This window comes from Anser brachyrhynchus, assembly GCF_964034855.1.
Source record: "Anser brachyrhynchus genome assembly, chromosome: 24".
NCBI classification, from domain to species: domain Eukaryota; kingdom Metazoa; phylum Chordata; class Aves; order Anseriformes; family Anatidae; genus Anser; species Anser brachyrhynchus.
The window spans coordinates 7,590,012-7,661,739 of NC_137717.1; the positions used below are offsets into that span (position 1 = coordinate 7,590,012).

The window sequence follows — 71,728 nt, forward strand, 5'->3', positions numbered from 1 at the left end:
CAGTATAAAAACTGCAACGCTCCATCAAACCCCAGTCCTTGATCAATAAGGGGCTGTTTGTTCACTTGTTAGCATCCTCATAGAGATTGGGAAAAAACAATTACACAGGAAACAGACTGGGCCTCATGATGTATCCAAAAGGCAGGCAAAGAAATGAGACAAAAAGATAAGAAATAGATCTTAAAACATAACCTAACTGGAAGATTCACCAGAAAAGTATTGTTATCCAAAGAGTTAAGCAGGGAGCCCAAAACATGTACTGATAACTTTACTGTGGTGTGAATTTCATGGAAGCCTGTCAATGATTTTCAAACACCTTGTAACAAATGCTCTCAGAAACTTCTTCCTTTAAAGGGAACGGTAACTAGGGGTTTCTCGTCTCTCTAAGTGGCAAGTGCTTTCTGCCTGTACTAATTTTTTGAAGTCTGAAAAAAGGACAGATAATATTATAAAATAGAATGTAATACTTTACTTTCTGTATAGCGTTTCACCAGTTTGGTAAATCTACAAATGCATAAAATTCAAGCAACATTATCCAATGCAGTCAGAATGGTTCCAAACTCAATCACAAGTAACCCACATTACAGATTTACTATACAGTAAGCAAATGGGTGAAAAACTGTAATTTATTGAAACTCATAACTCAAAAAATATAAGATGCTGTAGTGTACAATATGTTACACAAAGCACCCTAGGGTGCACATTCAAGTCAAGTAATAACTCCATCGCCCCCCAAACCCTGGTACCCTAGTATGTGTTCCATATACAATCATGCACATTTACTCTGCAAGAGGAAGCCCCCAGTATTCTGATGTATTAAATAGCACCAAAATCAGCATAGTTCATTGAGGAAAAAAAAATAGGGAGCTAAATTAACTTGGCCAATACTTTTGACAGATATTATACATTCATGTAATTAAACAGTCTAAACTAACCTAAACAGTGTGTACTGTAACAATTACTGTTCTAATTGAAGTTCTCCCCATATAGCAGTAGTGTAGGCAATCTGCTCTAAGCAAAACTATTTATGTACTTCCTACACAAAGCTCATCTGCCTTTTTTGTTGGAAATAAGTCTATAAGGGACGTGGAAAACTTTGATCTTTCAAGAACAACTACTGGTCTTAAGTAATGAAGTTGTTTTAAGGCAAGGTCTCCACAGTCTGTTAACGCCTTGTCCAAGATAGCCCTCAAATTTTCTAAAGAAGGGGCAGACGATGATTCAGACAACAAGGGCTGGATTTCTGTTAGTTGCCCACGATTATTTTGGGGTATGATTACATTTTTGTCATCCACAAAGCTATTTACTGGCGTACCCCTTTGACTGTCTCCCTCTTTTTGCAAGATTCTATCTACTGGCAACTGCTCAGGGGACTCCCATTCCACCACCTCATCAAAATCATCATCATCGTCATCTTTTTCCTCACTTTCCTGAATAAATTTTAAAAATGAAGACTCAAATCCCATTGGTTTATATGTCTTTAAATCAAATGGTCTGGAGACTGAAGGCTTCTGCAATTTGTCTTTTGTAGCAAAAACTACATTTCTTTTTGCATTTTGAGTAACTGCACTATGCTGACATCCTTCTGTGTCTTTCTCTCTTGGCAATTCCAATTGTAAACTGGAGAAATAAGAACTATTTTCTCTTTCACTATTTTCAGAAAAATCTTCAGTTCTACACATAACTGACTCCCTGACATTATGCTCTTCAAAAGAGCTGGTTTTTGAACTGTGGTTATATTTTAAAGTGCCTGAATACGTAAAGGCACCTGTATCAAAACTTACACTATTTCTTTTTTGGTCTTCATTGCTTACATCTTGATGCTCACAATCAGAATTTGGAACAAGACATTTTTCACTTTCCTGCACATATTCAGGATTAGCTGATACCTCCTCTTTAACCTTTATGCCTTTTTTATCCAAGCCTAAAGCTGTTTCAGAGGAGGTCTGTTTTTCAATCATTATGCCACATTTAACACAAACAACAAGTTTCTGAATCCTTTGCTCTATATACATATTGGTCATCTGATGTGTGCGTTTATAGTGCCTCAATATACTGCTTTCCAATTTGACAACAGATAGACATCCCTGAACCATGCAAGGGTACTGGGTCTGGTTAGACTTCTCTTTACACATTTGTAGGGCTTCCTCTTTTGTTTTGAAATTAATCAAATGCTTTTCTTTACTTCTGCTAACTCTCTTAGATTTTTCTTTTAACTGCTTCCCATTCTGCTTGTTTATGTCAAAAGTGTCTTTCAGATAACTTTGCTCATTTTTATTTTTGTCATGATTATCCTCTTCCTCTTTCTGATTTCCAAAGAGACTATCATAATATTCACTATGTCGAAAATACACATGTTGAGAGTAGTGACTGTAATTTGTGAAAACTCGATCACAGCCGTTAAGGTCACAATGGATTTCAAAATCTTTGTTTATTTTTTCTTCACTAGCATGTTCTTCTACGAGATGCTGTTTAAGCTTATTAAAGGTATAAAATACAGCAGGGCACTGGGCTTGATTACAAGCAAATCTTGCAGATTCAGTTTCAGAAAGCAGTTTTTGATCCTCTAAGTGTTCATTGTGGAAGTCACTGCAATGCTTAGCAAGATCTTTAGAACATAAAAACCGCTTACCACACTCTTTGTGTTTGCATGCAAATATTTTTTTACATTTGACAAGCTCCCTTTTCGTTCTTGCTTTGTCTTTTTCTAAGCAGAGCTGTTCCTTATTATACTGGTGAACAGTCCTATAATGGCGAATCAAACCTTTCTGGTTGGTAAATGCAGAGTTGCAACTTTTATGTATACAATGAAATGGTTTGTGGTACTTATGCAATATGTAACATAAGTTCCCTTTAGCAACTGTTCTTTTACTTCCTCTTCCCTCTCGTGCTTCCAGTTCTTCCCTATGGCTGTCCAGAGATGCTATTTTAGATGATTTTCTTGTTACATTGTCTGTCTCTTCACCGGATTCCAAATCTGTCTCAGAACTACACTCTTCCTTTTTAGGATGACACAGCTGTTCAGAATGGTCTGAATGTTCAATGTATTCAACCTTGGTTGCACAGACAGGTGTTGGAACAGTGCTATTTTTATGCATGTCATCTGTAAATAAGCTTACATGGTCAAATTTGTGAGTTACCCTCTCACAGCCAATTTGATGTTTGTTTCTATAGTGAATTCTAAGGTGTGTTTTTCTTGTAAATGATCTTTGGCAAATATGACACTTAAATGGTGAGTACCGATGCTGGAACATATTTAACTGAAGAACCATTTCCTTTGAATAGTTATGCTTTTTAACATAATGCATTAAGAGAGCTTCTCTGGTCACAAACTCACACGTACACCCTTGACATTCACAGAAAAATGGTTTAGCTGCCAGCTGAGTAAGGTACTGGCTGGGTAAATTTTCGTGTTGCTCTTGAAACTGAAATTTTGAGGTAGTTTCATCTACTACTGACTCAGGGCACTTGGCATCTCTAGATGAGTAGGACTGCAAAGAGCCCAAAAAATGCTTGCTTCTTGAAGAATTCTGCATGTTAGAATTCTTTAAGCTTAGATGTTTCAAGCCTAACATTAGTTCCAACATGTTATCTTCAATATTTGAATCTTTAGAGCTATCATAAAAAGATGTTTCTGGAGAAGAAGGACAAGTTTCTTCCTTGAAGCCACTGTTTCCTTTAACATTTGTATTACAATACAAGCTTTCTGGAGAGTCAGCATTTGTATCTGAACTATGACCTAACTCTGTATTAATGTCTGTAGGGGATTTACTGTCCTGAGCATCACTCAATAGATCAAGAAAGTCTTTAGTTTTCATCTCCATTTTTTTTTTACCTTTGAAGTTATATGGATGAGCCCTGCGAAGGTGTTTTTGCATACCTCTGGAGTTCTTGTGCGTGGAACAGCAGCCTTCAAAACCACATGAAAATTTTTTTTCACCAAAGCAAACTGCCACATTGGTACACTGCTGCTTCACATCTGTTGAATGGAAGACTCCTTCCTGGGACATGAGAAAGCCTGGAACTGTTTGACTGTGAGCCAATGTTTCCATCAGTAAAGGAGACACCTGGCCTTGATTTACTGAAGCAGCTGCACTATGGTTCCCACAATGAAGACTGCAATTACTTTCATCATCTAAATCTTCACTATCAGAGAGCACTTCTTCCTTAATCTGTGGAATTTCCTGTGATCTCGTGGGATCCAAGTTTTCATTCTGATTGGAATTTTCAGATTGTTCAAGCAATTGAGACTCTGGAAGATAACTGCATTTGTCTTTTGAAACTGAATCTTCAAGTTTCACTGTTTGCTTCACTTCCCCATTTGACACTGCAATATTATGCACTGCAAGATGATTCTGAAATTCAGTTTTTGAATAATAAAACTTTTTGCAACCAAAGAAGTTGCAGGTGTATGATGCATCTCTGAAATGCTGTGCCTCATGATGGTAAAGTTGCCCTAAATCACTGAAAACAATATTACATCCGTTTAGCTCGCATTTATAACGCAGATCATCATGTGTTTGTTTGTGATTAAGAAGCTCATTAACTGACCCAAATCTAGCATAACAATCCATTGACACACACATATATGGTTGAGGTCCACAATGCACACGTTCATGTTCCCGTAAATGAAAGGATGTCATGAAGTGTCGACGACAAAAAGCGCATTTCTCTCTCCTGTTTTTCATATCCAAGTAGTGTTTTGCGTTCTCATCGTTGTTTTGATGCTCAGCTTTCAGATGTACACTTAAGTATTTGAACTGTTTAAATACTCTAGAACAATCTGTTCCAGGACATGGATAGATGTCTCTGTCTTGTAGCTGGCAATTTTCCAGTTGGCTAAATGTGACATATTCATGTGCATCATTTTCAAATTTTTCAGACTGCTCTGGCTGATACGACTTTTCCTGAAGTGCTGGAGTGGGACTGCTAGAGGCTGTTGTCTTTTGTGGCGATCTCTCTTTTTTCAGTATTATTTTCTTTTTTGGTCTGTGTGTTCTACTAGGTGGCATCTTAACATGTTCCATTACATGAGGTACAAAGAATTCCTTTCTCTTGAACTTTTTAGTACACACAGGACATGTATAAATACCATCTTCCATATGCATCTTAGAATGATGCAATATTCTAGCCTCTATACACTCCCTTTTGCAGAGCACACAAAAAAATTTGTATTGAAGCCATCTCTGGTATCGTTCTGAAGAACCAATAGGTTTTTTTACTCTTGCTTTTTCTTTATGGTAGCCAATTGTGTCTTTTCCATCATAATATTTATGTTCTTTTGCCTCTTCATAGTCACTCAAGAAAGTTTCTAACATGTCGGTTTCATTGATTGACATATTAAAACTTGCATCATCCTCAGAATCTGAGCCCACTTTCCCTAAAAGTTTAAGGCAATGTCGCTTTAAAGTCTTCCAGTCCCAAAATTCAGGATCAAATGGCCAGTATGCTTTTAAAGCTAACAGCAGCTCACAACGGAGTGAGTTTGGAACCAGTGCATTTTCTTCATCAAATTTCTGATCTGGTTGCATATAGAGCTCTTCCAACATATTAAATCCTCCCAATGTTGGCTCAAGCAAGAACTCAGTGAGCTGACAAGCTCTCCTAACTTCAAGGTCTTCTGGCAAAAGGCATGCAATTGTTTTACATACTGATGTCTTCATTTCATCACTTCCACTTGATCTGATCTGAAGGGCTCTCACACACAACAAAACAGACACAGCCAGTCCTGCTTCTTCTGCCTGTTAAAAAAAACAACAAACAGCCACAAAACAAATGTTACCTTTCTTTGATCAGTAGATTCTCTCCCAAACCGTTCTCTGAAAGAACTATGCAATAAAAGCGATAGACTAGAGCACATTCAAAACACATTCAGGTTTCTGAGTGTTATGTGCCCAAGTCACCTCAGCATGCTCTAAAAAATTTAAGTTACTTTACGTGAGCAACCTCTTCTGTTTTTTAAGTGAGTGGATTCATCTTTTAGTGCATTCTGTGGAGAAATCACATTGACTAGTTCAGGGTGTTAGATGTGAAACATCCTTTTTACTCCTGCCTATCTTCATGGACTGACTCAATCACAATTCCTACCTCTCTTCACTCCCTGTCTCTCAATCATATGGAAGTCAGATGCCTAAAAAAAATGGTGTAAGTCTTCCACATAAGGTACTCCTGCAGTATCCACACAGGATATTAATTCACAACATCTGTCAATGTGTAATAAGGAAATTAATGTACACTTGCACCCTGAAACAAAACAACCTTCAACAGCAGAAGCAGTATGAGAGTAAAAAAAATTCCTGATGAAGTTCACTGGAATTTCAACTCCAAACATTTTCTAAGAAGTCTATGCAACTTTGAAATACTGTTCAGTACTATTAGGAAGATATGTAAAATTATTACCCATATGCTGATTTAAAAGAAAAAACAAAAAATACAACAACTTTAAATTCTGCATAGACAAGATTGAAAGTCATTTTGTTCCAAAAGCTGACAAAGTTATACTCTTCAACATAACGAATCTGAGTGTTTTAAGTAATTAGTTATTATTTGTAAAGACAAAATTTATCTGTGAATAGTGTAGAGATGACAACTGGTTAACATGACTACACCTACATCAGCTCAGATAGTAAATGCCAAAAGAGCTCTGATAAATGCCAAAAGAGCTAAGAACTAGCGAAAATAATTAGCAAGGTCTTATCCTCACCATGCATTGCCTATTGGAAGTCATGCAATGCTAATTTAATTCAATAGCATCATTATTTGCTAGACAACAGTAAAACGCTATTTTCCCAATCTAATGATATTTAAAAGGAAACTCAAGAGGTGAAAAACTGTTGTATGTATTACAATGTAGTGTACTTTATATAACTGCACTTTCACATACATTTTAAAAGTAGAGATAGGCCCACTTTAGGAACAACGACTTCTCTGTGCAAAGCACTTTCATTAACTGAATAGAATTAATCTGCCAAATTAAGAGTTCCATATTCTCCTCTCTGCTCTGTCAGAAGGACTATCATGCAAGCTTTCTGACTTCTATTTCATTTGACTCGAAAATAGGGCTTTGATACTTGCTTGTCATATCAAATCTCACTTGGTAACTCATTTGGTTCACAGGAGTAACTCTAGCCAATGAAAGAGACTCCAAGGCAAACAAACCTGATGCCAGACAAATTTCATTAATAAACAGAACCTTGCCTGCTTTATCCATAATCCATTTTGATGCCTTAACTCTGAATTAACTTATGACCACATAATAATGCAAAAGGCTGAGGAAATGAAAGGCTGAGGCAAATTTAGGAATGCATTGTTAATTGAAGGACACATGCAACTGAAGTTCACATGACAAATTCTACAGTACATGTGCCAAGCTATGCTGTTTTTCATGATGAAATATCTGAAATCTTTTGGAAATAGTGACATTACTAAGGGAAAAATCCCATATCTAATTTAAGATCTGTATAATATCTTTACTAAAACAATAAAAACCCTGTAACCAGCTAGTTTATTTTTTAACCTGAAAACCAGCTGGCTTATTTTTCCTCCACTTATATTAAGGAATTCCTGATTAATTTTCATTCATAATTGCCCTCAAAACTACTCTCATATAGTGAGTAGGCACAGGTTCAGTTCAAACATCAGAGTGGCCATCAAAGGAACTCAGAAACAGTCTACTGAGCAACCATATCTGTCCCTACTACTCTGCTCATGAATAGCAATACTGTATTCACCTCCTGCTAAATGCAGCAATTTAATTCTTTCCATTGCTTCTCAGAAAGAGTTTGTGAGGCTTTTAAAATTGCTGTTAAACCTCTGTTGAACCTTTCTGTGACTGTCTAAAGATAGGTATCAAAACAGAAGGTAGAACTCCAGATGTTACTGCACCACAGATTTTGAGGATAAGTATATTTTCTCAGAATAAAAAAAAAAAAGTTACATTTCATTCATGTCTTCGTCTCTTAGAGATGCTGCAAAAATCAAGAGCGAGGCACAACAACCAACAGGCATCAGATCAAAATATAGTTATGCTTTGCCTGCAAAATACTATCAAACCGTATTTTCAGAGTAATAAACATTCTAAAATCATCACTAGTAATAATTATAAAATTATCAAATAATCAAATTAGCAATAATCATTCTAAAATGATCAAAGGTCACTTCAACAATGTGCTAAACTGACAACATTTTTTAACAGAAAGCTATTTTTTTTTTTTATTAGAAAGCTAATAGACACCTAAACAGAAAGCCAAAACATTGAAAATAAGCTAGATTTTTTTCATAGCAGTTCAGCAGAATTATCAAGAAAACAGTAAATTCATCTAAACAGTTCTGGCTGCGTCCAAATCCTCTGGACTGAAACTTACTTCAGATTGTATGACTCTTATCAAGAAAAATAAATGCTGCAGTGTCTTGGCAATGATGCCAAATTGACGACATCTCTCCAGGAAGGAATCTAAAGAAGGATCTATTCTTCTTTGCAATTTGCTCCAGAAAAGTGTCAGCTCCCTGCGAAGAATTTAAAGCAGAACATAAGCACATTGCAGATATGCACAACCTGTCCATAGCCTACACACTGTAGTTCAGAGTTGACACCACAGTAGTTCAAGCGTTATTAAAAAACAGTACACACTTCAATCACAACTTTATCTCTTAAAAATACTGATGATAAGTTACCACGCCTTACTTCCAAACATTCATCAGATCAAAACACAGTGTATCTCCTGCTAATGGGGAAAGACAAGAGGATATATCTTGCTTAACAGACATCTACAGCTGCATAGATTACCTTTTTAGTCACAAAACAAAACAACAACAAAAAACACCCACACTTGCAAGTCTTAACTTTCCAGATAGAAATTTAGAATAGGCAAGATGAAATGCAATGTAACCAGTTCTCTCCCACTGGGCAAGTGGCTTAGATGCTGACACGTGCATTCCAACGATACCACTCTGACACAGTGCTTTAAGGCACCTCTAACAGAACACACTTTGAAGTGTTACATAAGTGATATGTTTAAGATGAGGGCTTTGTCTACTGTCTTTGAGTAGTTATGTGTGTTACTGCTCACACCATCCAAGGACAGAGCTGTTCTCTTACGCAGTTTATTACAATCAAGGCAACAGCAGTTGCACACTGCAATCAACTTTGTGTTGCTTTCACACCATGATGGGCACCACAGAAATGGAAAAAGAAACAGTGACAGGAGCTGTATCTTTTATACTACTTGAAAAAAGTTTTTGTTCTGATTCTTTACTGGAGCAAACTTCACCTTTGCTAACTCAACCTCCCTATGCATCAAATTATAACATAAAGGTTTCTAGATAAAAGGTCAGTCCAAAACAAATTAAAATTACAAAGACACACCTACACAAACTTTACATTGAATATTAGCAAGGCGTTTTCTTTGAATTACTGCAATTGTACTCTTGAACACTAAGCCAAGCAAAAGTGAATGAGGCCTTGTTATGGATTTGACCTGAGGTATATTTAATGCATACAATCACACAATATTTACTAGACATGGATTTTTAAAAAAGCAAGCTTAGAAATGTCATTAACAGCCTTTCTCTGTTAGAAAGAGCAGAGTAGCTGGATAGGCCTACAAGGAACTAGCATATAAGCAGCAAAATTAAAGGTGTTTTAACTTTAAATTCTAAAACATAACTGGAGAAGAAAAAGACGGTTTTGATATCAGCAACTTTTTATACTGACTTTTAGCCACATGAAACTTACGAAGCATAAAATTCACCTGAACATCAGGAAGACTAACATAGGAAAACTGTATGAAGGAAAGCCAGACTGAGAAACTCACAGAATACAATAAAAGTATTAAAAAAAAAAAAAGTAACTCGGCATTACCACAGCTGATACAAAACAACTTGAAATGCTTTTATCAAAAGACCAGTCATTTTGTGCATTTATTCAGTACATTTACTGAGCTGGGAGAGTACTGAGAGATGGGACTGACTCTGGATAATCCCTCCTAAGAGTTTCTGTCAGAGGAACAAGTTTTCAGTGTTTGCCCTACTCCTTCTCTCATCCTGCTCCTGCTTTCTGCAAAGCTAAAGTAGATTGCTGGAAGGGGTCCTTAAGAACGGTGACCTAGAATATTCCTCAGTGTTCATATATATGAAAGTTCATATATATGAAAGGCATGAAAGGAAAACTTGGTATTTGGGCAATTTTCTATTCCAAAATTTATTCGAGGTGGGGGAAGCAACAGGAAATAGAAAGAACTGCAGACGGGTATCTCTAGGAACTCTGAAGAATAAAATTTTGCTAGCATATCAGACTGAAGAGAAGAATTTTTGAAACTGTGCTTAGCTGCAGTTCATATTGAATATTGTTCACGTTAACACTAAAGATTATGTTATTTCATGGATTCATGAATTGCCCAACTCCTTTGAGAATATGGCAGTGAAGTAGCTCAGAACTACTGCCCACAGCAGTATTACTTACAAAGCTCCAAGCACAGTAGATACCTCCACCTGAAATGGAAATCAGGTGTCTTCTAGCAATCAAGTAGCATTACACATTATTCTATGATCATCAGCAACAATCATTGCAAAATTTCCCAATTTACATGAGGGAGACCATATGCAAACCTGTCTGTCTTCATCTTCAGCTGTGAAATGAAGCTTCACACTAACAGCATTAATTTACACGCATGCACAGTTTACTAATCTTCTCTCAGATGTACAGATTTGAGCCTACAGGATGAGCTGAGCTAAGCTAACAAAATAGCTGAACCCCTCCAAATACACAATGGTAGTAACAAAGGCTTGCGCTGGGGTGCAGAATTAGCACTGTGCCATAGGCAGGTGCCAGAGCACTGAAGAGGGAAGGGTGAGGAAGGAAAGCTGATTTTCCCATTTCTTGAGAGAATAAGGTTTTAACTGAACACATTTGAGCAGTATTCCACTTTCAGAACCACCAGGCTTGTACCTCTTTGCTGGTACTTGCCTAGCAACATGGTAAGTCAATCCAGCGCTAATGCATAAAATGCATAAAAACGTATAAACAGCTTGGGCTGGTTTAATCTTACTGCTAGGTTAGATGAATGTGCTCAGTACAGGTCAGATAGACCCAGAACCAAATCAACAGAAGAGGCAGGCTTGTACAGCTAGCACCACAGTATGGGATAAATTCCTCTTCCACTTTCTGGCAACAGCAAATTGTTAGGACTAGCCTGAGTACAGCACCAAAGCTCCTTCTTCATCCACTGTGTCATCATCCACAATAATAGACCCTCAAAAGTAATCTCACTTCCCCCCTGCTGTTCACAGCTGTCAGCACATCCTTTTTTTCCTCTGTCTAAACCAGAATGCTGCCAATCTGGATCACTTAAACTGGTTCACTCTCACACTGCATAAAGCAAGATATGGATAAAGACAATGGGAATGGGTGGCTGGCAGCAAGCAGGATTTTGTTCGACAGCAGCCTTACAGCGTCAGCGCAAGTCCAGCTAGAGAGCAGCAGAAATATTTCAATGCGCCGTTGCTTTGTAAAATCAAGAAGTGCTCCAGAAAATTCTGCAGGAAACAATTTTATTTCAAGATTTCCTACAGATGAGTGGGACATTTTCAAGAACATACAGTAGGGCTTATCTGTTGAACTGAATCTACAACAACACAAAGGGAACACAAACAAAAACTATGTTGTATCAAAGGGTCTTTGCTCTCCTTATTTCCCGTTCCCCTCTCAAAGATCTCTTAAATGTTTTAGGTACCAACACTCAGTTCTGTCCTATCAAATTACATAATGCACTAGAAGTATTCTATGAAAACTGATCAAAACTTAGATTCTTTATTGACTTGAAACACCATCATGCACAATTATGATTAAATACATGTGACAAAAAATTACATTTTACCGTTAACAATGAAAATACACATGGTATTAATGACAGTGATAGAAAAAGTATGAGTCCCAATCATCAGTGGATTAGGCATCACAGAGTTAAATAACCTTTCAACTACACTCTGTTTTTTCAACCAGACAGGACCTTCTCTGAAGTGAGTTACTTGAGCAATTGCTGCCCCCTGAAAACAGCTGCTGGTCACAGAAAAGAGTATCTGGGCTTATGTATTTGTTTTTACCAAGTATTTTTAAGTGCATCTTTTTACTATGCATGAGCCTATATAATGCCCGGGAAGCAAACTCTACTAAGTCATTCCCCCACATTAGTTTGAGCTGTAGAGTTAGACTAAATATGCATATCACAGCAGCATCATACAACATATGCTATCCTTCCAGACAGCTCTGATATTTGTCGTGCTTTTGACTGTGCTCATTCGATTTACTAATGATTAGAAAGCAACATTACCTTATCTCTGTTCCAGGACACTGATTCAGATCAGCTCTGCAATGATTCTGGTGCACACCAGAGTCTGTATAGAGCTAGGGCCTCCTCATGTTTGTGAGCCATAATATCCACTACAACTGTAATGTGTCATCTGACCCCTAATCAGTTCAGCTGCCTGATCTGACAGAAAAGTAGTAATCGAAATTAGAAGTTTTCTGCCATATCAGCAAGTTGAAGTCATCTATGTTATGTCTAAATAATCACTAGATCTGCATCTGCTACAAGGGAACAGAGTGGGGACCAATATAAAAGGCCCCTCCATCCAACAGAAGTACACACCAGCAAAGCATCTGTATTTTTATGCAACCATACTTTGAAAGGGGCTTAGAGGTACAACCTACAGGTCAAAGTAACGTGATGATCAAGAATCATTACACCACTTTCAAAAGACACAAGTCCATCAGAAGGTGGGCTTCTTCACTCTTGGCTCCAGCAACCTGGAAGCTTTTCTCTTTAATGGGTATGGACTGCATCAGTTGTGCGCAATTCTGTTGTACGCAGAGTACTACATACACTGAGTTTGAATGTATACCCTTGCACAATTTCAGTATTAGACAGAAGACTTCCATTCTCCGGTCTGGTCACTGAAGAAGGGTGGGTGGAACTGGAACATGAGGATTATGTTCAGTCAGCAGCAGAGTGGCAGTTGTGGAATGGATGGATGTAAGAACACCTTTCTTTCAACAACTACTATCACCAGTGAAGACATAGTGCTATGACCTCACCACAAGTAAGGCAAGCTGCCTAACACCTTCTGTAAGTAGGAACGTACTTGTGTGGCTAGACTGTGCTTATATTTGTAACTTCATGACTTACTGCTTGTCACTTAGACTAACCCATTTTAAAGCTGATGTCGAAGTATGTACATATGTTACAGCTGTAGACTTATCTTTAGTCGGGGCCATCATGGGCCTGACTGGCAAGGAGGTGAGAAGTCTGCAGCGTTCTCTCCTGACTTGTTAGTCAAGAGGAAGTGTATGTTAGAATTAGGGGACCCAAAAGTTTCATTCAAGTTCTAGCTATTTACAGCTTAGACTTGGTACTGCAAGCAAAAACTACCCAGTGTTGTCACAAAGAAGAGATGTTATTCTAAACAGTACATCATTGAAGTCTATTCTCCAGTAGCAAGGGTTTACAAGTCTCAGCTATACCTGAAGTTGGAGTCTTCATCTGCTCCTAGGGATGCAGCTTTTAGATAGAACTGTTTAGTAACTCTCAAGTGAAATGTTCTATTGTCCAAAGAATGTTCATTTTGTTTATTTGAAAAACATATCGATCATGTGATGGATTTCAGCCTTGTATCTCTGCTGGCTTAATGAGAATCATGACAACGTCCTTTGGGCATGCTCCCTGTTCTAGCCATCTCTAATGACACATTTAAGTAGCAAAAACCAGTCAGCCTTTAGAGCTCCTAAGTGTGGTAGATTCTCTGCTCTTTTGGGTTTTCCAATAACCCATTTTTCTCTTCAAGGTACGATTTTTGCTTAAACGGATATTTCTGGCCTGACGCAGAAATAACATGTCAATATCTCTTACCTTTATTGTAGAGATGATTGGAGCAGGCTGAACAAACAGTTGTTCCCACTGACACTTAAGTGCTATGTAAACTTTTCTTAATAGTTCTAAAACATGAAATGAGTGAATGAACAATACCACGGCTGACTGAATTCAGATATCCAAGATACATTTGAGGTGTTTGACAATATAAGACTTTATCCAGATTATAATTTAATCAGGCGAAAAACATATTTAGCCATTCTTCAGAAGCCACAACTAAAAAACCATTTTATAAGGGGCAGAAAACAGCATCCCTACTTGATTCTACCAGCTTGTCACTGCTGAAATAGATGCAAAAATGTTTTGTATCTCTAGACAGTTTAAGGGAGTAGAGAAGTTTTAGACTCTCAATTCCTACTACTTATCTCTCTGTGGAAGAAGTGAAAAAAAGCATCAAACTCCTACGAGTTTATTCAAGAGTGAAGAATGGAACTGAATTACAACATGCTTTGTGGAACCACAAAGTTTGTGCGTGTAATATTAATCCAGACAGCGCTGTTCCAGCATTACTTACAGAGATACTACATTGTCAAAACAATACTGCCAATGCCAACAATACAAGTGTTGTTTTATTTTTGAACAATTTTGACATTACTTTTGTCTGATAGCCATTTGGTGACAAACTGCTCTCTTCCTGCAACTATGACTTAACAAGGCTAAAGATGAGCTATTTACATTGTCATAAGTTATCTAGAAAGCATTTCAGTCTGATGTACTTCTCAAATAAATTTACATTCATTTCACTACATATTTTTTTACTTGACCAGCTCAATTATTTTGCATGAAAGCCAGTAAGCAGTGAAGAAAAGAACAGTTAAATTAAAAGAGTCAGTAATATTTACTACTTACCAAGAACAATACACATTTGCTGTTTGAAGCTGATGAGTAAGATATGTTGTACAAAGAATAAACGCAGTGTTTTCTTGTCCCTCAGATTCCAGATTACATATGATGTCTAGTACTTCTTTGCAATCCACCTTCGCAATCTGAAAAAAAAGTAGAAGAGGCACTTCTGAACATGTTTACAGAAGAAATGCATGTTTACTGTATCAAAGGAAGTAGTCTCACAAACGAACAAAACACTGTCTCCGTTTAATACAGAGTTCACACCACATCTTTCAGCTATGGAACAGTATAAAAAGTTAGTTCTTATCCTTTACTTTTCTTCAGGACCATCTTCCATTTTGGACAGTTCAGCAAAATATTTATGTAAAGGCAACACTTTACCTAAAACTCCCAACTTCTCTGCATTTGAAAGCATTTCTGTTTTCCTCCTGACAATTAAAACCCAGGTCTAAGAAGGTCAAGAGATCTGAAAAAGCAAGTCTCTTGCCCTCTTGGCCCATAACCATTAATTCTGAACAATCATATTCCAAAACACGATGTTAAAAATGTAAGTGTTTAGAGAGAGAAAAGCCCATTGAAGTTCTGGATTTACAGATGCTCCTATTCAAAGAGTCAATCTCTTCTCTCAGTCAAGCCTCTCTTTAACCAAGCCACAGTCCCAAACCTACCTTTTATTTTCTGTCCTACATTCAAGCCCTAAACTTGGGAGTGCTACAGAAAACTGCTCCTTGCTTAGTTCTTGTTGTATTGTTCAAATGTACACTTAACTGAAGGGCTAAAAACAATGCCATCTCCTAGATTGCTAAAACTGCAATTACAGAGCAAGTGGAAAAAAATAAAGAAAAAAAAAACAAACCAAAACATTGCAAACTGCAGACTCTCGCCTTATTGTAACACCAAACCCCTGCTCCTCCTTCCAGTAGGAATGCCAAGAAAAAGATTTAATTCAAAACTCTGAGTAGCCCTGTAGGGCAGAAAAAAGGACTTGAAGAAAAAAAATACAGCTCTAGTCTTTGATCAGCACTGTCACATCTGTTGTAGAGAACTGTTATATACTACGTACCTTGAGATGTATGGGATTATATTAATGCAGCTCCTTAATTCTCATCTCTGCAAGCAGTACCCTTTTTATGCTATCGTATTTGTTAGGTGCTTACAGGCACACATTTTCAGCTCATTTGGAAAGTCACTGAACGTGTCTCAATTGGATAACTCCAATTTTCTCATAGTCTTCTTTTGTGACTTCACTTAGTTATTCTTATTCTTTAGAAATCACAAATTCAATCAGCATACTTTGTAATGCAAATTAGGAAAAAGTTATATGACCCCAACTTTTGTCTCAGATAATTTCCATAATTATATACTGCCATTGTATCACTCAGTATCACAGCAAACATTCTTAAATAATGCCAAAAGGTTGCAGTGTTCTGATACAAAAATGATCTTCCAGGTCTTCACTTTTAGAAAAACAGAAATTGGCAGTGCGTGCAAATATAGGATAGGTTGCCCTGACAAATGTGAAGATGGCATGACAGTCTGTGACCTGCTTGAACATGCATCACTTGAGAGAGACTATGCTCAGTTTCTAAAAAGCCCATAAATAAATAATCACTCAACTTAGGCAGTTTGAACAACACAGTGCCACTTTTAAAGCTACAAACTTAAAACCTACTTATTGTTTATTAGGCTACAGTACACCAGAAAACACATTTTTAATAGTCATCAGTTACTCCTAGCTCAGGCTCACACTAAAACGAGATTTGGCGCTTATCTTACGCTGTCAGTTCCTCCACAGTGAGCTGGACCAAAAGGAACAGCTCTATCACCAACTCCAGCAGCCTGCAGTCACACAGCATATTGGATTCGCTCCTTCCCACCTAGAAACGTGATTCTTTTTGGCAAAACTCACTCATATTCAGGATCTCAAACATTGAGGTAGCAGACAGGCAATTTGCTTTCAACTCTTGTGTATTTCAAACTTTGTCAATAATCCAGGTGGTTTTAGACCGTCAGATTTTAACAATAATATTTACAACAAAAAATTCTAAATGCACAACTAGAAATCAACCCACAGCATGCAGTCAAACACTAAGTGACAAATTAGACACCTAAGTGAAAACGTATATATTAAACATCAAGTTCTGAACTGCACTTGTTATTCCATCAGAAACCCAAACGAACTGACAGCTGAATAAAAGCTCAGACTACAGAAAGAACAACAACAAAGTATTTTATATTAAGATTTTTTGAAAAATGCTGTCATTCTCCCTGCATTCTGTTGTCAAGAAGGATGCCAGGCTACTCCTCAAAGTTACTGTATTTGGAGAACTTTAAACTAGATTTGAAGGGGGATGGAGTTGTAGCTGGGCTTCCACCGGTGGGGCAGCAGCGCTCTAGTATTCATGAAGACTGGGATGCCTCCCACCCTCCTAGGGTGAAATTGGCAAGCTCAGCTCACTCCCCGAAGTGCCTGTACACCAATGCATGCAGCACAGGGAATAAGCAGGAGGAGTTAGAAATCAGTGTTAGGTCAGGAGATTATGATCTGGTGGCAGTTACAGAGACATGGTGGGACAGCTCACATGGCTGGAATGCGGTCAGGGATGGCTATGTCCTGCTCAGGAAAGACAGGCTAGCAAGGCGAGGTGGCGGAGTTGCTCTTTATGTGAGAGAGCAACTAGATTGTATTGAGTACTGTCCAGGGGCAGATGAGGAGCGAGTTGAGAGTCTGTGAGTGAGAATTAACAGGCAGGCTGGCATGGGGGATACTGTTGTGGGTGTCAAGATCAGGATGAGGAAGGTGACAAGGCCTTCTACAAGCAGCTGATAGCAGCCTCACAATCACAGGCCCTGGTTATCAGGGGGGATTTCAACTACCCTGTTATTTGCTGGAAGGCCTACTCAGCCAGCCAGCTGCAGTCCAGGAGGTTCCTTCAGTGTACTGATGGTAACTTCCTGATGCACGTGGTGGATGTGCCAACTAGGAGAGGAGAGCTACTGGATCTTGTCCTCACCAACAGGGAAGGGCTGTTGAAGTGGTGAAGGCTGAGGGCAGCCCTGGTTGCAGCGACCATGAGATGGTGGAGTTCAGGATCTCATGTGGCAGGAACAGAATACCAAGCAGAATCGCAACACTGGACTTCAGTAGGGCCAACTTTGGCCTTTTCAAGCAATTGCCAGGGGAAATCCCATGGGACAGGGTACTTGAAGGTAAAGGGGCCCAAGACAGTTGGTTGGCACTCAAGGACTGCTTCTTCCAAGCCCAAGATCAGAGCATCCCAACAGGTATGAAGTCAAGAAACGGAGCTAGGAGACCTGCATGATTAAACAGGGAACTGCTGGGCAAACTCAAGTGGAAGAGGAGAGTCTACAGATCATGGAAGGAAGGGCTGGCCACTTGGGAGGAATATAAGACTGTTGTCAGAGGACGTAGGGAGGCAATGAGGAAAGCTAAGGCCTCCTTAGAATTAAACTTTGCAAGAGGGGTCAAGGACAACAGAAAGGGCTTCTTCAAATACATTGTGGATAAAACTAACACTAGAGGCAATGTAGGCCCACTGATTAATGAGGTGGGTGCCCTGTTGACAGAAGATAAAGAGAAGGTAAAGAGAAGGCAGAGTCACTGAATGCCTTCTTTGTCTCTGTCTATAATGCCATAGGCTGTCCTGAGGAGCCCCATATCCCTGAGGCCCCAGAGGAAGTCAGGATAAAGGAGGAGTTTGCCTTGGTTGATGAGAACTGGGTTAAGAGCAATTAAGCAATCTGGACATCCATAAATCCATGGGTCCTGATGGGATGCACCCGCAGGTGCTGAGGGAGCTAGTGGAAGTCAGTGCTAGGCCATTCTCCATCGTCTTTGGTAAGGCATCGGGAGAGGTGCCTGAGGACTGGAGGAAAGCAAATGTCACTCCAGTCTTCAAAAAGGGTAAGAAGGAGGACCCGAGTAACTGCAGACAGGACAGCCTCACCTCCATCCCTGGAAAGGTGATGGAACAACTTATCCTTGGCGTTGTCTCCAGTCATATCAAGGATAAAAGGGTCATGAGGGGCAGTCACCATGGCTTTACCAAGGGGAAAATCATGTTTGAACAACCTGATAGCCTTTTATGAAGACACAGCCAGGTAGATAGATGATGGAAAAGCAGTGGATGTGGTCTACCATCATTTCAGTGAAACATTTGACACCATCTCCCACAGCATCCTCGCAGCTAAACTAAGGAAGTGGGGTCCGGATGATCGGGTAGTGAGGTGGACTGTGAACTGGCTGGTGGAAAGAAGACAGTTGTGGTCAGTGGGACGGAGTCTACTTGGAAGCCTGTATCTAGCGGAGTTCCTCAGGGGTCAGTACTGGGACCAATACTATTCTAACACAATGTTAGGGATTGGAAGGGACCTTCAAACATCATCTAGTCCAATAATCCTATATATATTCAATATATTGATATATATTAATATATATTTCAATATATTCATCAATGACTTGGATAAAGGAATAGAGTGCGCTGTCAACAAGTTTGCTGATGACACCAAACTGAGAGTGGCTGACACGCTGGAAAGCTGTGCTGCCATCCAGCAAGATCCAGACAGGCTGGGGAGTTGGGCGGGGAGAAGTTTAATGAAATATAACAACGGCAAGTGTAGAGTCCTGCATCCGGGCAAGAACAGGTACCGGTATAGGTTGGGGACTGACCTGTCAGAGAGCAGCATAGGGGAAAGGGACCTGGGGGTCCTGGTGGGCAGTGGGTTGACCATGAGCCAGCACTGTGCCCTTATGGCCAAGAAGGCCAATGGCATCTGGGGTGTATCATAAGGAGTGTGGTTAGTAGGTCAAGAGAGGTTCGCCTCCCCCTCTACTCTGCCCTAGTAAGACCACATCTGGAATATTGTGTCCAGTTCTGGGCCCCTTAGTTCAAGAAGGACAGGTTAACTGCTTGAGAGAGTCCAGCGCAGAGCCACAAGGATGATTAAGGGAGGGGAGCATCTCCCTTACGAGGAAAGGCTGAGGTAGCTGGGTCTCTTTAGCCTGGAGAAGAGGAGACTAAGGGGTGACCTTATTAATATTCAAAAAAAAGTAAAGGGGGAGTGTCAGGAGGATGGAGCCAGGATGTTCTTGGTGATATCTAATGATAGGACAAGGGGCAACGGGTGCAAGCTGGAACATAGGAGGTTCCGCTTAAATAGGAGACAGAACTTTTTTTTTTTTTTTTACAGTAAGGGTGACAGAACAGTGGAACAGACTGTCCAGGGGGGTTGTGGAGTTTCCTTCTCTAGACATTCAAAACCCACCTGGACGCCTTCCTGTGTGACTTGAAATAGGTGTTCCTGCTCTGGCAGGGGGACTGGACTAGATGACCTTTCAAGGTCCCTTCCAGTCCCTAACATTCTGTGATATGGAACATACAACCATGTCTTGACTTTGTCTACCACGTCATTTTAGTTTGAAGAAGTTTTAACGTTACAAGGATATTTCAATACCTATGTCATCATAAAAAACATCCTCCCACTAACCTAAGCCTTCTACCTTTTTTTTCTTTTTTTAATATCACATAACATTAATAAAGGGATAAGAGGGAAATTATGTTAGGGGGAGATAATTTTAGAACAAGAGGGAATGGCCTCAAGTTGTGCCAGCTGTGTTCAGTTTGGATATTAGGAGAAATTTCTTCTCAGAAAGAGTGGTTAGGCATTAGAACAGGATGCCCAGGGAGGTGGTAGTGTCACTGTCCTGGGGGTGTGTCCTGGTTTTGGCTAGGATAGTTAATTTTCCTCCTAGTAGCTGGTAGGGTGCTGTGCTTGGGATTAGGATGAGAAGAGTGATGATAACACACTGATGTTTTAATTGTTGCAGAGCAGTGCTTACACTAAGCACTAAGCCAAGGACTTTACAGCTTCTCACTTTGTCCTGCCAAGATGCAGGCTGGGGGTGCAGCAAGAGCTGGGAGGGGGGATGGACCCAGGACAGCTGACCCAAACTGGCCAAAGGGGTATTCCATACCATCTGGCGTCATGCTGAACAATTAATATGGGGGGGCTGGCTGCTTGGGAATAGGTTGGGCATCGGTCAGTGGGTGGTAAGCAACTTCATTGTGCATCACTTGTTTTGTACACGTTACTATTAGTAGTACTATCATTATTATTTTCCTTTCTTTTCTGTCCTAATAAACTGTCTTTATCTCAACTGACAGGCTTTCATTTTTTTCTGATTCTCTCCCCCATCCCAGAGAGGGAGGGTGAGCGAATGGCTGTGTGGTGCTTAGCTGCTGGCTGGGTTAAACCACAACAAGGTGTTTTAAGAAAAGGCTGGATGTGGTACTTAGAGACACAATTTAGTGGTAGGAGTCAGAAAGGACAGCTTTACATTTGTATTTTGCTTACAAGGGGAACTGAAGTTACAAGATTTATTTTAAGACTTCAAATACATCTAACCTCGAAGGCAAGCAACACAATACATAACTACACTAGCAGTTAATACAAATGTTCTTTACTACTGCAGTCTCTAATAGATCATTTTATCTTTTGCAACTCCATTGCAACACTTTATTTCTGCAATACAGAGAACTGAAGTTAAAGAACAAAATTCTAAAATAGGGACTATGGATTTACTAACCTCCTTAATGGAGTCTTCATTAGGCAGCATAGAACACACACATGTGATGTAGGCTTGGCGAAAAGATGAAACATTTGCAATTTCTGGAGAATCTGCACACAATTTTGACAAGAAAGTAGCTTGTGGGATGCAGTTTGACTTCATCAAATGTTTTATTCGCATCTGCAGAAAGGAAGGCCCTTCTCGTGTAATCAATTTATTAGCTATGAAAAGAAAAAAAAGTTGTTAAATGGTATATTCTCAAAGCTAACACTTAACTGAAACTGTCTCACTGCATTCACACTTTAGTACAAATTTGTATAAGCTTTCTTAGAAAACACTAGGTGTGATAAAAAGTGACAGCAATAAATGCAGTATATTTTCCCACACACATTCAGAACAAATGAGTAGGGAGAGAATGCTGGGATATAGAAAATGGGGGATGGAAATCACATCAAATGATTGCATCCATTAAGGCAATACAGAATTATGCCATGGCAGTGACGGAAGGACACTGATCAGACTATATTGTATTTTGAACAAGATACCACTAGTCTAGCTGAGATTCAGCATCTTCAACTGTTAATTGTAGCTTCATATTACAAGACAAAAGTAAGAAAAATATTTCAGCCAAAGATTTTTCCACCTAATCTGTTAAACACATTGCCAAAATATGCAGAATGAATTTCAGAGAGAAAATATTTTTATGGTACTTTTGAAAAACAGTATCTGAGACACGCTAGGCTTATACTCTAGATCAACCGAACAACTAATTATTACAAGAGACTGTGAGCTAATTCCATATTAAAAATTCAATTATTTTTGTAATTGGTTAGCAAAATTTATTTAATCAAGTTTAAAACCAAAAAAAAGCTGAGTTAGGAATTAAAGCCATTTTTATATTAGTTCAAGACATCTGATTGAAAACCTCACCATGTAGTTTGAATCTTTCCAGGTACTTAAGATGTACTTTGCCTTAGCTGAAGAAATAGTATGATTCTCAACAGCTATGGGCTATTCCCAGCTTTAAAAACATCTAATACAAAGGTAGCTTGATAGTCTCCAGATATGTATATATTTCAAAAGACCCTTGAAAATTAAGAGAAAGGAGTCGATGTGTTCTTACACTGCATGTAATCACAGAGATCTTAAATATCAAATGTATTTAAATAAATTTAATTTTAGATGATTGAAGTAGCATCCATTTACAGCACTTCAAAAGATATTCTGTGAAACTGCTGTTGCACTAAAGGATAAAATGGTTAAAAGCAACTGAAAAACCACTGTACTAGAACTCTTTCTGTACCTTTACTCAATACGCCTGTCATTCCTGTTGTGGCCTGTAAGAAGTGTATTTTCATTCCTACTATCTCTATCAAATGTAAGGCAGCAGTCAGAAAAGACTAAGTTTCCATAAAAGAACATCAAACAGATCAAAGGAGTGACAGAATTAAATGAAGGAAGAAAAACTTGGTAACTGATCGGTGATTTCCATCTTGTATTACAGCTACAGGTGTTTACCTGATGATGATTCTGAAGGTAAAAATGGATTAAAGTAATCCAGCAGATACCTAGGTAATTTATAATTGTTTAATCTATGCTCTGATCGTGTCCTATACAAGGCAAGAAGAATAATTCCAGCTTAGACATCATTTGACTTCCAGGAAGTCTATTACAGCAGAATCTGACCTCCTAAAGCAGAGAAAAGAAGGGACTGAAGGAAGAAATCAAAGTGAAAAACAACTGACAAGATTCTACGAAGCATGGTGTGGTAAAACTTCATGGATCATTTCAGCATTAACACTGGAAGTCACTGAATTACACTTGTCTGATGATGAAAAGATATACCAGATATGTTAACAGCACAGTCTAATAGATGAAAAATAAAGATTTTCATCACCATAATTTATTGGCACATACAGCAAGATTTCTTTAAATTTTCATTTTGTCTTGCTCCACTGTGTTGGGTATACAAATCTGACACATTCATCTCCCTGATGAAAAGTAAAGTCTATGTATGCCTTCAAATCTAGTTCTCTTTTTTTTTTCCATAAGATTTTAGAGCTCTATGATTCATGACATATATATATTACCTGGAATTGTTTTAAAATGTTATTGAATATTTGGTTACAATTTCTGGAGAATCCTATGGCCTATGTTGTCTTTCCCAGAGTTATACACTCTCCAAGAAAACCTGCAACTTTGCAGCACCTGTTCAATATGCTTATACTCTAAAAGGCTAACAGGAACAAAACCAACTAAACTAAAACCCCTGTCTCCTCCATAACATAAGGGCACAGAACTACATAATTTAAGTACCGCAGTATTACTCTATTATACCTGTAGTTATTAAACATCCCTATTCCCTCTCTTAGTCACTATTTTCTCAGTTCCATTACTAATAATAACATTACTTCTTTCATCTACCAGTTTTGTATATTTGCTGCAAACTAGAACAGCAGGAACAGGAGAGATCTCACACAGCACTCGTTGCCTTTTCAGTGCTTATCCTTTCACACAAGCTCTATTGCTACTTACTGTTACACGTATCGTCTGTTGAAAGCACTCAGTATCTGAAATATCTTGTTTGGATGCAAAGATGACAAGTTTGAAAAGCCTGTAGAAAGATCTTTCAGATATGTCTAAAAAGCTACGTTGTGTGTAACAGGCCACAAAGATGACACTTTTCTTGACTCTAAGATATTCCAAAAGCAAGCAAGCAACCCCCCTCCCCCCCAACAACAACAAAACAACAACAACAACAACAAAGCAAAACCCAACCACCCACAAATAAGGTTTTCAAGATCACCACAGAAGAAGGACACTTAGTGAGAAGAGACATTTTAGGTAGATATTTGGGTTCTTAGAACCGGCCTTTTAGATGGCAGTTCTGACCGCCACCTCTTTAACCTTACGTTTTACTTGAGAAATCTTGCTTTGATAGACTGGTCTAACAAATGATTCAAAAGTCATATTCAGATTGTTTAAGCATGTCTGCATCTACTCTAGACTGTGTGAAAATGCATCTGAGCAGCTACAGAATTTCCAGAATAGCTCCAATGTCCTGTTGCCTCTGCTTGCATCACATGAAAGAAACTCAAATGAGAGCACCTCTTCTGGGCACATATTCAGCTCCAGCTAAATAGACAAATATGTACTAAATAAAGAACTCAATGGAATCAATAAATTCCAGGTTGCTGCATTTTCTCAGAAACAGGGACCTACACCCAGCCCAATTCAACATGGTCACAGATGTGTCAATCAATCAATTCCTTGTCTGCAGAAGCTCTGTCCCAAATTAAAAGACAAAGGACTGAACTACGCTATTATTGTTGAAGACAAGAGGTAGTCTGAACCACATCACAGGAAGTAACAAGGTACTCTTGCAAAGGAATGAAGTGTGGAAGCCATTGATAAAATCAGTCACATGTATAAGATGCAATTAAATCTATAAAGGAGTCCACACAGAAGCACGTGAATTCACATTAGTCCACCAGAACAGATCTTGGCTTCCCACAGGTAAAGCTTGTTGAACAAAACAGTTGAAGATTTTCAGGATGTAATTATTTTCAGTAAGAGGAACAAATTTTGAAATGCAAGTCTGAGCAGAAATCCACTAAAAGCAGCAACTGGATGTCCTAAAAATACTAGTAATGAAAAGCTCCAAAGCAGGATATTAGTGGTAGATAATTCTCCCCAAAACATGTTAGAGATGGGATTAACTAGTCTTTGGAGTTTGAGTGCTTCTGCTATACTTTAAGTGAAGACTAGCAAAGATAGTACAACTCAAAGAGAGGCTACCCAAAGCCAAGAAGAAGGATTCTGCTGTGGAAGAAAGCTTGACTTAAAATCCTTGCTTATGGTGCCTTAATTTTAAGGAAAATATTTTAAGCTTGTCCCCCTCTTTGTTATTTTTAATTTAATTTAGAATATCACCAAGATAAACTGTGGTCTCATGTACTGTTAATGGAACAACTAGAAGAAATACCTGCAAGTACTCGAAACCACTAATAGGTAGGAAAAAATTCAGTGAGTAAAAATATAGAGTTTAAGAGAAGACATTAAAAAGTTACATGAAATTACACTAAAAATTATTTTTTCTTGACCTCATTTTTTTTGATTCAAGATATTATATCGATAGTCTAAACGCAATCAGCTTCCCAGCCCAAAACTTAATAAAAGGTAACCTTTAAACTCATGTCTCCCCTTCAAATGCACACTTTACTTGCATCTTCTTTACCTTTGAAAGATGTGGACATTAACTACTCCTTCCTGTGAACCACTCAGGAAATCATTCAAAATCACAGCTATGCAGAACAAAGCACCTTAGGGAGCAAAAATCCCCCCCCCCTTTTTTTTTAATAATGAAAAAAGAAATGCTTCTTTTAAAAAATGGACTAAATTATTTGTGGTATAGCCCAGGTGGAGATATGTTAGAGAGGATTCAGTGTACTAGTGAGACAGTTTCAATCATAAGTATTATTTAGCAGCCTATGAATACTACCGCACGAAGCAATTTAAACTGCAACTCCCTTCTGACTTTTAATCAGTTTCCTCATCAAAATTGCACCAAGTTCTCTCTTAATAACCCCATCTTATCTCTAAAATCGTATGCTTACCTTCCTCTGTTTCTACTGGTTGCTGGGATAGAATTTTAAGAAGAACTGGATTTTTCCACACTCCTTCCCTTGTGATATCCACCAGTATTTGGAGGTTGTTATTCCCAAATTCCAGTAAAGCATCATGTGAATCCTACAACATGAAAAATAAATCATTAGAAGTCTTTGCTAAACATTACTTTAATGTAATTTTTATTAAAATATAATAAAATACTAGGACATAATTTAATTTTACACTATTCTTCTAAGTCATTACTGTTCTGACATGCTTGCATTGGCGTCTTCACAACACATCCTTTTTCATATATGCTTCTCTAATGCTACAATAAAGCCTCCCGATTTCCATATACTGAAACTCAGCTGTAATGACAGCTCAAAAAAACAACTGTTCTGCAGTTGTAACTTTTGCAATTTTCATGTTTCTTCATGCATGCATGTAGCAATTTCCTCATTTTTAAATCTACCACTACTTTCTAACTTTTAAATATTTTTTTTTTGCATAAAAGACGAAGGGTTTTATAATAAAGCATGTAATGCCAACTGAGAAATTGGAATTAAGACTAATTGCTTCTCAAAATGAATAAAAAACATTGCGAGTCTCAGACTATATTTACTGTTAACACTAGTGAGATAAGATGGTCATTTCTTTGAGAGATACTAAAGCATGCTGTTTGGTACAAAGTCCAAATTCACAGTTACGTTCTTCTAATCAGTACCCTCTGATAGGGCAGTCCAGTGCCATCAAGTGTTTGCACCTTCTTGCAGAAGAAGGGTTCTGAGAGAGCAGCATACAAATTTTAGCTGATTTGATTTGGATGGACAGTGAAGCAGTGATTAAAAATCGTCCTAAAATTCAATGCAGAGGAAGGGGGAGCTGCCAGCATTCAACTGTCACTCACTAGTCTGAGGAAAATGAGACGGAAAAATCATCTTTAAGGGGGGAACAGTGTGCACTAGGAGGGGCTCAGAAAGGACTCTCATCTGCCAAAAGGGTGAGGCAGATGAGGGGTCGTAAGAAGATGCAGATTTCCTGGTGGTTACGCATGTGAGAAAACTCAGGGAACTTAAACAGAAAGCAGAGCACAACATAAACAGCAGAGACTGCTGTACAACACTCACAATCCTGACCAAAGTGGATCATGAATAACTTCTTTAATCAAGATGAATACTCATTTCTACTTTATACAGACACACCATTCCCCTGAAAACTAATCCATGCATAGCACATTTGCAAATCAAGATCCAAGTATTTCCAATCCTGACAGTTTTGATGCTGTGAAAACTGACTCAGAGACACAGCACACTGAACAGGTCTCCAACAGAGAGGTTCATCCATGAAACCTGTTTGCATTGCACTATCCTCAGGGAAATCAAGCCCTACCATTTTTAATTCTGGAAATCTGAGGGAAGAATAATAGAAATAACATGGGAAAAGAAGGCTATAGTGTCAACACAGAAGAAAAGCAACTGGAAATGAACTCCTGCATTTAATGTTTCTACCAGGAAAACTGATACGCTGTTGACTTGCGCTGAAGAAGTAACAGTATCACTGAGCAAAATCTCCCCAGAACTGACAAAACTGAAGCTACCTAACTATCTGTAGTCAATTTGTGACTACACATGTAGTAAAAGCGTTCCTTCACACCGTGTTTTAAATTTGAGAGAGCATTTGATACATGACAATGTCCATTGGTTCTAACAAGCTGTGTTTAAAGTTGGCAGTACTTCTAATCACACAATCGTAGAATAGTTTGAGTTGGAAGGGACCTTTAAAGTCCAATCCTCCCACCTGACATGGGTAGGAACACCCTCCTCAAGAATAAGCTGCTCAAAGCCCCATCCAACCCGACCTCGAATACTCCCATGGACAGGGCATCCATAACTTCAGTTCCAGTGCCTCACCAACCTCAACAAAGAACTTCTTCTGAATATCTAATCTAAATCTACCCTCTTTTCGTTTAAAACTATTACTACTTAGCCTATCACTACAGGCTCTTGTAAATGCTGCCTCTTCAGCTTCACAGAAGCCCCACTTACCAGAAGGCCACTGTAAGGTCTCCCCAGAGCCTTCTTTTCTCCAGGCTGACCAACCCCAGCTCTCTCAGCCTCTCTTTGCAGAATAGATGCTCCAGCCATCTGATCAGCCTTGGGGCCCTCCTCTGGACCTGATCTAACATTCGCATTTTTCTTGTGCTGGGCATCCCACAGCTGGACGCAGTACTCCAGGTGGGATATCACAAGGGTAGAATAGGGAGCCAATTATCCCCCTCTGGACCTGCTGGTCCCACTACTTTTTGTACAGCCCAGGATATGCTTGGCTTTCTGCACCAACTAACAGGCTCACATCCAATTTCTCCTCCTCCAGCATCCCCAAGTTCTTCTCCACAGGGCTGATCTCAATCCATTTATTCACCAGGATTTACTGATGTTTGGGATCGCCCTGGCCCACGTGCAGCACCTTGCACTTGGCCTTGTTGAACTTCATGACGTTCATGGGAGCTCACTTTTCAAGCTCGTGTGGGTCCCTCTGGATGGCATCCTGGATGGCATCCCTTCCGCCATGTCACCACTCAGCTTGGTGTCATCTGCAAACTTGCTGAGGGTGCACTCAATCCCACTGAGTATGGCATCAGTAAAGATGCTAATAAGTACCAGTCCTAATACATACCCCTGAGAGATACCACTGATATCACTGATCTCCATGTGAACATTGAGACATTGACTGCAATTCTCTGGATGCAGCCATCCAGCTAATTCCGTATCCATCAAATAGCCCAATTCTGAAATCCATACTTCTCCAGTTGAGAGACAAGGATGCTGCTGTATGGGACCATATCAAAGGCCTTACAGAATTCCAGGTAAATGCATCGGTTGCTTTTCCCTTGTCCACCAATGTAGTTATTGAACCACAGAATACCAGTAGATTGTTCAGATTTGCCCTTGGTTGTCTGAATAACTGGTTGGCTGTCTGAATAACCTCCTTGTCTTCCATATGCTTTAACATAGCTTCAAGGATGATCTATTCCGTGATCTTCCCAGGCACACAGGTGAGGCCTGTCTGCAGTTCCTGCTCTTCCTTTCTATCATATTTTAAAAACTGGAGTGATGTTTCCCTTCTTCCAGTCACTGTGGACTTTACCTGACTGCTAAGACTTTTCAAGTATGATGGAGAGAGGCTTGGCAACTACATCAGCCAGTTCCCTCATGCCCTAGGATGCCATGTCATCAGGTCCTATAGGCTTATGTACAATGCTATTATTAACCTCAGGTTTCCTTCTAATACCCTGTTGTATTCTCTGTCTATACTGGAATTAGTTCCATGTTCTGAACTAACAGGTATTATCACTTCTATTAATAATTAATAATTGTAATTGTAATATATAGTATCTATTTATCACAATTGTGATTATTACAGATTATTAATAGAGTCTTTATTTTCCTTCAACTCTTCCTTCTCTACTCTTACACCTCTCCAGATTCCAGAATTAAACTGTGCTAACACTAGGACCACTCAGAATACTGGAGTAACCAAGGAGCCTTGTGTCACGGGTTGTCAAGACACAATGAACTTCTTTCTACATTGTAACATACAAGATGCATTCTTCAAGTTACTGAGTTATCTTCTATAACAAAGTAAATCTGCTATGAAAATACACAAGACTTTACCATTAGGCATACAGAGTAAAAGGCATCTTTGCATTTCATGGTTAGATACCCATTAATACAGTAGATATTGATGTTCAGCAGAGTCCCTAGTATCAGATGCTATTTTCAGACCAAGTTTAATGTTCTTACTTTCCTTTCTAACACTGCAACAAACTGTATTCCGTAAACCTCTGAACAGGAAACCCCAAATTTTAACTCGTGAGCAATGTACCCATGTACCAAGGAGGCAACCTTATTCCCAATAAGTGACTGAGAGCAGAAAATTACATTCTCACAGTGAGGTTTCATTTATGTTGATTCACAGCTGTCATAATTAATAGGCTCAGAAGTTTCTTCTTAAAGGACTTCTAATGACCATGAACCTATACTACCAGATATGCTACTTAATAAAACCCAAATTAAAGTGAAACAGAGCTAACACAGGCTTCCTTCCACCTACTCCCTAATTATCTACACCTACTCAAAGCATAACATAGCATACTAATAGAGCACAGAATAAACAAGTATTCCATTCCTTCAACACTAAAGTCTGTGTCCAGTATTAAGTTTATACTGATCCATATTCCTAACTACAGACTACAATTAAGAACAGTTTACTCTGTGAGTACAACAAAGACGTAGCCAACTAGCCTCAAACAATAGTTTTGAGCAATGTTACTCATTTCAGGCAGAAAACACTGCTGTGGTTTAACCTGGGTGGCAGCTAAGCACCACACAGCTGTTCACTCACCCTCCCCACTCCCTCTCTGGGATGGGGGAGAGAAACGGGAAAGTGAAGCCTGTGACTTGAGATAAAGACAGTTTATTAAGACAGGAAAATAATAATAATAATTATGATAATAGTACTACTACTACTAATGTGTATGAAACAAGTGATGCACAATGCAATTGCTCACCACCCACGGACCGATGCCCAGCCTATCCCCGAGCAGCCGGCCCCCCCCACCCCGGCCAGCCACCCCTATATATTGTTCAGCACGACGCCAGATGGTATGGAATACTCCTTTGGACGGTTTGGGTCAGCTGTCCTGGGTCTGTCCCCCCCAGCTCCTGCTGCACCCCCAGCCTGCTCGCTGGCAGGACAGAGCGAGAAGCTGAAAAGTCCTTGGCCTGGTGTAAGCACTGCTCTGCAACAATTAAAACATCAGCATGTTCTCAGCGCTCTTCTCATCCTAATCCAAAACATAGCACCCTACCAGCTACTAGGAGGAAAATTAACTCTGTCCTAACTGAAACCAGGACAAGCATTGTTATTCTTTAAGAAAAAATCTGATTTTTCACAAGTTACGTCTTTAGATTCATTGTACTCCAGAGCTAGGCTAATCTTCTTCCCTAATCTGCAGTCATCATATAAAGCAACAATATCCCCACGACCCTTTAAATAAACAGACTTTCCACCTATAATCACTCTTTAATGTAACAGGCAAATTAGGAAAGGAGGAAGAAAAAGCAAGTTAACAGTAATCAGCTACCACTGTTAAAATCCCATCTAAGCACTGGCCACCTTCAGCTGTCAGACTGTGTCTTGTAAGGTTTGATGCTTGACACTGGCTTGGATCTGGGATATTGCAGAGATGCTGCCAAGACTTGTCCTCAGACTATCATTACTTGCTGATTGTATGTATGCACACCAATGACACTGCGCACCAAAAGTAAATACAGGACTCTGGGGGCTACATTGAAGGGCACAAGCATTCAGCTCGTTTTCTTCACTTTGTTGAGGAAAATGTAAGACTGAAAGCAAAACGAAGGCCAAAGAAAATGTGAGACCACATCAGTAGAACAGGGCATCAAATGACAAAGGATGCTGAAAAGGCTGGGGTACTTGATAACTTCGCCTCAGATTTTACTGTTAAGGTCTGCACTCTGGCCTTCCTGGTCCCCTAAATACCATGTCAGAGATCTGGGGGGCATGAAGCAGCACAAGGAGGAGATATGTATGCCCTAAATTGTTTCTCATATGTCCATAGCATTGATCAAGGCAAATCTGAGGGTGCTGATGGAGCTCACTGATGTCACTGCAAGACCAGTACTACCTCTGAAAAGTCATGACCACTGGGGGAAGGTTCCTGGTGCATCAAAAAAAAAAAAACAACAAAAAAACAAACAAACCCCACCACACTCATTTTCCAAGATCAAGAAGTATACCCTGGAGAACTACAGGCCAGTCAACATAAGCACCATCCCCAGCAAGACCACGGAGCAGATTCTCCATGTGGCTGAATGCGGTTTCCAGAAAGTCAACAATGTGACTCAGAACACTGGACTGACACATCTTTACTCATGTTCTGAATAACTGACAGAGCATGGTCTCAGTTAGTCCACAGCTCACTTGGAACTTGGAGAACAGCTGGCATAGTGGAAGACAGGGCAGCCATTGAGAAGGACCTCTGACAGGCTGCAGGAACAAGCCGACAGGGACTTCATAAAGTTCCACACAGACAAATGCAGGTGTTGCACCTCGCACAGAACCAAGCATCAGTAGAAGCTGCTGACCACCTGGATAGATTCCAGTTTGGCACAACTGGCCTTTAGGGTCTGTACGATCAATGGGCAGTGAGCCCTTAGAGCAAACAATGCAAAACAGAATCATAAAGGCTGGAAGAGACCTTCAAGGTCATCTGGTCCAACCATCACCCTACTACCAGTATCACCCGCTAAACCATGTCCCTAAGCACCACATCCAACCTTTCCTTGAACACCCCCAGGGACAGTGACTCCACCACCTCCCTGGGCAGGCCATTCCAATGCCTGACTACCCTGAGAAGAAACATCTCCTAATTTCCAACTTAAACCTCCCCTGGTGCAACTTGAGGCCCTTCCCTCTTGTTCTATCACTAGTTACCTGTGAGAAGAGGCTGACCCCCAGCTCCCCACACCTTCCTTTCAGGAAGTTGTAGAGAGCAATAAGGTCTCCCCTGAGCCTCCTCTTCTCCAGACTAAACAACCCCAGTGCCCTCAGCCACTCCTCACAGGACTTGTGTTCCAGGCCTTTCACCAACTTCGCAGCCCTTCTCTGGGCACACTCCAGGGCCTCGACATCCTTTTTGCAGGGAGGCACCCAAAGCTGAACACAGCACTCAACGTGTGGCCTCACCAGCAGAGAGTACGGGGGACGATCACCTCCCCGCTCCTGCTGGCTACACTATTCCCAATACAAGCCAGGATGCCATTGGCCTTCTTGGCCACCTGGACACATGGCCAGCTCACATTCAGATGAGCACTGATTAGCACCCCCAGGTCCTTTTCCTCTGCACAGCTTTCCAGCCACCCTGCCCCACGCCTGTAGCATTGCATGGGATTGTGACCAAAGTGCAGGACCCAGCACTTAGCCATGCTGAACCTCATCCCTTGGCCTCTGCCCATCGACCCAACCTGTCCAGGTCCCTCTGCAGGGCCTTCCTACCTTCTGGCAGATTGATATTTCCCCCCAACTTGGTGTCATCTGCGAACTTACTGAGGGTGCACTCAATTCCCTCATCCAAATCATCAATAAAGATATTAAAGAGGATGGACCCCAACACTGACCCCTGGGGAACACCACTGGTGTGCTCCTAACCAAAGCCCAAACTGCTCTTAACCAACAGCACTAAGCCTAAAAAAGAGCTACAGCGCACACAGGTTTCAGGATGTATTTAAGCATATGGAAACATTACCAAAGCAATCATTATGCTCACACAGCTGTTCTTCCTCTCAAGTCTTTCTTTCCAGCACAGCTGGGACCAGGAAACCAAATTCAGCAGAAAGAGCTCCACAGGGAGGATGTTATTTATTTTTAATTAACATAAGACAAATTCCCCGCTTACATAAACACAGCTATATAGTGTGCCAGTAGATTCAGATAGATAAATGACAAATTTAATGCTTACGTCAGCCCTGATGCCAGAAGATGCTCACGTTAGAACCTCAGGGCAGCTTCAGAAGTCAGTAACAATAAACTGATTTGAATTCATATTTATGAAGTGTGCAACCTCAGTCCGGAATTCCTACAAGTGGCAGTCACAAACATAAGTCTGTGTACATCACTGTAGACTCAGACTTTGGTGACTAAGAAAACTATTACAGGTGTGCAGGTAAATCCTGCATCCTATCCACAAAACAAATAGAAGCACATTTTCAAAGCTTGCACTTTTCATCTTTCTCACCTGTATGTCATCAGGCAGTCTTTTCAATATGTAAGGGATAGATGAGACTGAACAATAGCCCTTGCTATTAGGGATGACACAGCAGAGAGCCTCTGGGTGAGGATTAAGGAGATGGATAACAATGCAGATGTCGTCACAGGTGTCTGCTATTGAGCACCCACCCAGGATGATTGCACAGATGAGCTATTCTTCAGGCAATTGAAGGATATCTTGGGACTGGTAAGGGAACAGTTGCATCAGCTCAACATCTTAAGTCCATGTGGCCAGACAGGATTCACCCCAGAGTGCTGAAGGAATTAGCAGACACTATACCTGGACTCCTCTCTGCAATTTACCAAAGGTCTTGGGACTCTAGGCAGGTCCCTGCTGGCTGGAAGCTGGCCAATGTTATACATATGTACAAAAAGGGCATGACAGAAGACCCAGGAAAACACTGACCTATTAGTTTAAATTTAGTGTATACCTCAGTCCCTGGAAAAGATACAGAGAAGGTTGTCCCGGGAATATTTAAAGAACAAAGCTGTTGGCAGGCACAGTCAACACGGGTCAATCAAAGGAAAGTCCTGCCTTAGTAATTTGATCTTCTATGATAAGGTTACCTGCTCAGCAGATGAAGGGAAGACAATGGATGTAATCTTCCTGGACTTTAGTACGGCTTTTGATACCTTCACTCACAGCATCCTTCTAGACAAATTGTCCAACTGTGAGACAAACAGGTTCATACTATGCTGTGTCAAGAACCAGCTGAGTGGCAAAGCTCAAATGGTTACAGCAAACGGGTCTACATCTGGCAGGCATCCAGTCACCAACAGTGATCCCCAAGGCTTAATTCTAGAGCCGGTTCTGTTCAACATTTTTATTGGTGATCTAGAAGCAGGTGTTAAATGCATCCTTAACACGTTTGCTAACCTGGGAGATGCTGTTGATTCTCTCTTCAGGGATAGGCAGCCTTGCACAGGGATGTATGTAGACTGGACAATCATCAACAGAACGAAGTTCAACAAAGGAAAATGACGGGTGCTGCAGGTGGGGAGGCGTGAGGCCAGACACAGATACAGACTGGGAGATGAGTGGCTGGAGAGCAGCTCAGCTGAAAGAGATCTGCGCGTGCTGGCTGACAGCAGGCTCAATGGGAGCAGTGTGCCCTGGCAGCCAAGAGGGCAAACCTGATTTTGGGGTGCATTAAACACAGCATAGCCAGCTGGTCAAAAGAGGTGATTCTCCTGCTATAGCTAGCGTTGGTGTGGCCTCACCTTGAATACTGTATGCAGTTTTGAGCCCCACAATTAAAAAAGGATATTAAGATACATCCAGAGGAGGGCAACAAAGAGCTGGCTAAGAGGTGACCTACTTGCTTTCTGCAACTCCCTGGGGAGGGGAAGCATAGGGGGAGGTGCCGGTCTCTTCTCCCCAGTAACTGATCACAGGATGCACGGAAATGGCACAAAGCTGCGCCAGGAGAGGTTCAGACTGGACATTAGGAAAAATTTCTTTACCACGAGGGTGGTCAAACACTGGAACGGGCTTCCTAGTGAGGTGGCTGATGCCCCATGCCTGGCAGTGTTCAAGAGGCAATTGGAAAAATGCCCTCATTAATACGCTTTAACTTTTGGTTAGCCTGAAGAGATCAGGCAGTTGAACTAGCTGATTTTTGAAGGTCCCTTCCAGGTGAACTATCGTATGGCATTCTTATACATTCGGTTGTCATAGCATCCATTTTGCACTACCCTCTCACATATTAATATTTCAGCTTTATCTTTTAACACTCCTGAGTGTTCACTCATAGATCAGATCAGAGAGTCAAAAAACAGCCTATGACTTTGAATTTTACCAGATATACTGAAACCAGCAAGATTTTACTGAGCTACAGCACTTTATGAAGACATTTAACATGTGTAAGACCTTGGAATGAGGTAAAACTGACCTTTTAATTAATTTTGATTGAATAAAGGCAAGGAGTGCCAGGTTCCTCACAGTTCTATCTTGAAACAAGAGAAAGGATTCTTCATCTTTTCTTAAAGAAAGTATTAAGAAAAGCAACTGAAATCGACTTGTCACTAACAGAAAACCCATAGTAAGCAGCCTACTTTTCCTTTGAGGGCATCATTTACATTGAAATTCTCTGAAGAATCTGAAGATAAAGCATTAATGAAGGATTCAACTGCAAGTCTTAAGAATTTATGCCAATTCCTGTAGCATCATTCAATTAAAATCATATAAGTGGTTTAATGTAGCAATAGCGCAAGAGACAGCTTTAAGAAGTCACTGGGAATTCTCAGCACACATTGCATATAGCAGCATCACTCAAATATCTGTTCAAGCAACTCCAAGATATTTACCAGAAGAAAACTTGATTAGAAACAATTTTCAGCTCTACACAATTCTGCAAGGCAGAGATAGGGAAATGCCAACTCCTCGTTACATGAACTTACCCCATCTATTGACAGGATAAGCATACACCCAGCAAACACTTTCCAACCAACAAGTGCCAAAAAGCAAACAAGTATATTTTTTGAACATTGCATTATAGTAGCTGAGATTTGCTGTCTATTAATGGTACTTATGATTAAGAATCACTTGGATTACAGATCCATCCTAATATTTTAATCTCAGATCAGGTATAGACACTAATTTTCCACTCAGATCTTCACAAAAGCTTTTGTAGTCTTTAGTCTTCAAAACAGTACTTCAGAGCTGTTCCATTACTCCATCTACTACTCTCAGACAAACCGTTAAACAAATCAAGATTTACTATGGTTCTCTTGCTGTAGTTGCTGCTGTGTAGTTACAAATTTGCTAGTCAGCCCAAGGCTGCTAATACTGCTGTTGCAAATGTTGCCTGGCCATTTAGATTTTTGCTGTCAAGAAAAGCACAATGTAGAACAGGTAAAATTCAGGGGGAGTGGCAGAAGAGGGGCATCAAAACAGTAGCTGAATTTATTAAAAAAAAAAAACAAAAACACAGACCTAAAAATCCACAGCTTTCCTTGTTTCAGGTCTTACTGCCTATGATGTTATCATGCATAAGTCCACTAACAACTGAGGATAATAGTGGCCACCTCAGAAAGCCCTTTAATTTTTTATTTCTAACTGAAGTATGAAGATCAATGCAGTCAGTCACTTCAGTCAACTCAGGCAATCATCTCAGTGAACCTCCTTTCATGTTGCACATGGTGACTGTCAATCAGTCAACATATATGGATGTATAGCCTCATACAGCCTCATCAGTCCCCCAGGATTGTCTCTGTGGCACCCATTAACTACTGCACCTGGAGTGGAACCTTTCAGTATATCAGCTGGCAGCTAGGCTCAGAGTCAGCACCTGCCAAAAATTTCACTGTAGTCAGCTATTCTTCTAGTTTCAAAGGACATCTCATCAAAGGACATACATCTCAGATTGCATGCTAAACAGGATCAACATAGTGTGCTGTATGTGTTTCTTCTTAAAATATTTGATACTAAACTTGAATAAAGATTGAATATGGATCTAAAAACCAAATAAATACATACGTATACACACACACATAAAATAGGAAAAAAAATCTAGAACACTTACCTGTATAGACTGATGGAATCCTAGCCACACCTCGTGTGGCAATTCACTTTCAGGAATTGAAAGCAGTAGCTCAAAACAACTCCTGAAAAAGTAAGAGGCAAGTAAGCGAGCTACCTGAACAAATTCCGTTTTTATGATAAATTACATTTGTGGCACGTTACTTGACATTCAGATAACAAGTGACAGCAGCAAATATTTTTGACTGCACAAATCAGTCAAAAGCCAGCAACAACCTCAGAATCAGGCATCAGGTGCCATAGCAAAGAGTATTCCTTTTCAAAAAGTACTCCTTTTTACTGTGCACAGTCTCGCTAGGATAAGATTACTTCTAGTCTTATAACCAAATAAAGTCTGTTCAATATAGCTCAAGATTCTTGTACCATTTCTGCTCTTCCAAAACAGAAAGAGTAGAAAGTGAGACCTACTTAATACTCCTTCATTTAAACCATCAGGCTAATGCTATCCCTTTTAAGAAACAAAAGAGAAACAACTGTTCGCATTTAGTACGTCCTCCTCATTTCAGGGGAATGTCATAGAGAACACCGATCACTTTTTTTGTGGGAAAGCAATGGGAAGACTATTGTCTATTCCCTTCATGAATGGGGGCGGGGGGGAGTAATCTAACCCTGTACTGGGCATATGAACTACCTAAACACCAACTGCCATACAAAAACACTTTGACCTGTTCAAACTAAGTGCATCAACTATGACACTATGCCTAGAGGTATCACAAGATGGACATACAGCTAAAGTGTTCTTGCAACTCATGTCGACATTAAGAAAGAAAACCAATCTAAGACTCCAAATATAACAAATACACTGAATAATTTCTAAGGTACACCTATACTGTAAGATAGTTCCAACTCACACTAATCCTTGTTCAAAACCTCCAGTCCCAAATACTAAATATAAGACGTAACATGACAACACATTCATTCTTCCCACAGACATAAGAGCTGAGCTTAAGGAAGGGGAAAAGGTAGATGTCCACAAGGCAAACGTGAGTTCAGAAAAGGTTACTACCCAAAAACAATGACTTCTCCCTTTTCCTCTGGCTTTTGACAAAGACATTAAACAGTTACCTGCAAAATGTTATACCTTAGCAGCTTTCAGCCACATTCTACAGTCATATAACCTGGACAAGCTTGAGAAGTGGACGCATATGGACCTAATGAGGTTCAACAAGTCAAAGTGCAGGGTGCTGCACCTGGGTCGGGGCAATCCCAGACACGAGTACAGACTGGGAGAAGAACTCATTGAGAGCTGCCCAGCAGAGAAAGACTTGGGGGCTCTAATGGATGAAAAGCTCAACATGAGCCAGCAGTGCATGCTTGCTGCCCAGAAGGCCAATTGTGTCCTGGGCTGCATCAAAAGATGAGTGGCTAGCAGGTCGAGGAACGTGATTGTCCCCCTCTGATCTGCCCTTGTGAGGCCCCACTTGGACTACTGCATCCAGGTCTGGGGCTACCAGCACAAGGAGGACATGGGGCTGTTAGAGCAGGTCCAGAGGAGGGCTACAATAATGATCAGAGGGCTGGAGCACCTCTCCTGCAAAGAAAGGCTGAGAGAGCTGGGGCTGTTCAGCCTGAAGAAGAGAAGGCTCTGGGGTGACCTCGTTGTGGCTTTTCAGTACTTAAGGGGATTTATAAAAAAAGATGGAGAGCAACTCCTTGCCTACTCAGATAATGACAGGACAAGGGGGAATGGTTTTAAACTAAAAGAGGGGAGATTTAGATTAGATGTTAGGAGGACATTCTTCACTCAGAGGGTGGTGAGGCACTGGAACAGGTTGCCCAGAGAGGTTGTGGCTGCCCCATCCCTGGAGGTGTTCAAGGCCAGGTTGGATGAGGCCCTGGGCAACCTGATCTGGTGGGTGGCATCCCTGCCCGTGGCAGGGGGGTTGGAACTAGATGATCTTTGAGGTCCCTTCCAACCCAAGCCATTCTGATTCTATGATATAAGGTAAACAAAATCAAATGCAAGAATACTTAATTACCATCTTGTTTACCTTTTTTACATTTCAGAAGCTTGCTTTCACAGCTCCCCAGTACTGTTCCTTTAAATAGTAGTTTAAACCTGCAAAAGCTCTAAACACTTCCAGACAGGCAGATAAAAAGAATAGCCTTCCCCACTACCATTCAGTAATTATTCAAATAATCAGACTCTAAAATCCCTGTCATTTCTATGCCCAAGAGAAAGTGGGCAACAGAACTGCCACATATTCTAAAGGTCATTTGTCTCAATATTATGAAATAATTGGGACTTATTTTTCCACTGTACTCAAGCCTGGCAATAAGAGTTCATTCACCAGTCCAGACAGTTAGATCCAGGTGGCTGTTACTTGATTATCAAAAACAATAATAGCAAACCTCACAAGAGCTGAACTCTATTTTAACATATGCAAATTAAAAAAAATTTTTAGGTATGTGATTGCTTGGGATGTCCAATTTTCACACGTCATAGAGAGATAAATTTCATTAAATAAAATATTTGCAGACCTCACAGTCAATGTGCTTTTAATATGCACCTCATTTTCAGACTTTAAACAGTCAACTACCCTGCCTATTTCCACTAATTTAAGTATTTAACTATTTAGATTTAACTAATTTAACTATTTAATTTTTTCTTTAAAATATTGCTTTTTCATATATATATGATAATGGTTATATAAAAATATAAAGGTTAAACAAAAAGGCAAAACAAGGTTTTACAAATATACTTTTTTTTTTTTTGCAGTTAAGGGTTTAGGTGCTACTTGGGCAGTGAAGAAGATTCTGAAACTAGTCTTTCAAAGCACTGTGTATATACATAAAGATGTTGGTCTATGAAGACAAGAGGGCTGAATTTATACCTCAAAATTATTGTCTGAGGTAGTAACACAAGACTGAGTTGAATCAAAAAACAAGGAATCTTTTGAGTCTAAGTCTACCTCACAATCCCAACACGAAGGACTCATATTCAGAAGTGACTCGATGAGAAATCTGAAGCATGTATGTACAACCACCACATATAACAGCTTACAGCAGAACCACAAGAATGTCCAGGATATTCTGATTACAGATTTCTGATCTCTCCCCCCCCCCCCCCCCCCCCAAGAAAATCAAGTTGATCGTCTTTAATATTTTCTTAGAAAAAATGACTCTCATTCAACTGGAAAAAAACCACCCAGCCTTCCTTAGTAGCAAGAGTGAGGAATGGCCATTCGGAGTAATTCTTTTGGTAACTTCTGTGTTCTCATCCATTCTTCCCAAACAGGAAATCAACTGGTACTGAACAAAACAGCTTTGGCTGTAGAAAGAACCTAGCATCATTCTTTTGAGCTACCATTACTCTCTGCAATTCAAAGGCATGGTATCATCTTGTTACTCTACCAAAGGTTAAATACCTTCTTTTTCCTTTGCATTTTTAAAGAAGAAAGGTTTGGGGGTTCTCCTCAACTTCATGTTTTCTAACCAATAATGTACAAAAGGGTTTTTGTCATACAGTACTTCAGTGTGCACTTCTATCCCCCAAATCCTGTATCTATCTTCACTGTGATGCACTGTGGTGATTTTACTCAGGTGGGCAGCCAAGCTTCGTGACAACTGCTCTCTCACTCCCCCTCCTCAAAGGGGGAGGGGGAGCAAATACTACGCAAAGGGCTCAAGGGTTGAGATAAGGACAGGGAGATTGCTCAACAATTATCGTGATGGGCAAAACAGACTCAGAGAAGGGAGATTTGTAAACTTTATTACCTATTACTAGCAAGCTAGGGAAGTGAGAAACAAAGGAAAGAAACTAGAAACACTTTCCACCCATCCACCCTCTTCAACCTTCTCCCCTCGAGCAGCACACGGGAACAGGGAGTGGAGGTTGCAGTCACCCTATAGCACATCTCTGCTGCTCTTTCTCGGTCACCCTCTGCCCCTGCTCCACATGGGGTCCCTCCCACGGGATGCTGTCCTTCCTGAACTGATCCTGCAGGGGCTTCCCACAGGCAGCAGCTCTTCAAGAACTGCTCCAGATACGGGTCCATACCACAGGGTCCATCCATCAGGAGTAAACTGCTCCAACACGGGTCCCCCACGGGCAGCAGCTCCTGCCAAGTCACCTGCTCCTGGCATGGTCCCCTCTCCACGGGCTGCAGCTCTGGCCCTGAATCTGCCCTGGCGGCAGTCTTCCACAGGCTACAGCTTCCTCCAGGCCACATCCACCTGCTCCACGGGCTGCAGCGTGGAAATCTGCTCCAACATGGGACCCATGGGCTGTAAGGGGACAGCCTGCTCTACCAGGGGCCTCTCCACAGGCTGCAGGGGAACTTCAGCATCTCCTGCCCTGCTTCTACACTGACCTTGGTGTCTGCAGGGCTGTTTCTCTCTCCCCCCACTGCTGCTGTGCAGCGTTTTTTTACCCCTTTCCTAAATATGCTGTCCCAGAGGTACAAACATCACTTATCGACTCAGCTCTGGCCAGCTGGGGGGACAGGGACCCGTTGGAGCCAGCGGAAACTGGCCCCCATCCAACATGGGGTAGCTTCTGGATTCTTCTCACAGAAGTTACCCCTGTAGTCCCCTGCTACCAAAACCCTGCCATGTAAACGCACTACATGCATCTCAATGGAATTTAGGTATCACAAGTAAGACCACAAATCAAAATACCAGGATCACTTCATGAAGTCAAGCCTTTCTACCTTACTCTGCGAGGACCACCACAGTATCTACCTATATGTCAATTAATTCCAAAATTTAATCACAATTATTGCAAATAAACACTAATGGGTGCCTGAATGTTTCTGGTATTAAAAAAGCATCTGTCTCTAACATTCAACTTCAGAATATCTTTTAAGTCAAAACTCTACTTGATTTCACTTTCTTTATTCTGGAAAGAATAACTAGGCAAAAAAAAAACCCTATTGTACGTAAACAATTTATTGTAAACTTTTATACCTCATCCACTTATATAAATTTAAAGAATTTAAAGAGCAATTAAAAAAAATACTTTGGAAGCTTTCAGAATTGTGTTCATCTTTAAATCGTGTTAGAAAACTTCTTATCTCAAGCTGCTTAGAGTTAAAAAGATGACTAATTATACATCAGATTATCAGCAGTACTAGTTCACCTGTAGCCAGAAGCTATCCTGCATTTGTTGAGAGCTTAATTAACTCAATGATAGAGAGCAGAGTGATAAATTTGAGTTAATGAGTTAGATTACAACAGTTTACTAGAAATGCTCTGTTAAATATACAAAGATATGACTATCACATGTGACTCCTCACAGAGGTGTTATGAGAAGCAAGGACTTGCCTTCTGGGAGCAATATGTATTAGACTCACTGGTCTAATCAACTCCCATTTTACTACTTAGAGCAGAGAAAAAAATATATGACACCTTTTTGAAGATGAGGAAATGGTAAACTCCCTTTCAAACCAGTGCCTTCACAGCAATCATGAAAAAAAGTAGAGTACGCTACAGTGTTTGAGAGTGTCAGGAGCAGAAACATGTTCTTTACAGCTGTGGAAACAAGCAGTCTGAGTTCTATTTGACCCAACTTCCTTCACAGCCATGACCAAGAACATTCCTTCTCAATTATTTAATGCATCGGCAACATTTAACAAATCTGCAAACCACACGAGCAGTTACCACTCCAAGCTTTCCTTGTGTATCCTAAGGTGAGACGATAGACCAAGAAGTTCTCACGCTGCATCAGCATCGTATTTCTTATGGGGGGCATAGCTTCTACATTACGTAGAAGCCCCCCATCATTTACTGTGAACACACAGCTGAGCTGGTCAAGTGGCACAGAAAGCCACAGTATACTGAGTTTTGCCACTGCTGGCTCACCCAGCTAAAAAGGATGTCAGGAGGAAGATGTTCTTTTCCCTCACCTAGGAGGGATGGTGGAATGGTAGGAAGATTTCAATAGTAAGTACAGCACTTCTGTTTTAAAATGGGAAGCTTACTTGTATTATTTCTTATCAGGGTTCAAGTCTGAAAAGAGTATGTATGACAGCTGAGGGTAATCCCAATTGCTTCCCAGAACTCCTACTTACATCAGAACAATATGCTTTCACAACCCTAACCAGTTAATATTCTTCCTCACCCATGGAACTTAATTTTTTGTCTTTAATCTGCCTTACCTTCTCTCTCACTCCCTTGGAAATTTATATTAAAAAATGCCACAGGAGAGCTCAAAATGAGGTAAATGGCATACCTAGCTATCTATGATCTCACCCATTGAGTTTCTCATTCTTTAGATTCCTCTCAAGTATAATCACAGCAACAACATGGATGATTCCAGCCTCTACTCTTTTCCACCACAATAAACAAGCCGCAACAAACAAGTACCTTACACTGGAAGATGGAAGAAACCATGTCAGCAGAAGCAGAACGTTCTGACTTTTCCTCAGTGAGAGAAAAGCAATTCTGTTAAGCAGTTCTGACACAGAACTAGGATTCCTGCCACATACCACCCCCCCAAAAAAACACACAGAAACTACTCCAGCATGAATTACTCTACATGCAAGGACAGCAAAAGACAAACTTTTACAATTAGAATAGGAACCACAAGAATACACAAGGTAATTAATACAGTAAGATGAGAACACTATCTATAAAGGGACAGTCTGCAAAAACAATCAAGGTATTTTGCAAAAAAAGTGTATTGGGTACCAGCCAAGTGATTTAGCAGTTTAAGCCTCCAGATTCCATTTTTTCTGATTTCATGCATTTTCTCTCATTGGCAGAAGGAAAAAAAAAAAAAAAAAAAACCAAATCACTCCTAGTTCACATCTTCTCTTAACTCCAGAAAAAAAGATCTAGGCATTGTATGAAGATACCTGGTTATGAAATACTGACATAAATGAAGTTAGTATATTACAAAACAAGTGTATGATCAAGGAGTTCATTGCAAACTCCTTCTCAAAAAGAACGCTGGACTTCAAATCACAAAGCAGACCAGCTACTGATAAGAGAAAAATTAACTCACTGAAAGACTGACAGAATTACTCTTATGCTATTATTGTTATAGTCAAGGTTCTGGGTCTTCACCTTCCTGCCTTTGAATGAAATCTTACCAAGGAAGGTTTGACAAGGCTAAGGGCCGTAACTGATGATTTCTGAACAACCTTATGCTACACTTTTTACAAACATGAATAGCACCTCTACATTTAAAACCAACTACGAGGAAGTACAAGATACCCCAACTTTGCTGATGGACCGCAAAAAAAAAAGTAAAACAGTTCTCCTCTTTGATCCAAGAATCGTTCTGCTTTAAATCGTCTGTCTACAGACACTCATCAGAGAACTCTGGTTAAATTACATTTGGCTATCCCACAGCAACAGCCCACATGTCCAACTTGGTCTATCATAAATACAAAACAGCTTATTGTTTTCAGAAAGGGACCTGCTCAGAACTACTTTGCATTACAGGTGAGAGCACACACACAGGAAGCAATTGCAGAGCAAGCAATGCAGGTTTATTAATACACGCATGAAGCTCTAACATTAAAACTTCCATTTAGTGGACTAGACTAAGCTTTTCCTATTAAAAAAGTAATTTTCAGAACATTTACAATGGGACAGAGTCTTTCCAATACCATCATATTTATCCAAGTACAGAAGAACAAAGCCTTACCACTTGTTCAGGTTAGTTTACAAAATGCTTGGGTACAGTTTTGTAGAATGATTAACAAAATACTAAAGATATTTACTAGACAATAAATCTTAAACACAGTTGTCAAATTAAGTATTATTCCATATTTTATCAACTTGCCCATTCATTTGTAAAGTACAGTTCTGTTTATATATATATATGTTTATTTTAAAGCATTAGTGTATCAACTTAACACTTACAGCACTAGCCTGCCAAGTACCAAAAGAACATCTTCACATTCTGTAGTCAAGTAAGGTCGTGCATTAGCAAAGCTTTGGATGGAGATTCGATATACTTCCAAAAAAGGTAAAACATGTTCAGATGCACCCCGACTGCCAGCATACTGAAGTAGTGTCTGAAAGAAAATGAGTTATCATTAAAGTTCTCATAATAAACTTATCTAAAATACAAACATCAATATGCAATCGACAATAGACAACGGAAGAACTTGGAACTGAGAAGTTTATACTGCAAAGGAGGGCTTCTTTTGTACAACTGCCATGAAGACAGAACCACATCTGGAACACTTGTGTCTTTATTACTAATGAGAATGCAGAAGCAAATAGGCAATTAAGAACATGATCTCAGCTGTACCATTTTAAGTATACATATATTACCGTTACAACAAACATGAAGACATTAGAAGAGAAATATGGCATCTAGATCATCCTGTTACACAGTCATTTTCCAAATGCAGAAATTACCCTTGATTTTAGTACTTGACCAGAGCAATCCTACCCTACCCAGGCAGTTTTGAAGAAGCAAACTAAAATCCAGCCAGTTTCAAGAAAAATAAGCTTAAAAAAAATAGAGGGATGACACCTCCCCATCTTTTTAAAATTTCGATCACCACCATGTTATTTTCTTACCAGTTATAAAGTAATATTGAGAGCAGGCAGGGCACTGGACCAAGGACAGCAAAGCTCTACTAATAGCTTGCTTCACAAGTAACATCCTTTCTCTGTAGGCATGCCACCCTTAAACTCCAGACTATTTAGCTCATGTTCTTACCAATTACAATTCATCTTTCATCTTATACCCTCCCTAACTCAAACAAGGTGCAAATTAAGGCTAGCTGCAATGAAGAAAAAAAGGCAAAAAGACTGTTTTTGGAACTCTTAGGGCCAAGACTGTATGGAAAAAGTTCAGAGTGCTCCATGGTATAGTTTGATACAAGCCAAATTGTCATGACTATGATCAAGTCATATCAGCGCACACCATATCATTTCAAGCTGGGCCTCTGGCACAACCAATCAATTTGTTTTAAAACCTTGAACAAATATTTAATTATATCAGATTATGATTAGAAAGAAGACACCACTTAACAGGGAGCTTACTAAAATTACATGTAGTCATTGTAACAGACAAGCTTCTAAGGCTTTCAAAGCAGCAAGAAATAAGCAGCCGGCTACATGCTACCTTTTTTTTTTTTTTTTTTTGACTATACAGTGCCTATCAGTGATCTAACTATGCAGCACTAGTCCTAGGGTAGAAAAAAACATTGCAGGCATCCACATGACTGGCACACCATGTGTGATCTTTAATGAAAAAAGTTTATAAATTACCATCTAGGAATCATTAAAAAAATCAGAACTGTTTTGCAGATTAATCTCCTAGAATTCAGTAATGTAACTCCTAAATGAATAAAAGGTACAAACTATCCAAACCCACATTAGTAATAATTTTCAAGAGGTGGGGGGTTGGGAGACTGGAAGTTTACAGAAACCATCCTTAAGCACTGCATAAAGCTCAAAAACAGAAGCAACAAACTACTAGTAGTTTGTTACCAGTCTAAGTGCTTCACTAACAAACTTGTAAAGGATTTGGTAACATGACAAGTTATATATAACATATATAAAGCATTAAATTACAAAGGCCGCCAAGCTGTGATCCCCTGAGATACTCAAGTAATTGATGGCTATCGTAAAGTCATCTATTTAGTAAACCCAGTAGCAAGCCTATCGTTATAGTGGCTGCAGAAATAGAGTATAGCAATCTCTGCACTTTCCTAAAAATACACCCATTAAAAAAATACTCAATTTAGTACTTGAAAATTGTGATAAACATTTAGATCATATGCAGACAATAAAATGGGGTAGAACGTTTCCAAAAAATTACATAAATTTTGCTAGAACACACTGTACACTTCCTTAAATGCAATCTTATCTTTATCAGCTAGAATTAGCTTTTCTTTGAGTAGCCAATTACCAGAAAGCTCTCCCTAAATAGATATACACTGAAACCAGCATTAATCAAGACAGATTCAAGATAAAAGACTTACTAAATAGTTTGAAATTCAAAGATACGTAGTTTTGAACATTATTATTAGTGTACTCATAAGTAAGCAAAATGCAGTAACTATATCACAGCAGCCCTTAAAAGTTCTTCCGTCATTTCACAGATAACAGAAATTTCAGTAGTCCACTGGGGACTCTTCCCAGCAGTCCATACACAAGACTAAACTGGAAAAGTTTTAACTTGACAAACATTTACTATACACACTTGTTTAACAAATAGTCAAGTAACAATTTTAATAGCAGGTACCGCCTTACAGCCTGATTTTATTATCCAAAGAGATTATTCAAACATCTGAAGTCTGGTTAATAATGCACAGCTACTTTATGCACTCTCCTTCTTCATCGACAATTGCCCATCTAACTGGGGAGTGAGGTTAGAAAAACAGGGGCTGCATGTAACCAGCTACAGCAAAATCCACAGACCAGCCTAGGTCCTCAGTACTGCATTGATTCCCATGTTCCCAAACGCTAGAATATCTGCTTATCCGCATTTCCTGTGTAGCATCTAATTTCTTGGTCAGAACTAATTTAAACATATCCAAGTTGCCTAATTTCTTGTTACTGTTTTAAGTATCTGTTTAACAAAAAGAATTCAACCTCTTCTCAAACATACTTGATCACAATTGACAGTCCTCAACCATGTCACCTTCAAAAATTTTGGAAAGCCAATAGGTGCTGCATAAGTGCAGATGAGATTCTTTCAGATCGTATAAGCTCTGTCTTACTGATAGATGTTCTTCATATTTGTGACAGAGCAACCTCAAACACACACAAACTGTTCACACTAGCTGACTGTTACGGAGCTCCAGCAATAGACACGTTCTTTATAATCTGAACATACAATGCATCACATTTGTACTACGTGAAGTTGTAGAGCCAACTCACTACTTAGGCTCCACGAGTTTCTTAGTTGTGTTATGCTGAACAGTAACAGCTTAGGCCCCTGCTCAAAAAGCAGGTATCTGAGGAAACAGTCATCCAATATCACTCCCAGAATGCAAACAGTACATGACAGTACAAATTTCTATGTAGCAAAACACAGCATCCAGATAGCTCCAAGCATAAGAAAGCTATTAATGTGTCGTGCTCTGACAGCCTCAGTAACTTCCACAGCACCCTGCAGAACCACGACACAAATGTATGCACAGGATGGCAAATCTCTTGCTGTCCTAAAATATTTCTTTTCCTTCCCTCATCGCAGCTACATTCCCAGATCATATTTAAACCGATGAAAGTGAGTTTCTCTCTAGGCAAGATCTGCTGTAGCATGATAAACTTACGATAAGATATCAATGGTACTCTCCAAGCTGTTAAAAAGCTCATCCTAACTTTGTATTAAAGTTTCAATTAGAGGGAGATGACCTTAGGTTATTTTTAAGATTTCATCACTGGAACTCCATGCAACATCCACAAGCATCCTCAGTTAGAAGGAGAAACCAAGATGTAAAATTATACTCTACCCACAGCAGTTTGTCTGTGCAGTGACATCACAAATTCACACTTCACTGAAGTGGCAGGATGACAGTCTAAATTTCATATTTTCCTCTGGATCTCTTACAAGTACAATCATGATATTCAAAACCGTCCAAAACTGATGACAACTCAAGGATGAAGTCTTTTCCATTTTTGTCTATTCTATAATGATGTTCTGAAGTTAGATTACCATTCAATTATAGTACAAAGACCTACAGAAGTGCACTTTTTTATAGGTATTTTTAATTATAAAAGCCAGCATTATCATTTTATTCCATTGATCAAGTGCCTGTACAGCTTCATCTGCACCGGTCAATCTAATCTGGGTGACGAGGTATCTATATGTGTTGATCATCTTGACAACCTGTGCCCAGTGTTCGCCAAGTATTTGTTTCAATGCTCTGATGTAATAAATAGCATTGAAGATAATTTTAGCAAAACCTGAACCAAAGAAAAAGTAACACATTATAGAGTCCCATGGAAATGCAAGGTCATAAATCTTAAAAGTACACATGACATGGGACACACAGCAGTAGGTATAAGCAGCATCCTGCAGTTTGCAAAGCAAGAATTCCAAAACCTATGCAACCTTTCTGTTGCATAATAAACAAAACATTCTCCCAAAAGAAGAGCATGGCAAAGTATACAGCCTATGGATGTAAAAATGGAACACTATCACTCTCTAATGCACCAGTAAAGCTGTTGGTCACAAACGGCATCTGAATTTTGCTATTCACTATTCAGAAAGAGATGTCAAATGGCTGTGTCAACTAAGGTGTGGGAAAACTAGATCATAACTTTTTTTAAGAACATAATCTCTCCAGTTTCAACAGGAAAGGCTCTCTAACACAACTTAATTATTTAACCTTAGAGCTTACAGTAAGCGATGGTGTGTGAGAAACAATAATTAACCACTAAAGTTATTTATTTATGAATAAATTATCTCCATCACTAATAATCACGTGCAATTATTCTTCTGTAACTGTAAGTTAGTGGCTTGATTCAGAAATTGCAGATGGTTGCATATCGGTATTCACCATCACATAAAAAATATTTAGGCAAGATCACCAGAACCCATAAACATATTTAGCGATTTAAATCGAACGCAGGCCTTCATAGGCCATTGAGTACTGCTTGGTCCATAGCAGTGCTCAGCCAAGCCTGAGGAGTTTCCATGCCAGACTAGGTAAAAAGCAGAAAATCTGAGGTCCGGGTCCTGAGCAAACTCGCACCGAGCAAACGCCACGCGGCCCAGCTGCCCGGGAGAGCTCGCTCACTCGCAAGGACCTCCCAGGGGCTCTACAAGCCGTCCAGGCCCAAAGCGCTACCACAGCCCACCCGCGGAGGCTCTCCCGACCCGAGGGCCCAGCCCGGCCCCGGTAGCAGCGAGGCGCCGCCAGACGCACCGCGCACGTCCCCGGGCGGCAGCGGCGCGCGCCGCCGCGGCCACCGCGCTGCGCCACGGCAGCTGCGGGGGAAGCGAGCGGAGCCCCCCGGGCCCGCGGCCCCACGCCCCCGGCAGCGCTGGGCGCGCGGCGCGGCAGGCCCGCAGCTCCACAGGCGGCCTGCGGACCGCGCCGCGACTCGCCGCTGCCCGGCCCATACCTGGCAGAAGCCCCGGCAGTAGGCCCGGGAGGAAGCCTCCGACACCTCCTGCTCGCAGAGCTCCGTCTGCAGCTGCCAGAGGCGGGCGCGGAGCGCCGCCACGAGCCGCTGCATCTCGGGCCGCGGAGCCGCCTCGGCCTCAGCGTCCGCCATCTGCACCCAGCCCCACAGCGCGTAGGCACGGATCACGTGATCCGCAGCCACTGACCTCATCGTCCTGGGACGGCGTCACGTGACGCGCACGTGACAGAACGCGCTCTTCGCCGTCCACGTGATCTGAAAGCCGGGGCGCCGATAAGGTAGAGGGTGGGCACCTCCTACCGGGTGGCGTCACACGCCGCGACGGGAGCCTGCCTCGGCTCGCGGGGGGGGGGAGGGGGCGAGCGAGCGTCCCCGGCCTTTCCGCGCGCCTCTGGCTCCCGCGCGTGGGGCGGGGCCGCGCGCCCTGAGGCGTCCGCGTGGCTCTCCCCGCCCCGCGAGCGCTCTGTTGTGCGGGCGGTCCGCGTGGCCCTTCGTCTGTCGCTTCCCCTTCCCTCGCTCGGAAACGGGGGTACAACGCCAGCCCGTTGTATGCTGGCAGCTCAGTGGGCACCGGCGTTTCTCTGCGTTTGGGGAGGAGGTCGCCGAGAGGAGCTGTAAATGTCTGCTGCTGGCCCCAGAGTCAGCACAAGCAGATAGCCCAGTGCTAGGTAATTTCAGGGTAAGATTATCTGAAAGATAATAACGGGCAGTGGTGAGAGCCAAATTTTTAATCTAGATTGTATTTGTTTTAATTCCTGTTTAAAAGCACTTCACTGGAAGCAGAAAACTGATGAATTTAGGAAATGCCTTGAGGGTCTCATGCCCAGCCAATATCCAGGAACAATAGGAATGCCAAATAGTTTTTACCTAAAGCTTTTCCTTATAGCAGAGAAATCGTGGAACTGTGGAATAATGTCAAGTTAGATGAGAGTAGCCAGCAATGTGTGCTTGCAGCCCAGAAAGCCAACCATATCCTGGGCTATATCAAAAGAAGCGTGGACAGTAGGGAGTGGGAGGTGATTCTCCACTTCAGCTCTGTTCTCATGAGACCCCACTTGGAGAACTGCGTTTAGCTCTGGGGCCTGCAATGTAAGAAAGACGTGGACCTCTTAGAGCAGGTCCAGAGGAGGGCCACGAAGATGATCAGAGGGGCTGGAGCACCTCTCTCTATTCTTGGTGAAGTCAGGAGGGCCATCAGTAAAACTACTACCTTGGACTTCCGGAGGTCAGACTTTGAATTGTTCAGGACACTGGTAGGGAGGGTCCCTTGGGAGTCGGTCCTGAAGGGCAGAGGGGTTCAGGAAGGCTGGATGCTTCTCAGGAAGGAAGTCTTCAAGGTATAGGAGCAGGCTGTCACCCTGTGCCATAAGATGGGCCAGCGGGGAAGAAGACTGGCGTGGCTCAACAGGGAACTTTTGATGAGCGTCCAGGAGAAACAGAGAGTTTATGGCCAGTGGAAGAAGGGGCAGACAGCTTGGGGAGAGTACAAGGAAGTTGCTAGGATATGCAAAGAAAAAAATCAGGAAGGCCAAAGCCCAGCATGAGCTCAACCTGGCCGCTATGGTCAAAGATAACAAAAAAATGTTTTTATAAATACATTAATGGCAAGAGGAGGGCCAAAGAGAATCTCCATTCTTTACTAGATGCAGGGGGGAACATGACTACTAAGGATAAGGAAAAGGCTGAGGTTCTTAACACCTTCTTTGCATCTGTCTTTACTAGCCAGACCACTTATGTGAGAAACAGGGTTGTGTTTTTGTAATAGAAGGTGTTTTTGCAGGGGAAAATTCCACTAACCTTGCATATTCAAAAGTGTTTGTGCGGCATAGCAGTGGGGAGTATGTTAAGCAGGTAAGGGGAAGGTCCCACTGTCATAAGGAAGATAGCTAAGAAAAACAGGATGAGCAGTACGAAATCAGTAAAAACAAAAATCACGGGCCCTCTAGTCATGAGAGAATAAGAAAAAAAAAAAAGAAAAGGAGAAATTACCAGTTGGTCAAATTAAATTGTATGTATATGGTATAGAATTGTGTTGAATAGGTTGTGAACCTCTAGTACTCAGCCAATGAGGAAATGGGAGAAATCAGGTGTTGACGCGCGGAAAAGACTCCACAACCATAGGGTTGTAAAGTAGGTATACTTTATTGCGGTGCACCAGGCGCACTGTGAATAGCTTCCCTCAAAAAAAGTGCGCACCTGCCCGGTTGTCTCTCACAATGTTATACATGAATACTGTTACATATTACATGAGCTCTAATACATATTCATTATTTTCCCCGAAAAGGCGGACCTCTTCCAAGTACTCATTTCCATACTCCCCGCTGTTAGCTCCCTCTTGGTTGCGCATGCGCAATGTAGCCTGGTGGTCGTGGGCAGGGGTCTTTCAGGATGAAGACAACGAGGAAGAGGAGGTTAAACTTTTTACCTTTCTGGACTTTGACCTTCTGTTGGACAGTATTTATGCCTTTTTGCTTATCTTTGCCTTGTTTCCTGCCAACAAGTTGTTCATCCTTCCCTAACGAGTTGTTCGTTCTTCCCTCATCCGTTGGCCTTGAGCGATATCTTCATTTTACATCTGCTTCTCATAAGGTTCTCATCTACATCCCCTATAATTAGGATATTTTTAGGTTCTCATCTACATCCCCGATAATTAGGGTATTTTACCATATATGTTCGGATAAGTTTTAGCATCTTCCCCAACTCAATTCCCCCCTTTCTTCTAAATTAAGTAAATTCTTTTACTTACTACTTATTTCTGGCCTCCTCTCTATACCTATTTGTAAGCGCATATTCCTCTGAGACATCGTAATATTAGGCAAAGAAATCTTCCGAAAAATAACAGAGCCACACACGTAGTAAACAATTGTTTTAACCATGTCAAATTTGGTAACCAACTGGTTAGTTTTTCCCATAATTCAGTGAACCCAAGTGAGGTGTCATCCGTGACACCTCATACAATAAGTGAGTATGTTTCCATATTTCCTCTAAGTCAGTTTCTACTCTTTGGAATTGATCAATATATGTACAGCAACTTTGATTTATTACAGTGCACTCTCCCCCTTCCTTCGCTGTTAATAAATCTAATGCCATTTGATTTTGTAAAACCACCTTATTGAGAGATGAGACTTCTACCTGTAGTGCTTTTATCACATCTGTGGTGGAATTCTCTATCTGTTCTAATTCAGCTGAAATATTTATTCTTGCCTTTTCCAATTCGCTTACTCCTAAGCTAGGAATTAGCCATCGTAACAAAACTATGGTATCCTGTAGGTCTTTCTACCAAAGGATTCAGTGGGATTGCTGGAGTTACGCGTTTCCATGGGGACCTTAAAATTCCCATAGGTGCTACTGGCCCATTATAAAAAGAATTGGGAGGTGCCAAATATCCCCCTGTACAGTGACCCTTCCAGTTAGGTGGTAAATTCTTCCTTGCCCTCCCATCACCACATAGCCACCAATACCCTATTCCTAATTTGCACCCGCTTTCCGAAGACCCGTCCACCCCAGACTCCTCATCAGGGTCGTATGCTAGTTGGATAGTAATATTACAAAATGACCTTAAATTGCCTAGATTATATCCCCCTCCGTTTACCGTTTTTGAACAATCAGGTTCCTGACCAAACTAAACCCCAAATCATGCAAGATCTTTTGTTTGCTATCATTGTCCCCCATACATCGACTTTTAACAGTAACATTTCGCCATGCTTGTAAAGCAAATTTCAGTCCCTCAGGGAGGGCATAATTTACCCATTCCATTCCCCAACATTTAGCGGACCATGTCTGATTACTATATAACGCAGTAGTCCAATTTCCTGTGGGTATCCCGTACAGAGGGATTTCCATATTGCCCCTCGTAAGTGCAGTACATATCCAACAGTCAGATAAATTTAAGGATCAAGCCACTCTTTCGGTTATGTTTACATATGAGTTTTCCTTCCATGCTCGAGCTGATACAATAATTGCAAGCAATGTCTAAAATCTATACATGCCGCCTTTTCAATTTCAACTTATTTGGTCCCGTCATCTCAAGTGTCCATGGACCTCGTATTGACTTCTTGATTCTCGTGTGGTGAATCCAAGCAGGTTGTTCTTTAATTTTTACTGTGGTGTATGACGTAAGAAGCACCTGAGAGGGTCCTTCCCATTGAGGTTTCAGTCTTTTCTGCAAGAGACTTTACATATATATAATCTCCAGGTTGTACATTGTGTATAGGTCTATCCAAACCCCTACTCTGGGTTCCAGCTACACATTTTCCAATTTTGTCTAATTGTTTCCCTAATGCCACCATATAGGATGTCATAATTTCATCTCCTGCTTGTGTGGACATCCCCTTCTGTATTCCATAGGGTCGTCCGTACAGGATTTCAAAAGGGCTCAGTCCCTCCTTTGCTCTTGTCCTTGTTCGTATGCGTAAGAGAGCCAAAGGAAGAGACTGAGGCCAGGCCAGATTAGCTTCCTGACCCAATTTTACAATCTGTTGTTTGATCAAGTGGTACATCTTTTCTACCTGGCCGCTCGACTGAGGGCGATACGGGGTATGAGGTTGCCAATCTATACCTAGATGGTGGCTGATTTGTCGCACTATTCTTGAAATAAAATGCAGTCCCCTGTCAGAGGATATAGTAGCTGGTACCCCAAAACGTGGTATTATTTCCTGTATTAATATTCTTATCACCTCCCTAGCCTTGGCTGTTCTGGTAGGAAACGCCTCTGGCCAACCTGAAAAGGTGTCAGTTAATACCAACATATATCGGTACCCCCCTTTTCTTGGGAGTTCCGGAAAATCAATCTGCCATTGTTGTCCAGGCCCATTACCCTTTCCAATTTGGCCTATGTCTAATTTTGGAGTATTTTGGGGATTAGTGTGGAGGCAAAGGTCACACTGCTGAGTCACTTGTCTCAGAGTGGTATATAGGTTCCTTGCTACACTTTCTCTGATGAAATGTTTATATAAGGCTTCTGCCCCCCAATGCCTCTTTCTATGTTCCTCTCTTATCAAGGGCCGTATCATATAGGAGGAAATAATTATTTTCCCTTGGGGGGTAAGAGCCCACCCTTCCTCACTATAGGAACCTTCTAGATCAGTGATTAATTTCTGATCTTCCTTTGTATATTTAGGCTTACCTTCTAGGGAGGTTTGCCTATCGGGGATCAGGGCCCCTTCTGTTTTTACCTCCTTTTTGGCTGCCTGTTTTGCCTCTCTGTCTGCCAGCTCATTTCCTTTTTCCAGTTCTGAGTTTACTTTTTGGTGTGCTCTGATGTGCATGATTGCCACTTTCTCAGGGAGCTGAACTGCTTCCAACAACTTCATGATTTCCTTTGCATGCTTGATGTTTTTGCCCTGTGAATTCAACAATCCCCTCTCCTTCCAGATCGCTCCGTGCACGTGTACAGCCCCAAAGGCATATTTTGAGTCCGTATAGATGTTTACGATTTTGCCTTGGGCCAATTCCAAGGCACGGGTCAGAGCAATTATTTCCACCTTTTGTGCAGAGGTGTTCGCAGGTAAAGGCCTGGACTCTATTACCTCTTTGCAAGTGGTAACTGCATACCCAGCATGTCATTTTCCGCTGATGACATAGGTGCTCCCATCAGTGAACCAGTTTTCTGTGTTTTCCATAGGATTCTCTTTCAGATCCGGACGACACGAGTATATTGCTTCGATGGTTTCCAGACAGTCGTGATACACTGGTTCCCCTGTGTTCCCACTGAGAAAAGAAGCTGGATTGACAATGTTAGTGATTACAATTTCCACATCATCCTGTTCCACCATTGTAGCCTGATATTTCAGAAATCTTTGTGGGGAGAGCCAATGTCCCCCTTTTGCTTCCAGTACTGCAGATACCGCATGGGACACTAACACAGTCATTTTCTGGCCCAAGGTGAATTTTCGGGCCTCCTGGATGTTTAGCACTATGGCCGTGACCGCTCGCAAGCATCCAGGCCACCCCTTTGCAGTCGTGTCCAATTGTTTGGAAAAATAAGCAACTGCTCTATGGTATGGGCCCAGGTCTTGTGCTAATATTCCCAGGGCAATCCCCTGCTTCTCGTGGGGAAAAAAGGAAAAATGGCTTACTCTCATGTGGCAGTCCAAAAGCCAGAGCTGACATCAGGGCCTTCTTCAGTAGCTTGAAAGCTTGTATTGCTTCCTTGTTCCATTGGAGGCATATCTGTTCAGTAGTTGTGAGTGCACATGGGTTTAACAAGCAGTCCATAATTATAAATCCATAGACGGCACCACCCGGTCATAGCCAAAAAGGTCTGTAGTTTCTTCACTGTTTGTGGCCTTGGAGTTTGGCGTATTGCCTCTTTTCAAGCCTGTCCCAAGGTCCTTTCCCCAGCACTGATTTCATATCCCAGATAGGTTACCTGTTGTTGCACTACTTGGGCCTTTTTCTTAGATACCCTGTATCCTTGGAGTCCGAGAAAATTTAGCAGATTCACTGTCCAAGTCAGGCAGGTGTCCCTTGTTCTAGTAGCAATCAGAATGTCATCAACATATTGCAGTAATTTCCCTTCTCCTGGAGGGACCTCCCAGGATTCAAGATCTTTCGCTAACAGATTCCCAAATATTGTGGGGCTATTCTTGAATGCTTGGGGTAACACCATCCAGGTGAGTTGGGTCCTATGCCCACTCTTGGGGTTTTCCCATTCGAATGCAAATATTTTCTGGCTGGCTTCATGGCCGGGGAGGCAAAAGAAGGCATCCTTTAAGTCTAAAACTGTAAACCAGGCTAGTTCTGGCGTTAATACAGTTAACAGACTGTATGGGTTCGCTACCCCTGGGTAGAGATCCTCAGTTATCTTATTTACTGCCTGTAGATCCTGGACCACCCTATATGACCCATCTGGCTTGCAGACAGGTAATATAGGGGTATTAAAATCGGATTCACATTCCCTCAACAATCCTAATTTCAGAAATTTTTCTATTATTGGTCGAATTCCTTCCCTGTCTTCCCGCTTTAGAGGGTACTGCTTGATCCTTACTGTCTGCTTTCCCTCCTTGAGTCTAATCTCAACAGGTGGGGCATTTTTAGCTCTCCCAGGTACCTCGGTAGCCCATACCCCTGGGTATACCTGGTTTACGACTTCTTCATTAACTTTTCCTTCCATTGGAAGGTTGACTAGGGCTAAGCTCATTATCTGTATATATTGTTGATCATTTACCTCCAGAGTAATCTCCCCTTTTTCAAATTTTATTACTGCTCCTAATTGCTCTAATAAATCTCTACCTAAGAGTGCCCATGGGGAGCTGGGCATATATAAAAATCTGTGTATGCCCCATTGTTTCCCTAACTTGTACTTCAAAGGTTCACAAAAGTATGCCTTTTCAGGTTGGCCGGTTGCACTTTTACCCTAACATAATCACTCCCTAAAGGCATTAATGCTTGATTTAGAACCCAACATGTTGCCCCCGTATCAACAAGAAATTTCACTTTCTTCTGTTCCTCCCCTAGCTTCATTATAACCAATAGTGGATCCGCTAGGGTAGATTCCCCAGGTCCCCGTCAATGTTCTTTCACATGAGCTACCACTCTCCTTCTCTGGTTCTCTCTTCCTGCCCCTGTACTTTCCTGTCTCTCCAGACATTCACCTTTCCAGTGCCCAAACCTTTTGCACAATGCGCATTGGTCCTTTCCCAACTGAGGTGGTCCCCACATGGGTTTCCTTTCTCCCTTGACAACTGCCACTATTCTCTTCTGCCCTTGCTTATAATCCTCCCTATTACTGAACGCTCTCCACGCTTCATCCAATAGCACTTCCAAATTCCTGCTCTCTGTGGTGTGCAGCTTCTGGAGCTTGCGCCTAATACCTCCTGTTCACTGTCCCAAAAACAAAGATACTAGCTGTTGTATTCCTACCTCCGACCCGGGATCCAGCGGTGTGTTACAGCGCATTACATCCCTCAGTCGATCCAGAAACTCAGATGGTGACTCGGAGGGTCCTTGCTTAATTGCATACAGAGCTGACCAGTTTATGGTCTTGGGAATGGCCCTCTCCATTCCTTTCGAAATCCACCCCTGATAGGGCTGCAACCTCTCCATATGGACCGACCTATTTGGGTCCCATTTTGGATCTTGAAGGGGGAGATACTTCTTAACATCCTGTTGTGGTTTAACCCGGCTGGCAGCTAAACACTACACGGCCGTTCGCTCACCCTCCCCCCTCCCTCTCTGGGATGGGGGAGAGAAACGGGAAAGTGAAGCCTGTGAGTTGAGATAAAGACAGTTTATTAAGACAGGAAAATAATAATAATAATAATAATTATGATAATAGTACTACTACTAATAATGTGTATGAAACAAGTGATGCACAATGCAATTACTCACCACCTGCTGACCGATGCCCAGCCTATCCCCGAGCAGCCGGCCCCCCACCCCAGCCAGCCACCCCTATATATTGTTTAGCATGATGTCAGATGGTATGGAATACCCCTTTGGCCCGTTTGGGTCAGCTGTCCTGGGTCTGTCCCCCCCAGCTCCTGCTGCACCCCCAGCCTGCTCGCTGGCAGGACAGAGCGAGAAGCTGAAAAGTCCTTGGCTTGGTGTAAGCACTGCTCTGCAACAATTAGAACATCAGCATGTTCTCAGCGCTCTTCTCATCCTAATCCAAAACATAGCACCCTACCAGCTACTAAGAGAAAATTAACTCTACCCTAACTGAAACCAGGACACATCCTCTCCTGCAACCTTATAATGTTCCTCAGCCAGATCTGCAGTTTTCAGAATCAGCTGTTTCTCTGTTTCTGTCATATATTCCAATAACAGCTGAATATCATTCCAGTCAGGGTTATATTGTCTCACAATAAACTGGAAATGTTTAGTTACCCCTGTCGGATCATTCCGGTACTCTTTGGCAACCCTCTTCCAGGCCTCTAAATCAGTGGTAGAGAAAGGTACCCTGATCAGCATTGTTCCGCCATCAGGTCCTACTGCCTCTCGAAGAGGTGCCTGTAAAATAGACTTTTTCCTAGTACGGGAGGATACAGGACTATCTGGAGGAGTCACAGTCTCATCTGAGTCATCTTCCTGTTCCTGTGGTCGAGGGGGAGGCTTAAATATATCTATCAGGTCTTGTTGTGGTCCCTGATGAATTTTACTTATCTTAGTACACCTTTGCCCGATGCTGCACGCTGAACAACACCGTCTCAATTTGCCTTTAAGTCCCTTATTGTTTCCTTGCTTGAGGGCTAACACTATGGGGTCCTGTGGAGGCACAATTCCACAGTCCCTCTGCCACTCTGGGTGATTTCGGAGAGTGAAAAACATGTCTGCATATGCAGCCTCATCCCATTTACTTTCTCTTCTCAGAAACAACATTAACTGTAATATAGTGTTATAGTTAATAGTTCCATTTAGGGGCCACTTCTCTCCATCCTCTAATTTATAAAGTGGCCACCACTGATTACAATATTTGATAAGAGTTCTTTTACTCTCTGTCCCCCCTCGCCCCACTATATCCCTCCAATGTGTTAGTATACATCCTAAAGGGCTTTTCTGTGGGATTTCTTTGCTTTGACTTTGTCCCATTCTAATCTGTAGCAGTTAACGTTCCACCGTCCTCTCAGGAGCTGCTTACTAATTTATCCCAATCCATCCAAAATCCACAATATATGCAAATAAAATCAGGCCACCGTAAATCAACTGCCTGTAGACGATTACACCAAGGACATCTAAGCCTGAAAGACCGATAATACGCCTGAGCAAATTTAGTTCCCTTTGGTATACGCCCCAATAGCAGTTCTTATATTACACTATATTTACATATCTTCACATGTGTTTAAAAGAATACTTTAACAACAAATGCCCGTGAAGGGATGCACGACATGGACTCCTGATGGCTCTTGAACAGGAGACATTTATTGCCATTTTTCACTACTACATATGCTTTCCCTGTAGCCCCATGCGCTGTCCACGCTCCCGAATCTGTCATACAATTGGTTAGAGACCCTCAGCCACACGCCTTGAGCCAGCCAGCAATTGACCACTGCCCAAATCTCATCTTTAACACTGTAGCCAATTTACTTTATCTCGACCTTGCTCAAGTTTTTGCTTCTACTGCTTGTTTCCTCATTATCTCTAATTCAGGGATGTGTGAAACACCGCAAAGCCACCTGCGAATTCCTTTCCCACAAAATGTCCTAAAAAAACATTACTTTTAATTTTAACAACTTTTGTTTTTTCTTTCTCTAGGTCTGCTAGCAGCTGACAAGGTAAAAAGATGTGCTTTTCTTTCATTCTTGTGAAGTTAGAGGCGGTGCCGATTTAAACTGTGACTGAGGCTCTGCAATGGTGCAAGTCTATCCTACTACTTCAAATTCAGTGGCGGAACATGAGTTTACATTAATTACCTTTTAAGGATTCAAGCAATTTAAAGCTTTTGGACAATGACAGTTATCTAAAAACATTCCTACAGGTTTATTTTCTTCATTTACATTTGGTTGCTATCTCCATCTCATTCAAAGCAGTCAGGACTGGGTTGCTTCTCTCTTCTCTGGAAATTTGCACTAGGAACCAGTGTTAGAATCAGAATCCTGATCTAAGAGTATGATGAAAAATGTCGCACTCCAAGTTGGAAATTGGAGAGGAAAATGTTCATGTATTCGTAAGAATTGTGCTCAAACAGCTGATGACACTTTTTCTTACACCTTAACAGATGCTTACACCTTTTAACTTTCTACCTGAGAAGCAACAGGTAGTTTCTATGTTTCCCTTGGGGATAGTGTACTCTTCTGTATTTTGCTTCTATACAAACAGTTCAAAATTGTAAAGTCATGTTGTCAGTCATACAACCAAACAACCTTGCATGGCATTCTATGTTCCCCCCCAGATAGATCAAGCCCTGAATGCAAGACCAGACAAGTAAATAATGCCAACATGTAAAACTAACTTGTACATACATTACTTTTTGGCAGGCTTTTTGGCACTTTGTGGGGCTTAACTGTACTTCAGTGAGAAGAATATTCTCTGGTGTGAACTGAAATTATACCTCTATGCCACAATTTCTATATTTTTTTTTTTGGGGGGTGGGGGGAGAGGAGCAGAATTCCTTGTGGACACCTGAAGGAGTTGCAAAATAATAATAAAATTGAGGTGAAGGAAAAGTTCCTTTTCTGTTGTTGTTGTTTTTGTTTTCTTTTCCATACAGTCTTAAAATGAAGGTACCCTTTTCTGGCCTTTGGCAGATCGTAAGCATGCCAGAACACTTCACATTATGTAGATCACATTTGTCTGAAATGATAATATTATACCTCTAGTCTGCTGCAGGCTGAAAAGTAGCCTATGCCTCAGGTACTGTTTTAGGCCTTTGCTTTTGTTACTACATCCTTGTAAGTCTTCAAAAGGGAAATGAAATTATCCTATTCAGAAGAAACACCATCCAGAAGAAACTTCAGTTGGGAGGACCTGAATTCTCACTGAAACCAAAGGTGGGTATAAAATCATAGAATAGCCTGAGTTGGAATGGTCCTGTAAGGATCATCGAGTCCAACTCCTGGCACCACACAGGTCTACCCCAAAATTCAGACCATGTGACTAAGTGCACAGTCGAAATGTATCTTAAACTCTGGCAGGCTTGGTGCAGTGACTCCTTCCATGGGGAGCCTGTTCCAGTGGGCGTCCTGGAGGGGTCCCACTGGAGGGGTCCTGCAGGGAGCCTGGGGGCCCGCCGGGGGGGTCACAAGGGGGAGTCCTCCGGGGCCCCCGGGGGCTTGCCAGGGGTTACACGGAGGGGTCCTCTGGGGCGCCGGGGGTCACCGGGGGGGGCGGTCATCCGGGCTGCCCCTGAGCCCGCTGTGTGTCACCAGGGGGGTTCCTCTGGCGCACCCGGGGACCCGCTGGGGGTCACCAGGGGAGGTCCTCTGGGGTGCCTGGGGGCCCACTGGGGGTCACCGGAGGAGGTCCTCCGAGGCGCCCGTTGGCCTGCCTTTGGTCAGCAGGAGGGGTCCTCTAGGGCGCCCGTGAGTCTGCAGGGGGTCACCGGAGAGGATCCTCCAGGGTACTCTGGGGCCTGCTGGGGGTCACCTGGAGGGGTCCTCCGGGGCTCCTGAGGGACTGCTGGGGGTCACCGGGGGGGGTCCCCCAGGGCGCTGGGGAGCCTGTGGGGGGTCACCTGGAGGGGTCCTCCAGGGCGCTGGGGAGCCCGCCGGGGGGTCACCGGGGGGGGTCCTCCGGAGTGCCCAGGGGTCCGCCTGGAGTCACCAAGTGGTGGGCCACCATGTTAGGTAAGAGCTCCGCTGCTGAGCGGAGCCAATAAGTGATGTTGTTTGCCCATCTGTGAGAGCATATTTAAGGCAGGGAAAAAAAAAAAAAACACGCAGCGCCACGCAGCAGCTGGGAGAGGAGTGAGGAACAGCCTTGCAGGCGCCAAGGTCAGTGAAGAAGGAGGGGGAGAGGTACTCCAGGCGCCGGAGCAGAACTCCCCTGCAGCCTGTTGTGAGGACCATGGTGAAGCAGGCTGTCCCATTGCAGCCCATGGAGTACCACGGTGGAGCAGGGTTCCACGCTGCAGCTGGTGGAGGAGACCACGGTGGAGTAGGTGGACCTGCACTGATGGAGGCTGCGACCTGTGGAAGACCCTTGCCGGAGCAGATTCTGGGCGGGCCTGTAGACCATGGAGAGGAGACCGCGCAGGAACAGGTGAGCTGGCAGGAGCTGCTGCCCGTGGGGGACCCAGGTTGGAGCAGTTTGCTCCTGAGGGATGGACCTGGTGGTATGGACCTACATCTGGAGCAGTTCTTGAAGAGCTGCTGCCTGTGGGAAGCCCATGCCATCGGTTCACCAAGGACTGCATCCTGTGGGAGGAACCCCACAGCACAGGGGATGAGGGCGTCCGATAAGGAGTGGCGGCAAAGAAGCGCTATAGACTGACCATAAACACCGATCACCTGCACCGCTGGGGGGGAGAAGGTGGAAGAGGGTGGTTGGGGGGGGGGAAGGTGCTTTTGGTTGCTTTCCTTCGTTTCTCGCTTCTCTAGGTTGTGTAGTAATAAGCAATAAATCTTACTATCTCCCTATGCTGAGTGTGTTTTGCTTATCACGATATTTACTGTGTGATCTCCTCATCCTTATCTCAACCCTTGAGCCCTTTTCATTGCATTTTCTCCCTGCCCTTCTTTGAGGAGGGGAGTGAGAGAGTGATTGGGATGGAGCTCGGTCGCCCACCCCTGTAAAACCACCACAGGGGAAGATGTTCAGGTGTTTCCCTCTGAGGGTCTGAGGTGAGGCTGTTTGGGACAGAGGAGCAGCGTGGCAGGTGGTTGCTTGCGAATACAGTGATCATTTTGTCCTTTAGTATTCCCAGGTGGCATGGGTGATGGTGGCAGTTCCTTTCGAGCTTGGATCTAACTTGCAGGTACAGAGGCAAGTGGAATGCTGTTTTGAAACGAAAACATTAAATATGGGGTCCCTTGCGTTGTTGAGGGATGGGTGCTAATGCTGTCAGCTGAATGTTTATCTTCTGACTGTGTTTTCCTTTGTTCAGGCTGAAACGCAGTGTGCAGTACAGGATGTCACGACCCGAGCTACCTCTGGAGTGACTCTAGTGAGTGATGAACAGAGGTAGCTGTTATTTTTGGGGTGCGGTTGTTGCTGCACTTACTTTACTACATCAAATAGAGTAAAATTCCAGTTTGCCTTTTAGAGGTGCTATAGGTGGCTTCAGAGAACGGGTGGAAGTATCTGCCATGCGGGGTAAGTAAGCGGCTGAGGTAAAGGAGGGGATGAGAGTAACTGTCCTGAGGGTGCTGTGGCTGTTGCTGCTGTGGTTGCTTTCTCTTTTGCTTATCAGGTGCCACAGGCAAGGCGGGCTGTGATAGTCTTAGAATAGGAGCAAAGCAGGTCACTTGAATGCTGTTTGGTTCCTGAGGCAGGTGTTGTAGAGGAGAAAAGCTTTCAATATTCAAAGCTGAAGCAAAAATAAATAAGCCACAGCTGCTGCTTCTCCTCTTTCTCCTTTCTTGTGCTTTGCCCCTCCCCTTCCCCAGGTGATTGGCTTCGGGTTCCAGGCAGGGCCTAATGGTAGTTGACTCACAGGCATCCCATCAGAGAGCTCATTCTGCCTGGGCTGCACTTTAGGGTAAGTGCTTTGGTTTTCCTTCAGTCAGTTGCAGGGGTCTTTAGGTGGTTAAGAGTCTATGGACTGATGCGTTTCCAAGTAGAGACTGGTACGCCCATCTTTGTGAGGTAACAACCAGTAGGATCTGTTAGAGCAAACCAATCTAGTAATAGGTGCCTGTATTGCATGCAGCTCTTCTTCAGGTGAGTAATTGTTATAGCATGTGTACGGATAGGATGGCAGTGTTACTTTGTGTGTTTGCTTTGTGGTTCTGGGTCCCTTATGATTTTTGCTGAATTAGGGCAAATATTATCGAAGTTATAACCTTAGTCGCAAAGTGATGGAGCAGGGTTTAGGAGAAAAGTACCACTCAAGCTCCCTGTATAAGCATGTATCTGAAAACAGCAGCAGTAGGCGTGTAAGGTGTAGTCTTTTTCAGGGTTAGGGACAGTTTGTTATAGTTTTGGAGCTTTTGCCTATGGTTTTGCTGGCTGTAGAGTCTTTAGATGTTGCAGCCTTCTAGATTTTAAGTGCTTGGAATTCACGTAATAGAGGTGAGTTTAGGAGGTGTTGCCGGTTAACTTGTTTTTGGGAAATGGTGGCGTACGGTTCCTTTTTTTTGAGTTAACTTTTAATCTCTAGGTATATCAAGCCATTTGCGTAACTGTCCAGAGGCTTCAGAACGAGCTTCAGTACGCATCAGAAGGGGCTTGACCGCATAAGTGCAGTATTACGGAGAGACTGAGCAGGGTCACCTGTCTCATCTATAAAGGATAAGTCTGTGATTACCCCTGTTGGGGCTGCTGTGCATTCATGGCCTTTTGGCATTTGTGGACCTGAGGGTGTTTGTTTTTTTTCTGGCTCTCATCTCTGTGTTTGAGTCCTCTGCAAGGAGCTGTACTGTTTGCGTGTCCATCACAGATATGACCTTCTCTTTTTGTTTCTTGTAGCCCAGGGCATGGGCACGGACACTTGAATGAGGCACGAGGGTGAGTGGGACGGCAGTGTGGGCCCTGAGTTGGTCAGTGGATTGTGTTAGTCTGCTTTGCCTGTTGGGCAGGCTTTGGAAGCACCTTGCGACAGCAGAGTACATCTCCTGCCACGTTCCTGAGGTGCGCCAGGCGTCAGCGGTTCCAGTTCCTGAAATGTTGGAGATGCTCGCAGCGCCAGAGGAGCTGGGAGTGTGATGCATCTCCTTGGGATGTTAGGTGAGCAAAGAGGTGGTACTGGGTTGGGGAACGTGGGTCTGGGGCTTGGCTGTTGGGGTAGGGGAGGAAAGAAGAGGAGTGGGTATAGACTGTTTTGTGGATTGTCACGCTTGTTCATTCGTTCTCCTTGGTTTAAGCTAGGTGACCTTGGCTCAGCACAGTAAATGGAAGCGCTAAGCCTGGATTGGGAAGGTGAGTGGAGAAAAGTTGGAAAAAGGGCATTGGTTTTGGTTTGGTAGTCTATTGGTCCCACCTCTTGGTGACTCCTCTTTTCCGGGGACAAAGAAGATACTGGGAACATCCTAGCTGGCCTCTGTGGTCCACCTTGAGGATGGATTCGGACCCTTGAGAATCAAGTCCAGGGGCAAATACTGTGTGTTTGGGGGTGGCTGGCAGGGGAAGGTGGGCAGTTGTCTGGAGTTGGTCTATCTGACCTCAGTAGCAGAGCAGGTCAGTGGACTACTGTTTTGTTTTGGAGGTGGGTGTTTCACTGGAAGAAGTTTGGCTGGTGTGCCAGTGCCTGATGGCACTTTATTTCTGCAGGTGAAGAGGAGCCTCGTGCCGGAAGCAATGTCCTGGCTAGCCTTCGTGTTCCTTGATGAGGATGGAACCCGCCTCCCATCATTCCCAAGGTAAGTTGTGGGGCAAGTGCTATGCTTGCTTTCGGGTTTTGAATGCACACATAGGGCGAGGATCTGTGCTTTTAAGTCATTGCAGTGGATGGGGCCTTTTAGGATTGATTACGGTCAGACAGTGTGTGGGGGGGTGGGATTCCATCAGGTAAGGCTTGAGCACATGCCAGGCAGGGCAGTTCCAGCTTGGTGCCTGTGTTCTGTTGTCTGTGCTGCGCTGTTGCTCTTGGCGCTTGGCAGGCCCTGGGGAAGCCATCCTGAGGGTGTAGAACACTTGACCTCACTGGAATAACGCTGATGCTCAATCGGAAGCTGAGCATTTCTTGTCTTGCAGCGGGAGCCTAAAGAGATCATTTCTTCTGTGCGTGTAACTTTTTGTATCAAATGTTTCTTGATGTGATCATCATATGTTACGCGCTCCTCAGGTCTTGATATCCTCATTGCCTTCTTCCATTGGATGGATTAGATGGGCAACTCGGTAGCCACACCAAAGGTCCTAAATGCTTGTTTCATCATCGTAGGGCTGATCTGAGCACTTCTTGACTGGCAGTCACAGCTTAAAGCGCAGATGTGTTTCAGGTCTTGTGCATCATATTCGGTTTCAGATGGCATCTGTTTCCATCCTCGCTGTTGCGGAAGTCATGTGGGCTTCATCAGGAGCTCTGTCTTGGGAGTTCATTTCCGAAGCATTTTTCTTCCGGGGTTTGCACTCCCCATCCTTCTGGTCTCTTGTCTTAAAGGCAGGCTTTGTATGCCTCCATCATCCCAGTTCTGGCAGTTGCTTCCAGTCGCAGGTCGTGACATTTGAGTCTCTCCTTGGGTCTGCTGCTGCAGAGCACCTGTTCTGACTTGCTGTTGCTGTGGGGCTTCCCTCTGGGAGTCATTTTTTTTAGCGCCTTGTGTTCTGTGTTTTGTTCGTAATGTTTGTAGCGTGCCTGTGTGTGTGTGTTTGGCCTGGAGCTGTCCTGCCTGGCAGTTAGTGATGGTAGCTACCGTGGCGGTCCATCGGTGTACTAATACATTGTCCAGACTGTTTCGGCAAAGACATCTGGTCTGCCTCTGGGCACGTACTGAAGGGCAGCTGGCACAGAGTCATCTCCGTGGTGTTTGGCAAATGTGGAGGGGGAGACCTGAGCTGCTTGCGAGCAGCTGTTCACATAGTGCTTGAATAGTGCTAGAGGAGAGGTCTGCCATTGAATCTTGAAAGCTTGCAGATACAGGTTTTGATTTTTTTTATTTTTATTTCTTTCCCCTCCCCAGTAGAGGGGTAAACCTTAGGAGGAACTGGTCACAGGAAAGAGCTCCTTCTGGAACTGTCAAGGACTCAGTAGGCAACCTGGTGACTGGCTTGATCTACTTTCCAGGTGCTGAGGCAAGGGGGCTGCTGTTTTGAAATGATAAAATTAGACATGGGGTCCCTTGTGTTGTTGAGGGATGGGTGCTAATGCTGGCATCTGAATGATTATCTTCTGACTGTTTTCATTTGTTAAAGCTGAAACACAGCGTACAACATGGGACTTCACGTCCAGAGCTGCTTTTAGCAAGGTGAGCGATGAACAGATGTAGCAGTTATTTTAGGGGTGCGGTTGTCACTGCAGTTACTGAACTACACAAAATACAGTTAAAGTCCTGTTTATATTCCAGTGGTGTTGTAGCTGGCTTAAGATGGAAGCATCTGCCTCGAGGGCAGGTGAGGGGGCAGAGTAAGGGAGCAGATGAGAGTACCTGTCCTACCTGTGCTGCGGCTTTGGATGCTGCCGTGGTCTATGCTTTTCTTTTTCTTTCGCAGGTGCCTTGCACAGACTCAGAGGGGCCAAGCTGCACTCTGAAGAGCAGCACTAGAAGGGCAGGCTGGTCGTGAGTGGGGTTGGAGCAGAATGGCCAAGTTGCGCAAGGTGACTGCGAAGGGTATCCATTTTGCTTTTCAGGTGTCATGGCAGGCTCTACACAGAAGTGGCTGAGGATTTGAGAAGAGGTTACAGAGCATCAAGGAGCAGCACGTGCAGTGACGGTTTCCAAACGGTATGGTTGCTTTCTCTTCTGTTCATCAGGTGCCACAGGCAAGGTGGGCTGTGACGTTAGTCTTTAGAATTGGAGCAAAGCAGGTCACTAGAATGCCGCAGGGCATCTGAGAAGGGTGTTTTAACAGAAAAAGCTTGTCTGGCATGGCAGTGCCTGATGGCAGTGTGTTTCCACAGGTGAAGAGGTGCCTGAAGCCCCATCCTGTCTAGCCTGCGCACACCTCGCTGAGAACGAAAGCCGCTTTCCAGTAATTCAGAAAGCCAAGTTACGTCTCGGCCTCGAGCATCTGGGGCCTGTGCTTTTGGGCCTGTCTGTAGCATTTGGCACTTGCATTAATACTTTCTTGGCATATATTTAGGCTTTTGGGGCCAGTGTCTTGGGGGGGTGTGGAGCTGCTTGTACACCTTAGGGGCTTGCATCTGGGGGGGGGGTTGGGAGTTGCTTGTACACCTTTGGGGACTGTGGCTGGGGGGGGTCAGGGCCTGCATCTGGGGGGGTTGGAAGCTGCTCCTACAATGTAGGGATCTGTATCTGTGGGGGTTGGGAGCTGCTTGTACACAGTATGGGCTTGCGTTTGGGGGCAGGTGTTGGGAGCTGCTTGTACAATGTAGGGATCTGCATCTGGAGGGGGTTTGGAGCTGCTTGTCCACCTTTGGGGCTTGCATCTGGAGGGGTTTGGGGCCTGCCTCTCGGGGGGTGGTTGTGAGCTGCTTGTATACTGTAGGGGCCAGCTTGTACACCTTTGGTGGGGCCTGCGTCTGGGGGGGGTGGGAGCTGCTTGTACACTGTAGGGGTCCGGGTCTTGGGGGGTTGGGGCTGTTTGTACACCTTTGGGGTGTGCCTCTGGGGAGGGTGGGGAGTTCAGTGAGTCGTGTTGAGCGTGGTGTTGCGTAAAGGCTCCCCCAGGGAGTTCAGGTGTACCCAAAGGCTTCCGCTGAGAGCACTTTTTGATGGCAGAAAGTGGCACCGTACGTGTTTTTCGGGTCTAACTCGGGTTCAGCTTCTTGTTGCGGTTAGGGTTATGTTTCGGGTTGTTAGGAAAGAGTGAAGACGCAGAGTCCTGTTGAGCGTGGGGTTGCGTAAAGGCTCCCCCAGGGAGTTCAGGTGTACCCAAAGGCTTCCGCTGAGAGCACTTTTTGGTGGCAGAAAGTGGCACCGTATGTGTTTTTTCGGGTCTAACTCGGGTTCAGCTTCTTGTTCCGGTTAGGGTTATGTTTAGGGTTGTTAGGAAAGAGTGAAGACGCAGAGTCCTGTTGAGTGTGGGGTTGCGTAAAGGCTCCCCAGGGAGTTCAGGTGTACCCAAAGGCTTCCGCTGAGAGCACTTTTTGATGGCAGAAAGTGGCACCGTCCGTGTTTTTTCGGGTCTTACTCGGGTTCAGCTTCTTGTTCCGGTTAGGGTTATGTTTCGGGTTGTTAGGAAAGAGTGAAGGCGCAGAGTCCTGTTGAGTGTGGGGTTGTGTAAAGGCTCCCCAAGGGAGTTCAGGTGTACCCAAAGGCTTCCGCTGAGAGCACTTTTTGATGGCAGAAAGTGGCACCGTCCGTGTTTTTTCGGGTCTAACTCGGGTTCAGCTTCTTGTTGCGGTTAGGGTTATGTTTAGGGTTGTTAGGAAAGAGTGAAGACGCAGAGTCCTGTTGAGTGTGGGGTTGCGTAAAGGCTCCCCCAGGGCGTTCAGGTGTACCCAAAGGCTTCCGCTGAGAGCACTTTTTGATGGCAGAAAGTGGCACCGTGCGTGTTTTTTCGGGTCTAACTCGGGTTCAGCTTCTTGTTCCGGTTAGGGTTATGTTTAGGGTTGTTAGGAAAGAGTGAAGACGCAGAGTCCTGTTGAGTGTGGGGTTGCGTAAAGGCTCCCCCAGGGAGTTCAGGTGTAGCCAAAGGCTTCCGCTGAGAGCACTTTTTGATGGCAGAAAGTGGCACCGTACGTGTTTTTTCGGGTCTAACTCGGGTTCAGCTTCTTGTTGCGGTTAGGGTTCTGTTTAGGGTTGTTAGGAAAGAGTGAAGACGCAGAGTCCTGTTGAGTGTGGGGTTGCGTAAAGGCTTCCCCAGGGAGTTCAGGTGTACCCAAAGGCTTCCGCTGAGAGCACTTTTTGATGGCAGAAAGTGGCACCGTACGTGTTTTTTGGGGTCTAACTCTGGTTCAGCTTCTTGTTCCGGTTAGGGTTATGTTTAGGGTTGTTTGGAAAGAGTGAAGACGCAGAGTCCTGTTGAGTGTGGGGTTGCGTAAAGGCTCCCCCAGGGAGTTCAGGTGTAGCCAAAGGCTTCCGCTGAGAGCACTTTTTGGTGGCAGAAAGTGGCACCGTATGTGTTTTTTCGGGTCTAACTCGGGTTCAGCTTCTTGTTCCGGTTAGGGTTATGTTTAGGGTTGTTAGGAAAGAGTGAAGACGCAGAGTCCTGTTGAGTGTGGGGTTGCGTAAAGGCTCCCCCAGGGAGTTCAGGTGTAGCCAAAGGCTTCCGCTGAGAGCACTTTTTGATGGCAGAAAGTGGCACCGTACGTGTTTTTTCGGGTCTAACTCGGGTTCAGCTTCTTGTTGCGGTTAGGGTTCTGTTTAGGGTTGTTAGGAAAGAGTGAAGACGCAGAGTCCTGTTGAGTGTGGGGTTGCGTAAAGGCTTCCCCAGGGAGTTCAGGTGTACCCAAAGGCTTCCGCTGAGAGCACTTTTTGATGGCAGAAAGTGGCACCGTACGTGTTTTTTGGGGTCTAACTCTGGTTCAGCTTCTTGTTCCGGTTAGGGTTATGTTTAGGGTTGTTTGGAAAGAGTGAAGACGCAGAGTCCTGTTGAGTGTGGGGTTGCGTAAAGGCTCCCCCAGGGAGTTCAGGTGTAGCCAAAGGCTTCCGCTGAGAGCACTTTTTGGTGGCAGAAAGTGGCACCGTATGTGTTTTTTCGGGTCTAACTCGGGTTCAGCTTCTTGTTCCGGTTAGGGTTATGTTTAGGGTTGTTAGGAAAGAGTGAAGACGCAGAGTCCTGTTGAGTGTGGGGTTGCGTAAAGGCTCCCCAGGGAGTTCAGGTGTACCCAAAGGCTTCCGCTGAGAGCACTTTTTGATGGCAGAAAGTGGCACCGTCCGTGTTTTTTCGGGTCTTACTCGGGTTCAGCTTCTTGTTCCGGTTAGGGTTATGTTTCGGGTTGTTAGGAAAGAGTGAAGGCGCAGAGTCCTGTTGAGTGTGGGGTTGTGTAAAGGCTCCCCAAGGGAGTTCAGGTGTACCCAAAGGCTTCCGCTGAGAGCACTTTTTGATGGCAGAAAGTGGCACCGTCCGTGTTTTTTCGGGTCTAACTCGGGTTCAGCTTCTTGTTGCGGTTAGGGTTATGTTTAGGGTTGTTAGGAAAGAGTGAAGACGCAGAGTCCTGTTGAGTGTGGGGTTGCGTAAAGGCTCCCCCAGGGCGTTCAGGTGTACCCAAAGGCTTCCGCTGAGAGCACTTTTTGATGGCAGAAAGTGGCACCGTGCGTGTTT

The 71,728-nt window shown here is 42.6% G+C and overlaps 2 protein-coding genes across 4 annotated transcripts; one reads left to right on the top strand and one right to left on the bottom strand.

Annotated features, from left to right (window-relative positions):
• Positions 1-456: 456 nt before the first annotated feature.
• Positions 457-50,703, bottom strand: RLF (RLF zinc finger). 2 transcript variants are annotated; one of them, XM_080566773.1, is made up of 8 exons: positions 50,345-50,703; positions 45,170-45,324; positions 37,341-37,422; positions 25,974-26,106; positions 21,376-21,578; positions 14,772-14,908; positions 8,364-8,505; positions 457-5,741 (listed from the first exon to the last, which is right to left on the bottom strand). In XM_080566773.1, exons 1-8 carry the CDS (start codon positions 50,555-50,557, stop codon positions 1,026-1,028), a joined length of 5,781 nt encoding a protein of 1,926 aa, XP_080422899.1. In that variant the 5' UTR covers positions 50,558-50,703; the 3' UTR covers positions 457-1,025. The 2 variants fall into 2 exon arrangements, with proteins under 2 accessions (XP_080422899.1, XP_080422900.1); XM_080566774.1 differs by lacking the exons at positions 37,341-37,422; positions 50,345-50,703 and having other exon boundaries at positions 45,170-45,307.
• Positions 50,704-63,284: 12,581 nt separating this feature from the next.
• On the top strand, positions 63,285-68,686 carry LOC308182259 (uncharacterized protein). 2 transcript variants are annotated; one of them, XM_080566534.1, is made up of 9 exons: positions 63,285-63,727; positions 63,849-63,908; positions 64,008-64,442; positions 65,064-65,629; positions 65,767-66,261; positions 67,522-67,633; positions 67,754-67,806; positions 68,190-68,283; positions 68,460-68,686. In XM_080566534.1, exons 5-9 carry the CDS (start codon positions 66,200-66,202, stop codon positions 68,490-68,492), a joined length of 354 nt encoding a protein of 117 aa, XP_080422660.1. In that variant the 5' UTR covers positions 63,285-63,727; positions 63,849-63,908; positions 64,008-64,442; positions 65,064-65,629; positions 65,767-66,199; the 3' UTR covers positions 68,493-68,686. The 2 variants fall into 2 exon arrangements, 1 of the variants encoding a protein (XP_080422660.1); XR_013941724.1 differs by lacking the exons at positions 63,285-63,727; positions 63,849-63,908; positions 64,008-64,442; positions 67,522-67,633; positions 67,754-67,806 and adding an exon at positions 64,461-64,624.
• Positions 68,687-71,728: the final 3,042 nt, after the last annotated feature.

Bases quoted from the DNA above. Each gene is read 5' to 3' on its own strand.
- RLF (XM_080566773.1), bottom strand. From the start codon at position 50,557: ATGAGGTCAGTGGCTGCGGATCACGTGATCCGTGCCTACGCGCTGTGG. The intron at 21,579-25,973 runs GTAAGCATACGA...TTCTTTTCATAG, and splicing joins ACCAGTAGAAACAGAGGAAG to CTAATAAATTGATTACACGA. The intron at 8,506-14,771 runs GTAAGTAGTAAA...AATTCTTCGCAG, and splicing joins GCAAATGTGTATTGTTCTTG to GGAGCTGACACTTTTCTGGA.
- LOC308182259 (XM_080566534.1), top strand. From the start codon at position 66,200: ATGTCCTGGCTAGCCTTCGTGTTCCTTGATGAGGATGGAACCCGCCTC. The intron at 66,262-67,521 runs GTAAGTTGTGGG...TCCCCTCCCCAG, and splicing joins CGCCTCCCATCATTCCCAAG to TAGAGGGGTAAACCTTAGGA. The intron at 67,807-68,189 runs GTGAGCGATGAA...TTTGCTTTTCAG, and splicing joins CCAGAGCTGCTTTTAGCAAG to GTGTCATGGCAGGCTCTACA.